This window comes from Osmerus mordax, chromosome 13, assembly GCF_038355195.1.
Source record: "Osmerus mordax isolate fOsmMor3 chromosome 13, fOsmMor3.pri, whole genome shotgun sequence".
Classification (NCBI taxonomy): Eukaryota; Metazoa; Chordata; class Actinopteri; order Osmeriformes; family Osmeridae; genus Osmerus; species Osmerus mordax.
The window spans coordinates 13,236,486-13,306,573 of NC_090062.1; the positions used below are offsets into that span (position 1 = coordinate 13,236,486).

A 70,088-nucleotide genomic window follows, 5' to 3' on the forward strand; every position below is an offset into this window, starting at 1 on the left:
CTTGATTTAGCTGTTGAAGGGAATACAATGAAAACAGGAAAACAATAAAGAGAAATTGGAGTTATTAAATTGGATATTGCGGTAATGCATAATCTAACTTCATCTCAATGGATCCGCGGAAAAGTCTTTGTTTAGCCAGAGAGCTGAGGCACTCCAATAATTGAAAAACCAATTCCAAATTTTATGAGAGTCGAGTCTATGCAAAAGTGGGCGGATGGATGAATGAAGTTCAGGGGTGCATTAATCTTTATAACGTTATTATTTTTTCTTCATTTCCAGATGAACAATTGTCTCCTGCATAATAGGATCAAAGTGAGTTAGCTAATAAAGTCTGGAGGAGAAGAGGGCTTACAGTGTGTCACTCAAATACTTTCTAATGGTGTCTAATTCTGTCTGAACTCCCCAACCTCTCGCTGCTTAACACTTCAATAGGCACACTGGGCTTCCAGCTCCCGGCGCAAACACAGCAGGGCAGAATGATACCGAGCATTGTGCTGAACCGTCTTTAATCTATTCACGTCTAATGGCTGGGTAATGTTCAATATGTCCGTTTTATAATTACACCCAGACAACAACTAGTACAACTTTCAACATTCATGTGATACATCTCTCAGGGTGTTCCACACCACAGAAGTTGTAAAAGAAGTCACTTTAATGGAGGGGAAGTCTTGTTGCATCCTCGCATGGAAACACACAAGCTCCTCTCCGAGTCGGTGACTGACATCCAATTATTTCAGCCTAGGAAGGTGAGCTCGGAAGGGGGGGAGTGGGGGATGTGGGGTGGCTTGGGGCTTGAGAGAGGGGAGAGGTGGTGGGGGTGAAAACGTATCTGTGACAAGGTGTTCATTTACTAATAAATGGGGGGTTAGGGGACGCGCCTGCCCCCGCTCGGCGATGGACCCCCAGGTGATCCACGGAGTGATGGGTGCATCGGGGGCCTTGGCCACTCGCCAGCGCCAACTGTACTTGTCCCACTCCCCCCGCCAGGAGGACATCCATCTCTCGCTCCGGACTGACTCTCCGTTTTTTCCCATATTCATTTGTCATGTCCCCAATCAGCCCAATGAATAGAAGCCCTGCGACCATGATGGATGGCATTTCTAATTAAGACCAAAGAAAAGATCTGCGCACAACTTGAGACGCTATTTTCCTTTTCTTTTCTTTTTTTTCCCCCTCCGTCCATCTAATAAGAAAGTACCCTTCTTTAGTCGGCAGTGAGTAATGGCCTTCTGCAGCCACTGTCAGTCTGCTTCAGGTCACCTGACAGAGGGGAAAGGAGAGAGGTGGAGGAGGAGGAGCTGGAGGAGGGGTGAACCACACTGCACCCAGGACGCTTTTGTTTGTTTGTGTGTGTTTAAAACAAAGAGTGCATGGCATTGAGAATTCCATCTGAAGGAAAGCCCCTTGGAGAGTAAGTTATTCAAAGGCATGCAAATGACATTGCCATGTGCCGGTTTACAAGCGGGTTGTGTTCATTTTGGATCTGCTTAATTGCTTTATTTCGAAAATAACTTCTCTGTTGTTTACCAGCACAATGCACATAAAAGCTGGGTGCTGAAGAGCTGTAGAGCATTCACTGCCTTCGTTTGTGTACTGTGTGTGTGTGTGTGTGTGTGTGTGTGTGTGTGTGTGTGTGTGTGTGTGTGTGTGTGTGTGTGTGTGTGTGTGTGTGTGTGTGTGTGTGTGTGTGTGTGTGTGTGTGTGCGAATTATTTCATTGGCAAGTTAGCATTGTGTAGAACAGAATTTCATGGAATCCTGAGAAACGAGGGAAAAATAAATAAGCCATTGCCAGATGAAGGCAACCCATTGTCCTCTTAAATGAACAAATTATTATATATTAAATATGTATTATTTTCTGAAAAGTTAAATCTTTAAATAACCTGCCAATAATTTAAAAGGTACTAAAGTCAGTGATGAACAAGAAACAGTGACATTCATGTTATCCCCTTCTACTGTGCATTTAACAGAGGCACAATTCATATACAAATCAGGAACCTGGCAATAATGGCAATAAGTTGTTATGGCATCAGGAGTCAAGTATGGGGGTGGGTTTCTGTATAATGTATATGTGAGAAAGTGCTTCTGTGAGTGTGCATTAGTGTGTTTTGTATGACAGGATTAAAGGGAGATCGGGAGACGAGAGAGATGGGGGAGAGGTGTTTGTGGGTTCTAAACCCATGGGGGCTATACCATAGGCCAGCGTCTATGTCCAGGCCAGTTAATCACCTCGGTTAGGTGTGAAAAGGCCATATTGAATTACAGGGCGGCGCCGTATCTGTTGGAGGAAGTGATGCGTGACGTTCCTGCGCTCCTTTTAAACATGCAAGGGAGAGGCAGCTCCGGAGGGAGCCTGGGCTCTGAAAATCATTGAAAAGAATCAATTACTGTAAATGCATCAGGGGCAGCCACGCATGTAACACATGACATATCTTAACACTTCAGCCTGCGCTTGCTATACCATCATTTGAGTTATCTATTGTGTGACTGCGGAGGGTTTTGATATTATAAACTAATATATATCCCAAATACATAGCCGCATACACAGCATCTCTTAAATGGCACTTTTAAAATGAATTGTGGCTTTTACCTTTTGTCAAACAACTAATATCAGTTGACAAAGACTGTCGAATGTCTTCTATTGGACAGAAAATAACACTTCTGTGCAAGGTGAGAATTTTCAAGCCTTTTTCAATCATGAGAGTAAAATTACCTCCATTCAACACAAAATCTATCTTTTTTTGAAAAAAGCATGCAAACTGACAGAAACCCTCTCATTGCCATCTATTTGAACACACCTTACTAAAAGTCCTTCTGTTCTAGTACTTAGTATAAGCTTCCATTGCAATGTTTGCCTTATTACATATTGCCAACTGACGTTATTTTGTCTATATCAGTATTTATATGGGGAAAATAAATTGCAATTTGCTGTCAACAAACAAAATAACACAGAATGTATTCAAAAAGAAGCACAACATAAAAATGTGAAAGCAACTCCAGATGGATGTGATGGTAAGGCACTGTTTCAGTCTCTCAAAATAACTCCAATATTGTCAGAATATATTTGTTATGTACATCACATAACCTGCTCTGACCTCAATCAGCCCCAACAGCCTTTCTTTAGCTTTATATCAAGACTAACATCCCTAATCCAATGTCCAGCAGAATAACACATAATCATAACATCATTTTGCGGCCAGTGCCTAAATCTTTTTTTCATGTCACTCCTGAGTGGACAAGCAATGTTTATTACTCTGAAACAAGTCGGGGACAAGGATCAGAATCCCTCTTTGGGCAACGTTAGTCTGCCAAACCACTGTTTTCACATCATTTGGCAGTGTATACAAGTTGTAAACCCACATTGGGTATGGCCTGGGCCCTTTTGTTAACACTTGTATATTGGTCCTTCTCTTGGTCAGATAGCCCACAAATATTGATCGTAACACACTTCAGACATTGTCCACTTGCAGAGGACAGCTTCCTTGGAGAAAAGAGCGGTGAAATTAAGTGGATGATTTCCCCTGTTGCATGAGGGAAGAAGCTGTTTCTTAAACAGTATGTGTCTTCAGCCTGGGTGAGCTCCCACACACAGCACTCCTCTTTTTGAGGGGCACTGGCCGATCGTTCATTATTAATGTCTGTCTGTCAACCCAAACAATGAATAGACTGTGGAGAATTGATGACTATATAGAAGTGCATATGAGCAAAAAGGCTTCTATTTAGTGCCCTACTCCCTGTGAAGTGACAGCCATGATGGATATGACACTATAGACCAGATTTATCTTGGAAATAGAATAATTATGCACTCAATGCATGGCTGGTGGTCTGCATTCACACTGATAGCTAACAGGACATTGAACAGGATATGCAGAAGGGGAAGGATGACCAGATCCCAGAGGCCTTACAGCCCCCCTTTGGAAACCTTCACAAACTATCGGAGAATAGATTTTCACGGTCAAGGTTAAGATGCTAGTCTAATGTATGCAAAGTGTCCCTCTGACTATACCACCTCCACAGGGATGGGTAAGCTCATTGCAAGGTGACCTTAGAGTACCTAATGGTGACTAATACGCCTGGAGAGAAAAGCCAAGGGTCAAACCATGCCAGACCATTTACAGGCGACCGATACACAGTAACCGGTGCACGTGGATCAATAGAGAACATTTCAGATTCCTCCATCTTTCTTTGTTCTCTCTTCAAGATCTGGCAAGAAACACATAATGAAGTAATAATGTCAATTTTCAGGCATCTGCTGGATTTTACATGGCGAGGGCCATCCATAAATGTAGCGCATGTAAATACTGCCTGTTTCCAAAGAATGGGTTTCCATTACAGCATATCGCCTTTGTTGTTCCGCTCCGGGAACAGAGCAAACACTCGCTTCTGCCTTTATAATTGACTTCGCGTATCACAGACATCAAAACAATCTGTATGTGCTGGTGGTCCAGACCTTTCTCTCTCCATCATAGCTCAGTCTTACTTCAGATTGTTTTTTTTTGGGGGGGGAGGGGTTTAACCAAGGAGAAGAGGCAATCCCTCGGTTGTGTCACTGAGAGTGTTTTGGGTAACACTGAGAGAATGATCCCCCTCCTGGATGGATGAATGTATTTTACAGGTATCCGTCATCCCCCTGTCAATCGCCGCCAGCAGATTTCACACGCCACTGGCACCTCAACGCCTTCGCCTGCTCGCTTCCTGATTGCATATATACCCACCGTGCCACAGTGGACTGCATCCAATTCCACAGCCTCTCAGACATTTCATGCAAGTACATGCACAAGCCATCAAAGGAGGGTGGGGAAACTATTAACTAATAAACAGTGTTGGGGCTGCTTGGGGAGGTTGGTCGTGGAATGTTCGAGCTCACAAGTTGGTCATTCATACTTCAATGCTTAGAGCACTTTATAGACATTCGCACTTATTAGACTGTTTCTTGTATCTATATATGTATGCTGTAAATTCAATCAGCTTTATGGTAATACAAAAAGGAGTGAATCGTCTGTCAGTGGAAGGTTAAAAGACTCACTTAGTGGTTGGTTAGAGTAACCACACCTTAGTGAGAGCTATTTGGTTACTAAAACAAATTGCAGTCATTAGCTCTGCTAATTCTTCAGAAAATCCCCCTGCATTATGAGCCTGGTGGGCTGTCAGGGAGAGGGAGAAGAAAACACAAATCCCACCCTGCCTCCGAATCATGTTCGCATGAATGTTCTAAAACCCCAGTCCTAGGTGAAAGACTGATGGAGCAGGGATTGCAGGCGACGCTGGAGGACATTCGGGTAACACCTATTCGTTTCTGTTCTCCAGATTTTTGAAAGCTTGGTGCCTTTGATCACCTGACGCAGACAATGCAGCTGTCCTCAGTCGGTGGCACCGGGTTTACCTGCCGCTAAGCCAGGTATCACAGCCCGTGGGACGCCGAACGTTAAAGCGGCTTTAACCCTCCTCTGGATCCAGCTGACATGATCCAAGTGGGCTGGGAGCCGATCAGGGGGTCCCCGCTGCGGAGCGCCGACTTTCATGTCGCGTGAGTGTTTATGAGGATATGGAGATGGAGTGCGCGGCGTTCTCGCGTGTTCCTCAAGGCTCTGATACGACCTCTGTCTGGGCCTGATCCCTGACGAGCTGATATCTACCTCTCGATGAATCCCTTGTAGTACACTTAATTCCTATAAGAACATGGCGCTCGAGGACGCCTCATCTTGGTTATAGAAAAGAATTTGAGGGAAGATTAATATTATGAACAGTAATATTCCCCTGGCGGCATCTGCATGCGCCAGGGATTACAGGGCTCTGGGGTGATTACTGGCAGGGGAAGAGGGGGTTACCAGTCCAAAAACTTTTCATCTTTGCTCAGGGCAGGGGAGCACACCCATGCAGTGGCAGCACTGCACACACGCACACAGAAAAAGAGGAGGATATATCCACACACGAGAGGCTCAGAATAGCACAGACACGTGTATTTAGCTGCTGAGGACTATAGGTGGTGAAGTAACCACACAGTACTGGATCAGCTGTGTGTGGCAAATGGATCTCTTGCATAGTTATATGCCATGATGGACAAAGCAACTAGCAAACACTAAACACAAATTCTAAGCATATCACTAGGTCTTACACAGGCTACTCTATGAATTTTGTGTGGGTTTCCAAAATACACTGACCCATACTAAAGGCATTTAACAGATTTACATTTGCTGGATTAGGATTTCACATATAAGTGTGAGCACATACTGCATCCTTTATGGAAAGGGCTAGCACTGAAACTAGCAAAGGTGAAGGTTAGCAAAGCCATTCTCCCCTAGGACAGCATGCGGAGTCCCGCAGGGTGCTGTGTCCAGTCTTATGTTGATATCAGGTTTCAGCGTAGCCGGTCTGTCAGGGCTCACCACACTGAGGGCCGACTCTGTGAGCCTCATTATTCCCGCTGCCTGCCACCAGGCAGACGCCGGGCCACGCGTGCAAAGCAAGCCCAGGAAATCGACCCGCGGGAGTTGCCTTACGACAGAGGACTCAGCAATTTCCTCCACACCTTTCACATGAGGAATAACACACAGTCCACTCTGTGGCCATGTGCAACCAATAAGCAGGCCTAATGAAGGCCAGGCCAGGCGGGCCAAAGGGGGCTGATGCGGGGCTCAAACAGGCCTCTCATGTCTGAAATTATCCAGAGGAAACTGGCCCGACACGCTGTTCTGCTGCTCAGCGGCGGCGCAAAGGGAAAGAAACAACACTGTTTTCATTTAGACCTGAGCTAGAATCACATAGCGCCAGAGATTGCACACGTTTGTGGGAGAAAAACAGCAAGACTTTACGTTTTCTTCAGACACAACTGTTGACTTTGTAGATGCCCCAGGGTGCTCGGGATCAGACTGGAGGAAGGAAGGAGAAGGAAGCAGCGGTGCTCCCCCATGTGGAGCCTCAGAGTGTCTCTATGGTCACTAATCCCCGAGTTCAAAAGTCTGATCTGATTGAAGGCATAGCCTACCGGCGGATCTCACCAGTGTGTCAGCCAGCGGATAACTTCTGATACACACCCGCTGGTGATCAATTAGAAAGCCGACGGGTGCCGTCCACACTCAAACACACCTGAACGTGGCTTGAGAAAAAAGACACCTTTACCGGATAGATCTTTATACGGATTTATACACTGTAGAGCAATAACATGCAATTTATGTTTTTTGTTCTTGAAATATAACAGGAGGAAAAGAAGGGGAAAAGTTGCCATAAATATGATTTCATAGGATTCACAAAATGGTTACAAAATATAGTACAAGTTGTACAAAAGTCTTTGAGACTCATATTTGCAAAAGGAAAAACATATGAGCAGGTATGAATACATCAGGCTATATGATTCTACAAAAGCAGCTGGAAATTCATCATTTTGCCACACACCAAAAGGTAGCAATGAGGTGTAGTAATGTTCCATAACAGGAGCTCAAATTAATAAAAATCATTCTAATCTTTCATTTTTCTTTCCAATTCAAGCAAGTCTTAACACATGATACATTCAACTACAATGGCACGAAGCGCTCTGTTGAAGAATGTGATTGGAATGCAGGCCATTGGTGTAATGGTCGCCTTGGTGATTATACTGCACAAATTGCTCTTTGCGATTAGAATAAGATTTCATGCCGGAGGTGACGGCTACGTCTGTGAAATTAACGGGGCGAAAGTGATCTTAGACCCTTTCCTAAATATCATTTAAAGTCTTGTGCGAGGAAACATCCCAATTCATAATCCCTGAAATATATCATTATTGAGATAATGCCCAGGATGAATTACTTTGCATACACTAGCCCGCCTCAAGTCTGACCTGTGACAATTCCATTCGACACCTCTCCACAGTCTTAGAAATTCATTTTCATTTCTGTATGGCTGCCCTAATCAGCAACCCTTATTGTGACAGAGAGTTCATTCTGCCTGAATAGCTACAGTAGGGAAGCCTAAGAGGGCCTTGGCTATCAAACAGGGCTCTTTCGGTTGCAAAGACCAGGATTTGGTACAAGTACAAGCACTATTGATCATCCAACATCAATACGTCACCCATTCCTTTAAGTTGCCTTACATCAACGTCATAATCATCCTCGTGATCTTTGTAAAGGTCATGAGACCAATGTGCAGAGCGACTCCTTGTGGTGACAGTGAGGGAAAAATAATCTTAAAGCAGCTAAACAATGTTGACCCCGCAAATCATGGGTTGGAATGTCGGTTGTGACATCTGTCTCGTAACAGGGTAGCAATGTAAACCTAGACTGTGTTACAGTTGAAAGGATTACCTTGAGGGAATTATGTCGTAAAACCAACCCATCTGAATGCTTATCCAAACATATTGTCCAATAATCTGGGTTATATATAAATTGTCCAGCCTTTACTTAATTGCATGTTAAGGAGTGGAGGACAATTACTGCTTTAACAAAGCTTCAATGGACACCAGCCTCCCCCGCAAAAAAAGAGAAAGACAAATGCATAAACATGTCTGCTCTACAAATCAATACCGGACAGAATTTGCATGCTTCTGATCGTCTCCAACCAAAGTAGGAGATGAAGTAAAATGAGCTCTGCCTGACAGGCCGATCATTAGCACTACTTTGCAAGCCGTCTGCCCATCCACACATCCCCTGTCTTACACAGGGGGGAAACAAGTGTTCTACATGAGCAGTTTGAGGAGTGAGCATGTAAGACTAAGGCCACAGCAGATGAACCAGAGGTAAGGTGAGGGTTGTCCTTGTGTACGGTGACAGTAATATCAGCAGACCGCCAAGAGAGCTGACCTACTGTAGACCCACTTAACTGGAGAGAGAGGAATCAAATTTCAATTTCCTGGAAAAATAATCACTGGGTTCTTGTAACCAGGATGGAATGGGGGTCAACAGTAACAATGTCGCAAGTGACCTCTGGTCCATCCTTCTCAACCTCTCAATAGACCTCAATACCCACCTGCCAAATCCCCAACACCTTCCCCCCCTCATCACCACCACCACCAGCCCCCTCCTGACTTTCACCCTCCTCCCCCCTCCAATCTGGTAAAGGATCACTACGCTTAAATGATTTAGCCCTCTGATCCAAGGACACACAGTGCAATTTCATACGTCAGTGATATTCACAATGCTGTACATATGAAATCTCCAGCAGTCCACCCCCCTCTCCCCTTATCATCATTCAACACTCCTACACACTCACTGTACAGGACACACACACATACATACAAATATAAACACCCACCATAATCACCAAGCGAGTTTAACAATATTGTCCGGTGGGGGAAATCACCGTCTCCTATATATTACAGAGATGGGGAAAAAATAATGCGTTGGATTACGTCTTGATACCCGTTCTTATTTACTCATATCTGTATTATGGAAAACACCTGCCTCCTGCGCCAATAGGATCAACAGATTAATCTTGGTAAGACTTAATACATACAGATGGTCAGACAGGAGAAATTAGAAAAATATGCAGTATGAATACATTCGTCTTGCATAATATGAAATGTGATTCATCTTTTGCTGAGATTACGGCTTGATGTATTGATGTACTTAGCAAAGAGACAAAGTTAATTTCTTTATAGGCCAAATGTTCCTGGCAAGATCCTCAGAATAATAATAATTCTTCAGGGAATATCATATAAATTAAACTTAAGCCGTACGTATTAATGGGGCTGGGGCTAGCTTGAGCTTGATTCATACCCTGTCACTTTCCTATATGCCAGACACAATGCACTCAGTCCAATATGTGACTGCTTGTCCCAAGCTATTCATAATTCTTTCTAGAAATGCACACCCTACAACAACCAGATATCCTTAGAATCAGGAGATCATTGTGTTTTTACAAGCTTATCTTTATAGTGTCGATGAGTCTTCACAACTCCCAATTGCAGTGCAAACCTGTCACCTATCACACAAACACGGTCTTGACTAGTAGGCCTCAACGTTACCTAGAGAGAGAAAGTTGATACAATCAAGTATCAGAGCTTCACCATCGCCCTTTCAAATTGGTCGTGGGCCTCCGCTTCCTGACAAAGGTCTTTTTCAATATCCTGCAGACATCCTTGGCTAGGATGGCTGGCGTGCTATCCGGTGCTCAGGAGACCAGGGGCCTGAGGGCCAGAGACAAGCCCCTACAACAGAGGCCCAGATCACAGGCAGCAGCAATAGGAGGAGGCATGGCTTCCAGGGGTCAGAACACTGGTTCATACATGGCACACCATGTTGTTTAGGCTGGTTAAGCTAGCCTCCTCTGTGGTAAATGTGAGCAAGCCAAAGGTGCGTGATAAGGCGGGTTGCCCAAACACTGGGAGGGACAATGGCGACTTCTTTGAGATTCCGTGACCAACTGGCACTCGGAAGCCACATCTTTAGCTGTGCGTGATTCTGAAATGTGCTTAAAACAGTTACACATTGACCGTGCTGTTTTGACAGTTGGTCATGCAGGAACTGAGATAGTCAGGCTGATGTGTCTGTGAAAAGGCAATAAGGTTACAGAGAGAGAGGGAAAACAACTGTAACTCAACGCTCTTGGTCTACCATGGTGACACGGGGTCAAACTGAAAAAAGAAACAGCTTTATTGAATTATGCTTCCACACTTTCAGAGTTAATGCTTAGGTTGTTATTGACAGGGTATAGGAAATTCACTTTCAAATGGAATTTGTGACAAAGATGCAGAACTGTAATCATGGCATATTTCGCTTTGAAGGTATTACATTTTCCAGGAAGCAGGTTAAACAGGGTGAATTTGAGGATTTGTTTGAACCACTTCGGATGTGACGAGATTTCAGTTTGGGAGAAAAAAAACATGTCAAAACTCATATTGAGCACATCTGTTGAAATGTTGCTGTTTGATGTAAAGCGGCTGTGCCATAGATACACATCAAATCAAATCCAGCGTGTTAGTCTGCACTGTGCGTCCAAAGCAGATTAAGACTGCTTACCTTAGTGTATTACGCTTTCCAAATCAGTGCAGGCCTAGCTTGGAAACCCCACAAGTCACAACAGCCTTCACGATTAGGTAATCTCAGCCACTAAGCACACATACACGCACCCTCACACACACGCTATGACTTTAGGATGGCACGTGGCAGACTAGGGATTTAAAACATTTGTACAAACCAGGTGAAGGTGACCACATAGGGCACAAACCCCTTAGGTACAGAAAGAAAAGAGGGGAGACAAACAGAAAGAAATATTATAATGACAGCTGGTGTTAGAATTCTGTCTCTCTTCCCCAGAATGAAGATAGCTTCTGTCTTGGGAATATTTATGTTCAAGTATGATAATCCGTAGAGCTTCTCCATTAATGTCCGGCCACCATGCCTTCAACTCTACCACAATTCAGAGTCAGGAATCTTAAGCATGCTACATTACAACAAGCGTTTAAATGAAATATCCGAAACAGAAAGATATGAAACAAAAGTACTTCAATTGCTTTAGGTACATTTACATTTACATTTAGTCATTTAGCTGACGCTCTTATCCAGAGCGACTTACAGTAAGTACAGGGACATTCCCCCCGAGGCAAGTAGGGTGAAGTGCCTTGCCCAAGGACACAACGTCAGTTTGCATGACCGGGAATCGAACTGGCAACCTTCGGATTACTAGCCCGACTCCCTCACCGCTCAGCCAACTGACTCCCGGTATGGGTTACATAAATATGACTAACATATCACTGGTGTTATTTCAATGGATTTGCATCTAATAATAATAATAACTATATTTTACTCACAATTTAAAGACAACTAATGCCAACTGTCAAATTCAGATCGTTGTACTCACATCCCTCCCTCAAAAGCGAACACTAGAAACACGTCACAAAGCTGACATGTACAAACAGTATAATAGCTCATCTGCAGCAGCCCTCTCAGAGCAGTCAATGAAAGACCCACAGCTGTATTTCAACACTCCTTTCACTTTGTTACATCATGTCTCATTCGCATCATTCAGAGACCGCGCAGGTAAATCCAAGCTCATACATGACTTATCATGGGTATTCATTTACTGTTAGGAGGGGCCAAATCAGAACAACACTGAAAAATGTATTCTCGACTGTCAGCCTTGTGCATGGCAACCAGAGGAGCCATGGCAGTCTATAAATACGAGTTTGAATATTTCAAAATAACTAAAAGCAATTCGAGGTCTTCATTCATATTTCATATGCTTGTCCTGATATCTTTGAGAGTAAATTTGTCTTAGGATGTGAAAATGCCATCAATATTTCAATTTCTAAAAACACTTACAAGAGGACTAATGTCATTTCATCACCTCATGCACATTTTCAGTCATTATTAGGAGTAAAACAACACTATTTGATGACAGTAAACCCACCAGTGTCAAATTTAAATCCGAGTGAGTGAGTGAGTGAGTGAGTGAGTGAGTGAGTGAGTGAGTGAGTGAGTGAAAGACAAATAAATAGAATATCAAACTTGTTGAAGTGAAAAACAGTGAGTCCAAGTGGAGCGATGTCCCATCCACATGCTATTGCCAGGCTCTGCCACTTGGTGGAGCACTCAGCAGTTTTAGAGTGAGGGCAAGGGCAGCCCAGTGTCCTATAAACACACACAAATCATTTACATGCTGTACTCATCAAAGGCACCTCTTCCTCATCTCCTCAGAGATACGCGGCTGATCAGAGCCTCCAATTGCATCTCGGAGCGTGGAGGCTAACCTTTTCGACTGCCAAGAATGTGATTAATTTTTTAAATACAGCTGTTGACCTATTATTGCGATGGAGAGGAGCCACGAGAGAGACTCATCTCATCCTGGCATATAATGGAATGTGTTATTGCATCAGTGTTTACAAGGCCTGCTAAAAGAGAAACAGAAAGGAGGAGAATGCATTAAATAAAAGAATTCACTGCCGATGTTGCTCTGGGCCCCGCACCCATACAAAACGTCAGTCAAAATGTGCAAATCTGTGTATTAGTCAGTTGGGCTTCTTGCATCTGAGAAAGGAGCCGTGACACAATGTGGAACAGTCATTACCCTGTAGTCTCAAAGTCCTCCAGTGTCTTAGTGCACTTATGAATAAAATATGACAAAGATAATGGATTTATCGTCAATAATTCATCATCAAAATGTTTCTAACTAGTTGACATGTGTGTCAGACTATTCAGTGACACAGTGCTTTGCAAAAATAAACTTATTTGAAACAGATTCATCATTGGGGTTGACAATGTTTTTTTTGTGTTTTTTTTTACTCGGCACCCGTTGCCTGGGCCTGATTGTATTTGCAAAGAAATGATAAACTCTCCATGTCAGTACTAAATACTCAGCACAACATTATGATACCAATCCAAAATAACAGTACGCAGTACTCTAAAGTATGGAGTAATGTCCGTGCTTAGCACAGCCTAGTCCCAGTGTTATTGCACTACACATGTTGCACTCAATCCCCCACAGTCCTGCAGGAACTTCTCTACACAGCTTGGATGGAGAGGAGAGAGAGGAGGAGGTGACGTTTGCCTTTCATGACCTTGAGAGAATCAGGAAGAGGGTTTGGTTTGATGATCCTTCAGAGGGTCTGGCTGGGGCCTAGGAGGGGGAGATGGTGACATCCCATTACCCAGCCTGGACCCAGGCCTCTGGACTTGGGTAAATCAGAACTGGGGGGTAGAGGAGAGCCAGCTGGACAGGCTTGACACGACTGGCCTGCATGACCAGACTGTCCCTTTCACAGCCACAGCAGGGAGACTGGCATACTTAGAAAGACACTAGTGCTAAATTAATTACATGGATGTGTGTCACGTGGAACCAGACTAAGCATATTGCACATGAAATTGTAATGTAAAAGACTACAAAGCGAAAAAGATGTCTAAACTAATTACATTAAAAGATCTAGCTAACATGCTGTACGGTATATATTATTTGATGTCAAATACAGAAGAGCTCATGTGTTCATGTGTTCACCAGGTTCATGTGTTCTATGTAAGCTGAGTATGTTGTTGAATTGATGAAGTGGCACTCTTGAGCTATTGAGCCTCATCTATAAAGGCTTAACTCTGGTGTCTGTGGTACACTTTCTGAAAATCAACTTCCTCGCTGGGCGCACAAATGAAAACAACACAGACATGCACGTCCAATCCGAGCTGCAATATGCACAGCCTCAAGAAAACACACGCAGCAAAGTGTTGTCATTTCAGTCTAAAGTAGGGCTGGCAGTCAACAAACAAAGAATAAAAGAAACAATTTACATGCAAATCAAAGTTTATCACACCAATCTCTTCATGCTTGTTTCCCCCTGCAAATTTGCATTCACACGCACAAAGGCATTCACTTAGATGTAACTCAAGTTATACACATTTCAGTGTTTCATTTTTCTTTCTATTTGGAGAGGCAGGCGCTTGTACATTTAATGGGCAGCCACTCTGTTCTGTGGCTTTGTGAGAGATCGCTCCGTGTCAGTCTGAGGAGATGGCAGCATGTATCAGTGCATGAAATAAAGCTCTGCTCCGAAGTGACAGGGCCAGGGGTATTGTAGGCAAATGGATGTTACATCCACTCTGGAACCACCAACAGCCCGGCTATGAAAAATTAACTGTACTCTGGCTAAAAGCTAGGGAAATTGGTTTGTGAGACATGTCACCAAAAAAAAACCTGTTTGGGAGCTATCCGTCTGTGAAGATCTCTAAGCAAAGTCTTTTGGGTTTCTCTATTAAAGAGTCCACATTCACACTCCGTCAAGACTAATCCACATTGAGAGGGGGAAACAAAGAGATGTCATGGGGAGTTAAGGTATATCTAGAGCTTGTGTGCAGCTGCTCATGAGAGACTACAAGACTGACATGCAATGCTTAATTCAGCCACTGGCGGGCAGTGATAGACCTTCACAGAATACCCTTTAAAGTGGTTCCAAATGTACTCTTATCAACAGTGCAACAGCTTTGGTATTTTCTGTAGGCCTAGACACTAGCTACAGTCACTTGATCTTAAGGTGCAAGTACCATGTTTGTTCAATACTGCAGAACTCCGATTATACACTGGCTCTAGTATCACACTCCTATACAATCACAATCAGAAAACATAATTATCCTTTTGGAAAAACGGACAAATTAATAGGTGCCTGTAGTAGTATTAAGCCTTGTTACCCTTGTAGCCTTCCTGATCCACTAGATCGGTGTAATATTGTTACTGACGTTGTTCAAAGAAACAGCATGCAAATATGACCACCAGATGTCAACCTTTTACCATTCAACAGCTAGGCTTCAGCCATAGTTGCAGGATGTGGCCTCTCTATCTGCCAAAAGCCAACAAGCCTTCAAATAATGGGAATGTATGCTTTCTTACCATAAAAAGAACATGTGCTAGGAAACGGGAATTGAAAGATATTCTACCATTGATTATTCAACGTGACAACTTGAGATATATATATTTTTTAAACTGGTTGTTTAGTCACACAGCAAGGTCAGCCTATGATGAGGCCTACGTCTGTATTATTTTCTGAGGTGAAAGGCACAGGCCATGTAGCTGTCCACTGACTTGCACCTGCAGTGACATTCACTGTTTAACCCACAACCCAAACAGTGACCCCAAAAGCTGCTTCACCCGAGCATGTAAATGCATTACACGTTTTCAATTGTTGTCAATAATCAGAAATAGAATGGTGGGTTTATGAAACTAAATCCTGGTAAACTAAGCTTATAAAATCTATACAGCTAGATGTATGCTTGGGTGGTCATCGATCTCATTTAACTAACTATTGAGGTGGTGCTACATGGCTGCACCCCATAACGTGTTCAGTAACCTCCATGTTAAGCCTTTTGCAATCACGTTTTTTCCTTACCTTATTAAAGTCATTGAGAACATTTAAATATTGATGCATCGCTAAAACAGCCTCGTAAAATGCACGCATGCTGCTGTAACGGTCAAAGGCAATAGTGTCTCCGGTTACATGTTCCTCAACATTGAGACTGCGCAGTCTACTGACTTCATGTTGGGAGAGCGAAATCAAAAAGTGCATGTGCAAGCAGAACTCCACCGAGCGGGGGTTCAGGATGTCCCGTTGAGGAAAAATAAAGCAGAAGAGGTTTGGGTTGAGACTGCAACCCAAAGCGCACGACATTTTCACTCCGACAATTTACCCAGCGGCTCCTATCCTGGCAAATATGGGGGGCCAAACGATGTTTAGTTCTCGACACATTGTACTTAAATTGTTTGTGATACAGTTTGTAGTTTTTCAGAAAACGTTTGCTGCCCCATCACCTATTATAAAGTTTCCTGGTGACGATACAACTCCTAAAACAGACAAAGAAGTTGCACTGGTAAGTTTGTTTGTATATTTTCTCGTTTGTTTCAGTCTGGAACATATTGGAACTTTGTCTGCTGTTAGAACTGGATAAATATTCTTGTTAAGTTTTTAGCATGTTTCTTCGTTTGACTGTATATAAAAGTATACAATGTAAAAATGGCATCCATTTAATATGGGATACCTTATTTTAATCAGGTGTGATTATCTTGACAAAATGGATTATAAAAATAATTCTCACGAACAATAGAGTTGGCATAGTTATTTGCACTGCACCCTATGATGTGTCTGATGTACCTCATATTAAAGCTGGCTTTTTTCTTCTTCTATCCCTACCCGTATAGCACTATCTGAACAAGTTCTATGGCTGCCCACAAGACAGATGTAACCTCATGGTGCTCAAGGACAGTTTGAAAAAAATGCAGAAGTTCTTTTCACTGCAAGAGACAGGCGAGATCGATCCCAAGACTGTGGAGATCATGAAGAAGCCGCGCTGTGGCGTTCCAGATGTAGCCAATTACAACTTCTTCCACAGGAAACCCATGTGGCAGAAAAACGCCATCACCTACAGGTCAGGGAACGTGACGTAATTCTGTATGCTAGTCTTACAAATCACTTGGTTGTGCTGTATCAAGTGTTTTGAAAGAGTTCTAAGATTCATGATTGTATTTATACTACTGAGCATTTCCCAAGCTTCTCTTGGTCATACTGGGAGATAGTTCAACCTCAGCTATGCACAGACTCCCACGCAACCCCCATCCCCACCTACCCGGTCTGAGAAAGCGTCTAGCTTAGTGCCAACACCAACTTTCTAGGAGATCTCTTTGTTCACGTCAGCCCTCTTTGGGTCCTCAACAATCTGGCTGTCTGTGCCATGTTGTCTGTACCAAAAAAGACAGCAAGCTAATGAAAACAACACCAGCAAAAGGGGTCTTGGTGGCTGCGCTCAGGAATGCGCAGACAGACACATAATAGGGCTTCTTGGCTGGACTCTTCCAGAAAATCTTTTCACAAGATGACTCACCGGGGTGTTTGTGCCTGTAAGCAAGTCTAATGTGAAGGAGGAAGATGTTGTGGCCCATCTCAGCTGAATTGCATTTATCCACTGCAGCAGCAGCTTTACTGGAGGCATAAAGTTCATTTCCATTTCCCCCCCCTTCAGGATTCTAGGACACACACCGGATCTGGATGAAGAGACTGTGGACGATGCTTTCTTCAGAGCCTTCAAAGTATGGAGTGATGTCACCCCACTCAAGTTCACCCGCATCATGGATGGAGAGGCTGACATCATGATCAATTTTGGCCGCAATGGTATTACATCCCTTTTTTTTCCCCCTTTACCTACTGTAAAATACATATTTTATATGTCTCAGTACCTAGTTTGTATTACTGTTTACATTAAATAGAGTGTTAGTTACAAGTTCTCTCTCTATGATTTCTGTCTGGCATATTGTGAGGCGGACCAGACCCAAATATTAACCGTTTAAAGCAACATCTCTGCAGTAGAGGACACACCTAAATTTGTTCTTTTAGGGACTGTCCCATGAATTAAAACTGTACATTAGTTATTATGGTTTCGTTTACTGATGTGGGTTGTGGTGGGGTTTTTTCAAGATGGTATCTGAACCACTTCAGCCAAGCATTCTTCCAGACAATCACTCACAATGTGACCCCCCCCCCCCTCCCCCCCCAGGCCTTTCTGGCCTAGACTGACAGGATCTAAGTAATGACACACAAACACACACTCATGACCACAGAGAGGAGTAAAGTTCCATGGGTGTCAATTATGGGAATAGGTATAGTTCAGTGGTAGAGTATTATTTGACTGCAGTTTAAGAGGTTACAGGTTCAAATGCCCCCTATAGTCCCTGTATCAAATTGTCTGCTAATTAATGATGTTTCATTATTATAATAATGTAATCACGTACTTATATCCTTCTAGAATGCTGAGAGTCTTTGTTCATCTTATGCTTAGCCCACAGTTGTATAAATAGGGTGTTGTCATGTCTACAGAGCACGGTGATGGCTATCCCTTCGATGGTAAGGACGGCCTCCTGGCTCATGCCTTCGCACCAGGACCAGGCATCGGAGGAGACTCTCACTTTGATGACGATGAGCAATGGACCCTGGGAGATGGCCAAGGTATTTAAAACTCAGGAACTAAAAAGGGAGGGATTCAGATGGCTGAGTGGTGAGGGAGTCGGGCTAGTAATCTGAAGGTTGCCAGTTCGATTCCCGGCCGTGCAAAATGACGTTGTGTCCTTGGGCAAGGCACTTCACCCCACTTTCTTCGGGGGGAATGTCCCTGTACTTACTGTAAGTCGCTCTGGATAAGAGCGTCTGCTAAAATGACTAAATGTAAATGTAAAGAAGTTAAACGTGCAGGAACTGAGTCGTAACTTTACATCAGACTAGTCTGAGTATATCTCAATTGTCTTCCTGTCTTTTTATAAAGTACACATTTTCGTATTTTTGTTACCATTCTACAGGGATGTACTGTACCAAGTAGTATAGGCCGCATAGTTGACCGAACTTTCTTTGTTCCAAAGTGGTGAAGGTGAAGTTTGGAAATGCCGACGGAGAGTTCTGTAAATTCCCCTTCCTCTTTATGGGGACGGAGTACAGCAGCTGTACCCCTCAAGGTCGTGATGACGGCTTCCTGTGGTGCTCCACCACATACAACTTTGACGACGATGGCAAATATGGTTTCTGCCCCCACGAGTGTGAGTTGTAGCCAACATGGCTGTCTTTTCTTACCCACAGATATGTCCTGTGAAGCGATTGCACAATGTTGTCCTAATGGAATGTAGGAGTTTTCTGGTATATGAAACACCTCTTTAAAAGTGTTTATGTATTTTTACAACGTTTAATTTGTGAGAGCCATTAACTGCTGCATATCTGAGGTTTAAGGTTTGTTTGTAGCTCTGTTGATCTTTGCAGAGAACAAATAGGTGGGAGAGCATGCTCGGAAACTGTTGTTATTTGGAATGAATTGTGAAATAAGCTTAACTCCCCTCTTTTTTCTGGCCAACTTCTTAATCGAGGGCCTCGTCAATACCTCTTGTTTGTGTGTATGTGTTGCTGTCCATGGTACTGACTGTCATCAAACACAAAGCACACTTACATACTACAGTGTGACATCACAACAACATAACTTAACCCTACGATGTCATTTCTTTCTTTACGTGTGCTTGTGTGACAGTGCTGTTCACCCTGGGTGGAAATGCCGACGGAGCTCCTTGTAAGTTCCCCTTCACGTTCCAAGGGGAGAAGTATGAAGGCTGCACCACAGAGGGTCGTGACGACGGTTACCGTTGGTGTGCCACCACCGAGGACTATGACAGGGACACAACCTACGGTTTCTGCCCTGAAACTGGTGAGTCCACTGGTTAAAGTAGCCTAACAAACATCTGAGCATTGTTGGACAATGACAGTACCATTTTGTGTATATTCGTCGTTTTTTGTGTGTCTGTTTGGTTATCTATTGAGATTAGGACAATGCGTCTGTGTAACTGTCCACAAAAATTCTCAAGACCTGTGATTTCTCTTCAGTGCAGCAGCGGTCTCCTAAATGACTGTAAAAATATTTTACTGTGCACCGAGCTGGCGAGACTTATTTTCCATTGTGTCAGAAGGACTTGGCTCCTGTGGCTGGGAGGGTGGAGGCGGAGGAGGCGGTGTAGTCGGGGAGAGGGAGTTGCTGCCTCATGACTGCTTGGGTCTCCATCTGGTTCTAATTGGCTGGGAATGCAGCAGAGCAGCTTAGCCGAGTGCGCTAGCTCTGAATAGGCAATGGGTTGACCGGAAAAAAACAACAGAGTCCCCGGCTCTTCAAAACCCAAATTGTGAGATTTAGTAGATTACTTATGTTGAGTGAACTGAAGCTGCTATTGGATTAGTGGTTTCTGGGTTTGGGTAAAAAGCTAATTAGATGTAGATGCATACTGGAATTAGGGCCACCGTTTCTACAGGGTCGTCAAGTTTTATCAAAAGCTTGGAGTGAGATTCCCCCCCCGAGACGAGCTTTCACTTCTGCATATTGCATTAGCCAGAGCTGGCCAGGTCAGCAACTTCCAGTAGCGAGCAGTTACGTTAGTTCGCAAACACAAAATGCTGTTTAGTATGAGTTCGGGTTGTCTTTCCAAAATTACAATCAACGATTTACATAGGAATCTATGTTGCTGCCCTTCAAGCAAGAGTGAAAAGGGGTTAAAATTGTAGTTTTGAGCTACATCGCCAATTACGAAGGTATAGAGCTATCTTAGCTGGAGTCAGGTGGCTGAGTGGTTAGAGAATTGGGCTAGTAATCAGAAGGTCACTGGTTCCATTCCCGGCCTTGCCAAAAATGACATTGTGTCCTTGGGCAAGGCACTTCACCCTACTTGCCTCGGGGGAATGTCCCTGTACTTACTGTAAGTTGCTCTGGATAAGAGCGTCTGCTAAATGACTAAATGTAAATGTTAACTCACACAATAAAAGTAGCTAGCTATCTAGGATTTGAGCAGTAACGTTAGTTAGGCTAGCTAGCAAACAATATTTAGCTACATTATAATGCACTCAATTTTCTGTCAGCTTGCTTGTTGGTCGTTAATGTTAACTCACAAATAAATGGTCTATAATATTTGTTCCCTATGGATAATGTAATATAACATGTCTTTCTCAGTTTCTAACATAAATCTGGAAACGGGAGATATCTCCGTGAGGGCAACCTGTTATCGTCAATGAAAAAAAGGGTTTCTAACTTCACCGGAAGTTCTAGGCCTGGCCGTGGTAGTTACAAAGGTTACCTCTCTTTACAATGTGTGCTTACTGTGGCGCTGATGGACACTTTGTCTTCTTTGATTGCTGAGCGAACTGTTTGGACCCCATGGTGTTGTTAAACATGTGTGATTAGTGCAAATTAAGGGTAAGGATGTGTTGGGCCGCCGCTAAAATATTTGAGCTATGCAAGTGGGCCTCAAAGTGAAAAAGGTCAGGAATGGTTGCACTAAAACATGAGTGTCTGGTTGTTGGATTTATCCTGTGCAAAGCAGACAGATATAAACCCTGTTTATTCAGAATTTTGGGTGATCATTCTAACTCTGATGTCAACCCCCATACAGCCATGTCTACCGTGGGAGGGAACTCGGATGGTAGTCCTTGTGTCTTCCCCTTTACCTTCTTGGGAGACACGTATGAAGCTTGCACTGCCTCCGGCCGCAGTGACGGCAAGATGTGGTGCGCCTCCACCAAGAGCTACGACGATGACCGCAAGTGGGGCTTCTGTCCTGACCAAGGTGCCTTGTTGTATACACAACCTGCGATTCTTAATACTTTGACTGTATGCGTGTCTGTGTGTAGCCTGACTTGTTTTTATCAGTTGTGAGGTTGGGATGTTTCTCTGATACCTTTGCTTGTATCGGACGGTTCAGGCTACAGTCTCTTCCTGGTTGCGGCCCATGAGTTTGGACATGCTCTGGGCTTGGAGCACTCCCAGGACACAGGGGCTCTGATGGCTCCCATCTACACCTACACAAAGGACTTCAGGCTGTCCGATGATGACGTCAAAGGCATCCAGGAGCTTTATGGTAGGGTCACAAGTGTTCAACCTATTGAACGAGGATCTTTATTTTTTATTTTTTGGAGGATGTTGACAAGTGACCAACCCTACCTCTGTTGTGTTTTCACTCAGGTGTTGATACAGACAAGCCCATACCCCCTACTAAGGGGCCGGTTACACCCATGGATATCTGTAAAGAGCCTAGAGTCTTTGATGCCGTAGCCCAGATCAGAGGAGAGACATTCTTCTTCAAGGACAGGTAAATTAATGGTTCTGTTTTGAAATGGGTCTGTACAGTGTATTGTTAGTTTTTTTTTAGTTTTTTTTACCGGATCTGTTTTTAATGTAGTAGACTATGGTGTTTAACCCTTGTGCTGCCTTCGGGTCACATGACCCGAAGGTTCACAACGAACCATCGTTGTGTTTACCCAATTTTACCCAATACAAAACCAAATTTGTTTAATTTTCTTTTAACCTTCGCGATGTGGGGGGTCTGAAACAGCCCGATGGTTAAAAGAAAATGCTTCACTTTGTTTTTGTATGCGGTAAAGTTGTCGCAATACGACGGTGGGTCACAATGACTGATGGGTCAGAATGACCCGAAGATAACACAAGGGTTAAATGGACAGTTTTTACTTGAAAAAACAAGCCTATGTTCTCACTGAATGTTCTTATCTGTGGGGTTGTGGTGTTTGTCAGTGGAGCTAAGCTGTTAGATTTCACAATCCTAAACATAATCAGTTCACCAGAGAAAATGGTTAGTTTTACATTGCGGTTACTTGTAGTGCAGTCTTGGCCCTCCATTCTTTTGATTAAAGAGGGTGTTGTTTATGTGTGTAAAAGATCGAATGCCTCTGCCTGCTGTGATAATTATACAGTTAGGCAGTAATTGGTATCAAATTTAAATAAATAACCATAAAAATGTACACCCTGGTTTGCAACCATGGCAAACCAAAATGGCTGCCAATCATTTGAGGTAAACCAGTCACTACTGACCTCAGTGTGCTGCTCTGTGAAGCTTATGTTTGGATTGTTGAGTTGAAAGGAGAGTTTCTATATCAATTCATTGTACTAGTTGTGAAATTGCAGTGGTTTAGGCTGCAGTCCATCTGACTCATTGTACTCCTCCACAAGAGCATGACCATTTTTTACCACGACAGCTGAACTTTGTTCAGGACAAACCCTTTAAGGACAGTTATGATTTAAATTATAATCTGTTGTGGTCCAAAAATCGTCCCTTTTTGGGGTATTTCATGATAATTCCCAGACATTCACATCCTGCAATGTGTGTGCCGTTGGTCTTTTTTGGAAGCACAGCCAAAGCAAACAGGGCAGTTTGGACCTCATGCTTGAATACTAGAGTCATTCAGTATGCTTAGTTTCCTCTTCTCTCTGCTCCTCAGCCCCTAACACACCACCTTGAGTTAGGAGGAACACACTCCCCACAAATCGTGTGTACAAATCCAGCTTTAATTCTGAATTATACCCTCTCTCAATGGGGCTCCTGATCAGCATTGGAACTCAGTCTGATCAGACTGAATGGGGCCCGTGGATTACCATGCTTTTGGGGTCCAGAGTGCTGGGAGAGATCCTGCTACAGTAGTACTGTAGACCCTATATCCAAACATCTGCCATGACTGACATCTTATCATAAATAATTGTAAAACATTTTCATGCAGTACCAAACTATTTATGTGTGGAATTGTCATTATGGAGTAGTTATGGAAAAGTTATGATAACATATAACTCCATGATATTTGAGCTCCGATGACCACTTAGGCTCTGTCTCTTGTTTCAGTGGTGAGATTACTCCAGCCCTCAGTTATGTGCAGCTGGGCCATCTAAACAGATGTTATAGCTATCCAGACCATAAGACAGCTCCAATAGTGTGCAGAGGTTGAGACTCCATAGGGTGGTTATCTGTGAGTGGTGGCTAGTGAGGTAGGCAAAGGTCATAACTGGTGGTTTTGTTGCACTGCTATAGTAGGTGACAGTAGGTGAGTCAAACTGGGGCACAGCCCACAGAGGGGAGTCTAGTGACTGCAAGGGAGTCATAGTAGAGACGTAGAGAGATGTGTTGCTATAAAATGAGGACTGGGGCTTGAAATCATGTTTTTTCCTTTCTAAAGAGGGGCCTTACTGAAAATGTTTAGGAAGCACTGGATTAAAATGTACCTCATATTTTTAAGCTTGGACGTTTTTATTTTGTTTTGAAATAGTTAGTTACCTGGGGTTTCTCCTTTCACACTTGACACAGCCTGGCGTCAGCAGACTAGGACAGGACAGGACAGGATGAGTAATTGCTGTTAGCATTTAGGATTCTCTGTGCTCAGCAGAAGGTGTGGTGGCAAGTCCATTCTGCATACAGACAGTCTTGATGACAGTTAAGCTTTTCACCATATCTACATGTTAATGTAGAGTAGTTATATACTGTGTGCTGCATCCTCTCAAAACGTACAGGGGTGGTCTTCCTAAATAGAATGTTATCTGAGGTCATAGAGGTGTTACTGAGGGTGAGGGTACTTTAGAGAACACAATAGTTATTTTTCATTTATGAAATCAGTTCATGTCTTTTTGTTCATCATTTTGCTATACCAATATTGCCATATCCGTTGGTCATCAGCATTTTATTTTTTCGATCATGAAATCTTGTGATCTTTGAAAAATAGGTCAATGGAAAAGCAAGTTGGGAAGCTGCTGTTGTTGAGCAGCTGCGTATTGGAAATCTGGGCAAGATGGTTCTTGTTCCGTTGGCGTCGGCAGCCCGGGCCATAACAAGAACCAGATGCTCATGAATCAGGTCATTGTAGCTGGCTGGCTCACTCAATCTCTCATTTTGCCTTCACTCTTTCTCCCTATATCTTTCTCTCACCAACTCCTCTGTTACCCCCTTCGGTTTCTCTTATTTTGCTCACTTTCCTCCCCTCTCTCTTTTCTGTTCCCTTTCTCCCTCTCATTCCTTCGTCCCAACTGTCCTCTCCCTTCTCTCTCTCTCCTGTCTGCCAGGTTCCTGTTCAGGTCAGTCAACTTCAGGGCCAAGCCCAGCGGCCCTATGTTGGTGGCTACCTACTGGCCTGATCTGCCTGGCAAGATTGATGCTGCTTATGAGAACCCACTGGAGGAGAAGACTGTGTTCTTCGCAGGTACCGTTTGACACAAAGTGCACAACGTTGTGTTAGCTGTTTTAGATCCTTGGAGCCTTCCTTTTTTAGCTCCACCATCATAAAACTCAAATGGAAGCGCATTTATTTTCCATGAAAATACCAGCCAATGTATTGGTGTAATATTAGAATAAGCATTAATCATGTTAGCTGAATACACTTAATGGGGTTGAGGAAATTCCGACCATTTTAGACATGTAGTTATTAGTGGTTAAAAATGCATGTCTTGCATTGTAGTGTCATGACATGATATGGGTAGATTTATATACGACTCAGATCAAATCAGAGCTACCCCTACACATTTCCTCTTTAAGGAGGTTTGATCTTGGCTATCTAAAAGTGACTTATTGTCCAAACGTTCTCACTGCCCCCAGAATACTAGATAAAGCTATGAGGTCATTTAGAATGTCTTTTGCAAGGCTCACAACCAGTCCCATATCCAACATGGTATTGATCAGGAGGACTAATGTATGGCAATGATGTAAATGTTTGTATCTGAATGTTCTGTAGAAAGTGCATTCTGTATTGTTTGTAGCTTGGCTGGTGCTTGATTTTTGTCTGCCTCTCCTCTTGTATCTATACTAGGCAATGAGATGTGGATCTTCAAGGCTGACCAAGTGGAGAAAGGATATCCCCAGAGGATCTCCCACCTGGGCCTGCCAAGCGACCTGGAGCGTATAGACGCAGCGTTGTCCTTCAGGAAGAACAAGAAAACCTACCTCTTCTCCGGGGACAAGTTCTGGAGGTGAGCCCCAAGCCTTACAACCTGTCTCTGATCCACGCCAGGCTTGTAATGATGACATCACAGCCTGTTACGGCTGTGCAGAGCTATGTCTGGTTGTAATTAGGGTGTTTGGCATGACTACATAAACACAAGTGTTATTGGCTGTTATTGACAATAGCTCCTTCGGTTCTAACTCAATAAATGCGGATGTTAAATACAGTAACAGGGGTTTCTTTTTGTCGTTTTTGACCACGTTTACAAAAATATTTGTATTTCGTGTTTTTCTTCAGGTACAATGAGGAGAAGAAGAAAATGGACCCTGGCTTCCCCAAGCTTATCGCTGACTCCTGGAATGGCATCCCAGACAACATAGACTCTGCCTTCAGTCTGAATGGAATAGGTAAGTAGAGCCAAGACAACCCACACAGAGAGGCAGTGAGGGCTCGGTGTTAGCAATGCTTCAACTGGATCCAGGCTGACATTCCTGTCAGTTGTAACCCAGACCCAACCAGAAAGCCAGAAACTCATTATATCTGGCACCTTTACCTCGAACAACAACAGTGCTGATGCATTGTGACCCACTCTCGACAGGTCATCTATCCAGAGTCCGATTTTTCAAAAATATATCTCTGCGGGGCAAAAAGATCAACACCAAATGCATTTCAGGAGATACAATGGGGGCCTGAAGGTTTAGACCTATGGCAAGGAACCAGTTTTCGTTCACTACTGCCCACCCCTTTGGTTGAGACACACATCACCAATGGTTCCCTACACTGAGAAAACAGTGTTTGATAGAGCCAGTCTGTGCTCCTTTACAGAGGTGTCTCTGTCTGCTTGCTAGTTAGCCTGCCTTGAGAGAGAGGTGGTGCCACTTCTGCTCTGCCAATGCTAGATTGGGTCTTGCTACTGAGGAGTATGCTGACATCATCTTCTCAGTCCTGATGCTTTTCTGACAGTGTATTATTCTGATTTTAAAAGGCTATGATGGTTTGCATCGGCAAAAAGGATTAGTTAAAGGCAAAAACTCATGACCGAATCAGTTAATGAAAGTATTTCTAATAAGAGTCAGATTTTAAGGCAGGCTACTTATGCCTTACTCTGACAATGTTTTTGTGGGTTCTACAGATTACAGCTATTTCTTCAAAGGCTCCCACTACTTTAAATTGGATGACAACAACCTGAAGATTGTCAAACTGGGTGAAATTACAAAGGATTGGCTGGGTTGTTAAGCAACAGTGAGACATCATCGTACTGTCGGCCATCCCTGTGATGACCCCTGACCTCAGGAGGAACCTGCCATGTCACAGCACACAGCCGAGGTCTCCACAGTACAAGTTGTAGTGGCATTCCAGCTCCGACAATCTCTCACTGGACTGATCTCCACCCAGCCAATATAACCAGCCCCTAGTTTGGTAGAGGCACCGTGGTGACTTCTGCATAGGCCGAACATAGGCCACTGGATTGTGTATTATATTACTGTGTGATATTATCAGTTTATTTGTTATGCTGATGCAGATTTACTCAAATTTTGACCCCGTTTCTTTTATTAGAACTTCAGACATCAGGTATGTCCACACTGCACAGACGTAGACAGTGTTGTACTGTAAGATATTTTCTTAAATACTAATTTGATTCAGAAGGGCTTTTATACAGAATTCATGGTGGCCTACATCTACTGTTATGTCGAAAATGTACAGAGTACATATCTTGGTGTGTATTAATACAACAGCCAACATTATTGTATTGCTGTGGAATGCATTTGAACAGAAAGATTTGCACAATATGTCTGGACAGATGATGGTGCTTATAGAAATTGCTTATTTGCATGATCCATATGTTATACATTTATGTCTGTTCAGAAAACTTTGTTTTGGACATCAAAATTAAGGTTTTTATAGGCGTACATAATTCTTCATAGGTTTAGCCATTTGTATAGTAATATACAGTGGAACTGCACAAAATTGCAAGGCACCTCCATTTTGTTTTTGTCTCTAGTTTTACTGATGGTACAGAAAGATGAAAGGCACAGGCTGCCTCAAGGCTGTATTTGGTTTGTTGCATGATGGAGTCATGACAAAAAAAGTACCACAACTGTTTGATAATGTTTTGTACTAAAGTTGCTCATTTTCTTCTGATTTAAGACTTAAAATCATTTTTAGATTTTTATGTTATCTTTTGTGCACTTTGTCATTCTCTGTAATAAAGATGGATACATCAATTACGAGGATGTCCCTAGCTGTTTGAAATGGAAAAGACAAGGCCACAAGTGTAGAACAGGCTACATGACTGAAGTTATCCTAGTGAAGTGAAGTATGATAGAACAGCGCCATCTTATGGGTTTGTAAATAATAGCCTTGCCTTTTTGCGGTGCATAAATTACATGCACACCGCATGCATTTGTAAAATACATAAATATCGATTATTTCGTTCAAGCATGTCCCCTTAACCATGCAGTAGGCTATGCGAACATGTGAATTCACACTGTCTAACTGCATGGATGCATTATGGTGTTTTATTTTAGGCAGGGGCTATTCTGCTACCGCCGCGTCTTTAAAATTACATCCATCGTCCTTAATATCGCGTTTCATTTTATCTTACGATCTCACCATAAGCATATAGGCACAACAAAAACGACGACAAACTACAATTAATCTGAGCTAGCGGTTGCTTAGCTTGTGTTTTCATGAGGGTAATCGGGTGGGGATAGAGAAGGTTCAACCCGATTTAACCGGGTGGTAGGTGGGGCCTAGAATAGTTCCCTTACTGAACTTTGCGCCGTTTCTCAATCGGTGGAACGTCGATATCGACGTTGGACGGCTATGGGGGGAGAATATTCTCATCGAGGAAGTTGAGTGCTATAGTTGTTAGTGAAACGCGCAACGCCGCTTTAAGTTAGAATGCCGCCGCAGAGAGTGTGCGCTCTACCAAGGCAACAGTCATTATTCCTTCCGGCGGTCCTAAATCCGTTTGTTCAAGAGGTGAAATTGGCCAAAGCTGATGTAATAAAAGTGAGTATGACATTTATAGTTTTCGTTGAATATCTTATATTTGTTCAAATGTCAACTACAACCAAATGTCTATCTGCCACGCGCAAGTATGGGGTGTTACTCATACTTGTGATGTGATTAAACACTTGGTAAGCTACACAGCCAAACTAATCCGTTGAAACCTTGAAGTCTTCTGTAATGCCGTATTATTGTGCAACAGAAACAACGGAGCTCTTTGTGGCTTCCAGAAATTCCTTTAACATGGTGGATTTACCTATAGGCTACTAATGTGCTTATCTCAGTGGTCGCATTACGGTTCTGTCAAATGCAGTGTGCGTTTGAAAATATGAATTGTGTTAAAATGATTGCCTGCGTGTATTTGGTTGCAGTGTGTACTCCTTGGAATTTTCCTGGTTCCTATCCGAGCCGTTCTCATGTGTCTGGTTCTCATGGTAACATGGCCGGTAGCTGTCATAACAACATTCATGCACCCCCTGAAAGGTGCAGTGGAGCCCATGACGGGATGGAGAAGGTAAATCCACCTTCTCTTAACACACTACTATACTCTCTATTAACGGCTAGCCCATATAATTACTAACATGTATAAATCCAACATAGGTTATTCAGTGTTTGTTTTACAATCCTTCAAGCTGCCGGAGGAATGCACATCCTTGTAGTTGCAGAGGCCTTCTTGTTTAAAACAGTAGCAGATACATCTATCTTCTTCATATCATCTGTTCTCAGAAGGGAAATGTTTATTCATGTTATAGATGGCCTGATATCACAGCAATAGGCTTAGTTCACAGAAAGTGGTTTAATGTATGACTTATCGGCCCACTATCGGTTTTGATACACAAACCACAACTACTGCAGGAGAATTTGTTCATAAAGTATCTAAGGTATAAGCAGCGCCCTGCTGTATGTATAGGCAAGGCAGAGTAGATTAAAGTAGGTTTACTTGTGAATTTAGCTTGGTGAATTATAAAAGTCCCAACAAGCAACTGCTTGCTAAGATGTAAGCCTAACCCCTTTTGGAAGGGGTGCTGATTAAGCTACAGAAAAAATGTGTGTGAACATGAAGGCCCGTCCAGCTAATCGACTGTCTGGTTTCTCTGGGCAGGTTCATGTGTCGGAGGGTGATGGCAGCTCTGGGGAGGACCTACTACTTCTGCATGGGTTTTAGAGTGGTGGTGAAAGGGAAGCAGGTCAATAGTGCTGAAGCCCCCATCTTGGCTGTAGCACCCCACTCCACCTTTTTTGACGGCATCGTGTGCATTGTTGCAGGCTTGCCCTCCACTGTATCTCGAGCAGAGAACCTAGCAACTCCTATATTTGGCCGTGAGTCTCGTTTCCTTCCTCTGTGAGTGTTTCACATGTTGTGATGTGTATCTGATGTTTCTGTGCTCCCTCTTCCTCAGGGTTTGTGCGCTGTCTCCAGCCAGTGCTGGTGTCCAGACAGGACCCAGACTCTCGTAAGAACACCATTCTGGAGATCGAAAGCAGAGCCAAGTCTGGAGGCTGCTGGCCACAGGTCTGTCTCACACACACTCACACAGAAACAGGATGTGATTTAGGGGGTCATGCAAACATCTGCTTTCATAACTTTCTGTGTAGAGTTCGAACCCTTCACGTTAGTTTGTCTTTCAGGTTCTAATTTTTCCTGAGGGAACGTGCACCAATCGCTCGTGTCTCATCACATTCAAGCAAGGTACTACGTTCTCTCCTCTGTGCTGTTTGTTGTAGCGGAAAACAAGCAATCTCTTGAATCACGTGGAAAACCACTGTGTAGCTCATTGGGTGCCATTGCATGGTCGTATCAACAGCGCTGTCATCTCGCGGAGACATTATTTGCGACTGTGGTCTTCTCCATGTTGGCGTGGTGTTTTGCATATGCACAAAAGAGAATGCTCATGGAGCTGGGAGAACCATGGATGTTTGTTGTTTTAGTCACACACCTCCATTCACTCACTCTGAGCAGGGGGGTCTTTGTGTGGTCACCCGATTGTAAACAATAAGGGTTTCTCCAGAGAGAATGGAAACCATCCAAATATCAATGACTTCCTGAAACATTCCCCCTATCCCCCACTAAAAAGATTGTCAGAGTGTGACCAGACTTTACTAGACGACTAGTAAAAAAAATTACAGCTATGAATATGTGTATAAGAGATGTTAACACTGTGTAACATTGGCATTACTAATAACAACTGTTTCTACTACTGCCTGGATGGATGTTCTAGAGTTTGCATAGACATTTGAATATGGTAACAGATTTCATGCAAATTTGCAATACTGTCTACACTAGGATAAAGAGCTTTTCATATCTACCCCCTTCCCTTCACACACACACAGGGGCCTTCATCCCAGGGGTCCCTGTACAGCCTGTTGTCATGAGGTATCCCAACCTACTGGTAGGTTCTGACTCCCTACCCTCACTTACCCGCACTGTATAGTAGAAGGATAACTGGCACATGATTGATGTTATCTGATCCGTTTTTACATGTGTGGTCATTGATAGCTGAGTTTCCTGATCTTTTTCATCTGCTTTTGCCTTTTAGGACACTGTGACTTGGACTTGGCAAGGCTTTAGCTTGTGAGTTTTCAGCCAGATATTGCTGTTATTATTGTCGTTTTTATGTCATATAGTTGTGCTAATTAGCTGCAATAGGTATGCAAAACAGAATTTTCAATAGTGTGTGCAGCTGCCTATTGTCTCGCACAAGTTCCTAATTAACAACTTGAGAGGCATGTTTTTCGCTATTCCACTTTGAGAGAATAGCTATCCGTCCAGGCTATGATGCTTGTTGGTTCAAGGCAATGTGACGCCTTGATCACCGTGTAAACTGTGATCAAGCTGTAGCTGTGATGTGGGTGTGTTGTCCCCAGGAAAACCCTGTTGCTGCTCACGCTGTCCCAGCTCTACACCACTGTCGAGATTGAGGTCAGTACTCTGAAACGGCCCGTGACATACCCTTATAGACAGTATTGCATCACCGAAAACAAAAATAAATCATGTATCTCTGTCTTTCTAAGAAGCAAGCTGTATTCCAACTTCCCATTATAACAAAACATTATGCATCATTGTACTTTCTGGTAACCCTTGTTGACCTTTGCCCTCCAGTTCCTCCCCCCACACATTCCCACTGATGAGCAGAAGAAGAGCCCAGCTGAGTTCGCCAGCGCCGTGAGAGATCTTATGGCCAAGTAAGTGTTGGTGTAGTGTCATCAAATCATCCCATTGAAGGCGGCAGCGTGCCTTATCCAAACCTGTGTGTGCACCCACGCGCAGGGCCCTAGGAGTCCCCGTAACGGACCACACCTATGAGGACTGCAGACTGATGATCACAGCAGGGGAACTGACTCTGCCCATGGAGGCAGGCCTAGTGGAGTTTACCAAGATCAGCCGCAAACTCAAGTAAGGCTGCCAGCGTAGCTTGCTCAGCACTGAGCTTTCAACACACTAACCAACTAAACCAGATCTTTTCACATAGCACAGAAAAGGTGTTTCAGAAGGCTGTCAAACTCTGCTTTTTTACAATTGGTGTCCTTGTGCAGTAACCCTATAAAGTGAGTGATATACTGAAAATGTCAACAGTAATGCAGTATGTACCAATTGTGTCCTACCATTCTGTGAGTAAACCCAAACTGAAAATCTAACATTCCCCTAATCCAATCACTTCCTCACCACAAGTCCTTGTCTCCTGCTTCCCCGGTCTCCCCCAGCCTGAAGTGGGACAACGTGAAGAAGGAGCTGGAGGGCTTTGCCGCCATGGCCTGCTCCTGTCAGGGAGGCCGCATCAACATTCAGGAGTTTGCTACCTTCCTCAAGCTGCCCCTCAACCCTGCTCTGCAGGAGCTGTTTGCTCTCTTTGACAGGGTGAGCGATGCGAGCGATGCGGCGTAAGACATACACACAGCTGAATCGAATGATTTGGAACCAAAGTCTATAAGAATGCTAACGTCGTGTTTATTCGATGGCATGTCGCGTCAGATATTTAGCATCATGTCTGTACTGAACTTTAACCAACCCTGTCTATTTCTCGATAAAGTCACACAATATGGTTCTGAAATTGTTGCTTGTGGAGTTTTTCCAGTGTGAAACTTCTCAGCATCCCTCACTTCTTAGGATGGAGATGGTACCATTGACTTCAGAGAATACGTCATAGGTGTGACGATCCTGTGTCGACCAGCAAACACAGGAGAGGTCCTTCAGATGGCTTTCAAGGTACTGTTAGCAACATGATTGTTCCAAAACATGCTTGTTCAGCATGAGTCTGAATTGAAAGGCATTGTAATGAGACAGGCTAAGACTTGGGTATACTCACAGAGGCTGGGCAGAAAACAGAGCAAGCGTTCACTAGTTGGGACATGGAGAGTATGGCAACACTGGGTGTGTTGTTGTTTGCAGAAGTAGGACATTGGGGGAATAAGATTACCTCACTTCCATGTGTCAGGGAGAACACCGAGGCTGTTGCACAGACATCAGATAAAGGCAAGAAACTTTGAAATAAGTTTGCCCAGTTGGCCTGGCAGCAGCTTTTGTGACCTCACGGGAACAAAATTGGTCAGGTGTTCGGGTTATGGGTTCGGACATGGCTGCTGGTAGGTAGAGAGAGCACGTTTTAGCTTCCTACTCCTCGGCTTCCCTCTCCCCTGGTAGTATTTACGACCTCTCTTATCGTGGTCCTGGTCAAGTGGCCACACCTGGGGAGCTTGTTGGCAGCTAACAGGGGAACGAGGCAGCAGACTGGGTGCTGAGACCCTGGCCGGCCACATCCCCTACGGTACCTTTCGAGAGGTAACGTTTCAATCTATGTATTCACAGTTGTTTGACACGGACGAGGATCAGCGAATCACAAGAGCGGAGTTCTCCTCTCTGCTGCGCTCAGCTTTGGGTGTCTGTGACCTCAACGTCTCCAAGCTCTTTAAGGAGATCGACGCAGACTGCTCTGGCTACATCACCTATGGTTAGTATGGGCAGGGTTCACTGCTTTTTGGAATGCAATGAGTTACTTGATCATTTGAGGAACAAAAATAAATTGTCAGTGTTTTTGGTGTGTGTTTGTTACTGTGGTTCTATTGCCACCGAACTCTCTTTCTGCTGTTCCAGCTGAGTTCCAGACCTTTGCCCTAAACCATCCAGAGTACGCCAAACTTTTCACCAACTACCTGGAGCTCCAGCGGCACCAGGCATTCCAGGCGGTAGACACTGACAATCTAGACCAGCCATCAGCCAATCATTTAATCCTGGGAGACAACCAGGAAGACAGCACGTCTGACAAGAAGGACGATTGACATTGAGACTTGAATGCATCTTGCTGCGATGATGCAATGCACTGGACATGGAAGCACAACAGGATAGGTTGCACAAACTCATAACTTAGAGAAGTGAAACCTGTATCAACACATCATAGCCATAGGAAATACCTCTTATGAAATAGAATGTAGTTGGCTTGCCTTCTGAAATTCAGTAAAAAAACTTTGGGATGTACTATTATCATCTTTTAGTGCCTTATAGAGATTCATACCAGCCATTGGCCACATTACTGCACTGAAAGTGTTAAATCATCGACATAAAGTGCACTTTTTTATGTTAGACATTATTTTAAAGAAAAGAGAGATTTGCAAGCACTCGCTTCTGTGGAATGATTTTAGGAAGTTAAGTGTGGTAAACTGAGCAGAAAAATGTTTTGTCACCCCCTGCATGTTGCGTTAAGGTATCCAATCATTGTAACTATTGTGTTTTTTTAGTTTTTTTGCAAAACCTTGTGAGGTCTTCATAACTGTTCGGCAGTCTGCGTAATCAAATACTTAACAGAGATCATCCTTCTTGGCAAATGTAAAAGAAACAGCACTAAATCTACAGTAGGTACCGTACATCTGAAAAAGAGCATGCATGCTGCGTTTTACACTTTTTCCCGCTCAGAGACCAACATTGTACATCTGCTGTATAATTATCTAAAGGTTTTGCTTTGCATCTGTTTCTATTTGCATTTCGATTGAAGAGAGTTGTTGCTGAGACAGCAGTGTGGGCTACCGACACAGTTTTAGACTAAAGCCCAGCAACGACTGAAAATAGGGCAATTTGTGAGCAAAAAGGCAACAGTGTCTATTCTTCAGGGTATGGTTTCAAATTAACTAAAGGCATTGTTATTTATTTAGCAGAGCTCGCCGCAATTATGTGAATTTTTGTTAACACAGCAATGTTTGCTTTAGTGAAATACAAATAAGTACGATCTTAACTCTCTCATGACTTGTGTTGTTGTATTTCACAGCATGGAAACTTGTAATTAGTTGTTCCTACTTTCAACATTGGTTCTAATTATGCATATTTTCAATGTTCATGGAGGGAACATAAACTTAGAATTGTGCTGATTTTCTTCCGTTCTTCAAATGGCCACCAGATGACACCATTCATCCACCATCTTCCTGTGAGCTGTGTGTGGTGCAGAGAGAGAGAGGGGGAGAGTGAGCTGTGTGTGGTGCAGAGAGAGAGAGGGGGAGAGTTGGGCTATATGGTTTGTGCAACCGTTGAGTCATGATTTCTTTTACGAAGTGCATGACTTCTGATTTCTTGCACAGAAAGAATATATGAGGTATTCATGTATCAACATCACCTTTTGGGAAAATTGCAAAAACAAATGTGCAATGTTTTTAATTTTCAATGTTAAGATTTCCTTACTTTCCACAAGGCAATAGCCAGAAATGCAATTTGGCCTTTATGCTTCATATTGAGACATGTTTATGTACTTCACAAGCGACTTAACATATTCTAACTTTTAGTTTATAGTCCGTTTGCCAAGATGGATATTTGCATGCCAAGATTACATTGTGAACGTTGTTAAATATGCTGGCTTGGGTCTGCCAAAGAGCAAACGGGGGGAAACACCATTGTTGGCCAATGTTAATATTTTCATGAGATTTCATGACATGAAGTCAGATCACCATAACTAACCCTGGAGCATTTTTGAATGATTTATGATTTAAATGTTCTTTCTTGCTATTTAGCTAAACATTCGTATTGAGTTAAACCCTCAATCTTCCTGTTATCTAATGAAGAAATGGAGAATCTGATCAATTTGTAAACAATCAAAAATAACAAATAGAATGCTCAAATCATGTTATCTTATTTACATTTTAAATATACTGCATTGCTGTTTACTGGATAATAGATCATCAAAATTACGTTGGAAAATATAATCACAAAAGTAGCATGTTTGCCATATGAATTTACAGCATCTGTGATTTATCAGTTCTTCATATCCACATGATCAGTTGTCCTAGATCAATAATCCTGCATGAGTGTGTACAACAGACACACACCACACAGGCAGACACACACGTTCAAAAGGGCCCCGGATGAATGATGGAGACTGGGGAGCTTCATTAAAAGCTTGTTGTTAGACAGACTGTGATTACCAGCTGTGATTTCGACCCTAAATTTGTTTTAACCTTTTCAAACGTACAGGTCCCATTTCATTTTAATCACAACTGATGAGGTGGCACGGAATCAATTAAGTCACGTCAGTGTCAGACTCGTTTTTCTCCTGGTCACTCCATTCTTTTTGTCTCTCTTTCGCTCGCTGTGCCTTCCTCTGCTCATCTTTTCCACTCTCTTCTGCATGCTCTCTATATTGCTGTATCCATTTCAGCCTTGCCCGGGGTAAACCTGTCTTGTTCGATTGCAGACGATGTGTGTTCGTAATTAGGTTTGGGTTTGGAGCGTGTGGCCATTCCAGTCCTGGCTGGGACCAGGCTTCAGATGAATGAGAGGCCTCAACACCAACCCATGAGGAAAGGTCAGAGCTGAAAGGCTGAGACGCTAATTGACACAGCACTATTGAAAGCTTTGATTTCAGCAGGTAAGTCAGATGAGATGGTTTTCTCATTTTCTCATTTCCCAATAATCTCTTGAATACAGCAACGAATTCAGAAAAGGGGAAAAGGCAAAAGGTTAGGGCCTCCTCTGGCTGTCCTTGGGGGGCCCATGCGACAGTGAATGTATGAGGGAATTCTCATGGACTATACAGCCAGACTCGTAAAATGACAGGACCCTATTTTAACTCCCAACAAACTTTAGTCATAATATCTATAGACAGACACATGTTTACAGTACTCGAAAGGCTTCCCACAGCAACCTCCACGAAGACGTGTTACCCCGCTTGCTTCATAGCATAGCTGCCACCCATACTCACGCAGGGAAATGATTGCCATTCCACAGCTAGTGTCACAACCACGTGGCCGACCCCCAGCATCCCCACCCAGGCCCCCTTGGCCCCCACAGAGCTGCGCCTGGCACTGTTCCCTTCCAGTTCTCTGGAAGTGTCTCCACACCTCATTGTTAACACTTCCTCCAACCCACAGACACACCTTGTTGACTCACTTCATTCTATCACTCTAGGACAGATATTGAGAAAGATTTTTTTCCTTTTGCCATTTGGAGAATGATGAAAATCTAAATACAAGGATAAGCATTTGCAAGAGGTTGTGACATCAATGGCAGACCATCTGGTTCCTCGGGTTTTTTTCTCATGAATTCTTCTGGGTGCTTCAGATTTCAGAGTGTCTGATGCCCTTCCAGACATCTGTTCCAGGAGGGACATGGACTTTCCTGTCCGGCAGTGCAAGTGTGGGTCAGCTTGAGCTGCATAGTTCAGTGGAGCAGTGGTCAGTCATCTCATTACCAGTTTACCGTCAGTCAAATGAACTTGTCTGTCATCCAAAGCTACAGTACTTATGCGTTTGGAACGCCTACTCATATTTAGATAACCAGGGATCAAGCCAATAAATGTGGTTTTGCCAGTCTTTGAAATGTTAAACATGGTTGGTGCCTTTCTGCTTGGCACACATCTATGCCCTAGAAGCCGGCCTAGCCATATGTTTCCTCTGGCCTCATTCAATGTTCCTCTCATTCAATGTGCCTTTCAGGCAGACCATGACGCACAAGTCAATTAATAGTGGCATTTGACTTAATTGCGCAGTTGCTGCCAGACATAGCATTCAAATGCACAATCTGTTCATAGCAATGAACAGATTGTGACACTCTGACCTGCATCTTCCCTCCAGACCATTAGTAAGACAAACATAGTATTATCATTGACTGCAGAGAAAAGTTTGTCAAAAGTTAACCAATGCTGACTGATAAGTGGGTTGGTTGGTGGGTTCCAAGTAGACCCAGTTCCTACCAGCTTTCATTTTTTTCAATGTTGAAAAGAATGATGACACGGAAAGCTCTTGATCGTGTACTACTGTAACTGTAGAGCTACAGTGTTAGTCCTCGTAAACATGTTGTTTGACTTTTGTGCTCTGCCCTTGGCACAGTGGTCTGTGTGTTACAATCTAGGGGAGGAACTAACCTATAAGAATGTTTCACACCAGGCAAACATAGAAAACACCAAACAGAAGTAAGTCTCACATAATTTTGTTGTGTTGAAATTCAGAGAGCGTACAGTGCACAGCTCATCATAATCTCCTCATACCAGGCGTGTCTAATTAATAAAACATGAGGTGATTGTGACAATTCAATAATGGATTGGGCTCAGGCCAATTTCATAAAAGAGCCTTACTCAGTCTGGCTTGCTAACTTTTTGCATTCCCACGCTCAGAGGTAATAGGCTTTCCTTGACTGAAGCAGCAAAATTAGGCTGGTTTGTACTTTACTGGGGGTTAACCTTAACCTGTGAGGTTATCCACTGATGATAAGGCACAGAGGGAAGACAGAGCTGTGGGGACAGAGTCCTGCTGCAGGGGATAGATCCTGTAGTCCTTTGACGGGGCCTGCAGAGAATCTGTCGTGTGAGAACTTTCATGTCTCATTAGGCTCATTGTTCTGGGATCAGAACCTGGCCCGTGGAAGGAGTTGATGCTCTGGGGCTAAGAGGGAAGCTAGGAAGGTCTGCAGATATGAGGGAAGGGGGATCAGGGGGATGGGCCAGGAAAAAGGACCCCAGGGACCAGAGAGAAAGGATGACATTGCTCTGTTTTCTATGACAATGTATAATGGGTTCATCATGTGGGGCTGTGGATAGTACAAGCCTGGGGTAACTTCTTTTCTCTCTTAAATGCAAACAGTGCAGCAGTAAGAGCATCTGGATCCTACAGGATGTACATTGTAGCGTGTGTTGTTGGGAGCCAGTCATGTGGAAGGTGTACTGAGGATTGTGCTTGTCTGGTGACAAACCTGCAGGGTCAAGGGTGATCCAGGGTCATCCATATTGCTCTGACAGGTGGATCCTACTTGAAAAAAGTTTTTTGTTTCATTATTTAAACCTAGTTTAAATCCCCTGAAATTCTTGAATATGGATAGGCTGAAAAGGACAACATACATTGTGTCCATGCTTTGCTGAAATAAACACTATTTTAGTGTAGCAAATCTGTGCATGGCTCAACCATAAAAACAACCTTCACAAGTCAAAAAAATGAAATAAATCTAAGATGCCAAAGAGAAAGCAACTCAAATAGCACATAATCCTCCTATACAACCTTAGTCCTAGCTTTACCATCACTGCAATTATTCAATCTTCACAAACAAAACACCCCAGAACAGCCCTTTTAAGGTTCTATAAAAGAAGCACTGTGGAGCTTTAACAGGACATTCATTGACTTTAATGGGATGAACAGATCTACCATATCTAATAGAAATCGTTGCCTATGGCAAAAGCTGGTTTGGAATTGGATTACACATGGCACACAATGCTTTTACTGCTTCTTAGAAAACTGTAATTCAATCTATTTAGTACAGAGAAGAAACAGATAAATAAAGTCCAAATTAAAACATTTTCAGAGAGTTTTCTTTCAATAAAATGTATACTTATTTGAAAGTATAACATCTTTCAAAGAAATTCTTATAAAACTTACTTTCCTATGTAGTTTAAGCAGTAGGCCTAGAGTAAGGCTAGAAATACATGTGATAAAATAAAGAAATTACTATTAAATAAAGGTAGCAAATAAAGAAATACATGTTGGCCTATCCTGTCGTAGATGGGGCTTCTGTTTGTTGGTTCATTTTTTATGGATTAATTTTTCCATGTTCTTTGCGGTTTTTCTTTTTTTCTTTCTTTTTTTTTTTTTAAGGTACAGAAGCCCAACACCCTGAGCGCATGTCTGTGCGCACTTCAGACCAGCGGCGGCGGACTGCCAAACTCAAACATGGAGTAAAATGGGAGGGAAAAATCCTCAATTATAATATATCACGTGGACAGAGAGGAGCCTGATTTAAAAGCTCACAACTTATATCGTCTTTCGCTCCTGAGAAGGCGAGTCTTGAAGTTCCATCAGTATGGGCAGTCTTTTCTCAGACGCATCTGGACGACTGCAGCAACGGGTCATGGAGAGGTGCCCATAGATGTGCCATTCAAGTACGGACCATGCTCATCTTGGACTTCTCGTTTTCTAAACTGCTCAAGTAATAATAGACCACACTCTTGAAGTGTTTTACAAACTGTAAGAATGTAGTGAGCTGCAGATCGACTAAGACCTAGTTTAAATTTGATCGAGTAGACTAAATTGTTTACCATAGTGCGTTCAGCAATTAGCGCGCAGTCATGGTGAGAAATGTGAACGCTATGGAGTAACTTGCCACCTGCAGAGATTTCACTGTAGTCTGTCAATTGTCACAGTTTATAGTGTGTAGCTTTTAGAATATTTAAATAACAAATTAAGTGCAGCTATTTGACTATAGGAACTATGAATCAGCAACTACTTTCTCACCAACATCTTGCATTACTGTTTCTATAGACTAAAACGTAAATATGTTTGCGTAAATTTGAACGCAAAACTATTCCTCCTCTCCAAACTTTATACTTTGTTTCCTTCTGTAGTCGATGAATGCGGAGCCAATCATAGATCCCGGAGAGACAAGTTGCTCATGCGGAGTTTGCCCTTCTTCATTAACGGGATTCCCTTCGTCATCACGATCAAACGCAGCGCCAAAATCACCTCCGCCACTATATTGGGGACGTGAGAGCACGAGGCTGGCGTAAGCTTCGCACTACCGTGAAGATGAACATCCAAGTGCTGCCAGAACATAAGCTCTCATCAGTCGCCCCGCTTAAACAGTGCAATGTGGAAAAAAAGGAAGTTGAGCTGATACTGGTGAAGGACCAGAATGGGGTCCAGTACACTAGCTCGTCTGTCATCCCCAACTGCAGTGGCGGCCCCCCTGAAGATGATGAAAGGGAAACTTGGGGAAAGAAAATGGACTTTCTACTGTCTGTTATAGGCTTCGCAGTGGACTTGGCCAATGTGTGGAGATTCCCTTACTTGTGTTACAAGAATGGAGGAGGTAAGTAGACTACAGTGAAGTTGACCTTAGGTCGTTTTGTAATACATATCCATGAAGGACCTATTTCTGTTATTTTGCGAAACAAACGTTTTTAGTTTGCAATGCCTTCCAAAAATTGCCCCTGTATTCATGCAGTTAAGAGGGTGAAACTCTTTTTCCGATCTCAACAATAAAAATCCCAGGTCGTAGTTGTGAGAAATGGTTACTTAATTACATGAATGTATGTGCCATTTAAATTGATTCCCATATTAGTTACTTAGAAATCTAACATTTTTAAATGCACTCAAGTCTAGCTTCTCCAGGAACATGAATGGAAAATGGTATCCATGAATTGCATGTTTATATGAATATAGTATTATCAAGCATGGCCCCAAATCAATATTTCAATAAGATAAACTATTGAAATTATGGGGCGAATAAATGTAAATTAATGTAATATGTATAATTGAAATGTTGAGCTAGAAAATGACTTTTTGCATGCATGCCTACAACAGACGGCCATCCACTTGTTATGAAAACTGAATGTTTACTAGAAAGAGTCGTGTCCCCCTTTGGCCGCATTTCCATTCACGTGGGGGGGAAACAGACATGTTTATTGTTTTGTGCAGTGAACTCTCCTGCCAACTCTTCAACAGAGAAAATAACATTAATGCGTCATGCAACCTTCATAATCATCCCTACTCAATTCTAAGGCCATTGTTATTGTTTTTTTTTAATAATGTGTAGCCAATTAGAATGGTGGCAAATGTTATTGCTGGAATACACTACAAAAAAACTAAGCGTGGAAAGTGAAATACTTTCTTTGAAGCTCTGTTGAATTGAGTGTTTACATGGATTCCAGGATGAAACACGTTTCTAAGTGTGTTTTTTACACTATCTTAGGTGCCTTTTTGATCCCATACATTCTGTTCCTGGTCATTGCTGGGATGCCCTTATTCTACATGGAGTTAGCCTTGGGCCAGTACAACAGAGAAGGGGCCGCCACAGTCTGGAAGATATGCCCTGTGTTTAAAGGTGAGCCATCCTTCAAACCCAGCTTCTCTCTCACCTCTCAACTATGCCTGTCTCACCTCTCCAACCTGCTGCATTCCTTCCCTGCTCCTCTCTCTGCCTCTCAGCATGTCTTTCTCATTTCACCTTTCCTTTTTCCTTTGCCACGCTGCCGACAGCCTCCTCAGCTCTCCCAGATCTCCTCGACCCTTAGTGTGGTGTTCTCTCTTTTCTTGCTTCTGTTTGTGAATCAACCTGCTGCAGCACTTTTGAAGTGTGGGAGGTCAAAAGGAATATTTTGTGCAAAGCTCTAAAATAATGTCTAAATAATTGTAAAGCGCTATTATGATTCCCCTGACTGTGAAGATTGTAAACCCATTGAGCCTTATAACACCTTACCAGAGCTGACTGACATGCAGAGTGTACGTGTGAAACACTGGGAACATAATTGTATATTAAAACCAGGCCCATCTGTTGTCTTTTGAGATGCTATAGCACATTGGCTTTCAGTGGTACAGTCAAACAAAATATGGAATTGAATCCTAATTCTAGCCAGCAGGGTAACATACAGACCTGTTGTCTTGGATCCCAGGTTCCAGTTTACACCTCGTATGTGGACACATTGTGCAGTGGGTGGAATGCTTGCCCACATGTACAATACTACACACATAATAATTGCAGCGTAGGAGACACTGTATTTATCCAATGCAACCATTCTCCTCAGGTGTGGGCTATACTGTCATCATCATCGCCCTGTACGTTGGCTTCTACTACAACGTCATCATAGCCTGGTCTCTCTACTACCTGTTCTCGTCCATGACCAGCGAGCTGCCATGGCTTCACTGTAACAACAGCTGGAACAGCGAGAACTGTACTCTCCCCAAGCACTTCAACGGCTCGTTCTTGGCCAATGGGACATCCTACGCCAAGTTTAAGATCACGCCGGCGGCGGAGTACTATGAGTGAGTACCTCGGGCTTGTCTCTGACTTGTATCTCCATCTGGGCCTCTCAGGAAAGGGCTTATATAGGGTGTCAGTTTTGAACTGTGCTAAATTGAGAATAAGAAGCAATTACTTATAGAATCTTATTTATTTTTTCGGTCATTTCAGTCATTTAATTTGACAATTTCAGGACTATATCATATCCTATATCCTATATCATTAGGATTGAGAGAATAAATGTATAACATGATTTTTTTTTTTATAAAGCGCCAGATAATTGTTAAATACATATATTATATAAAAATCCATTCAATAAACACAGGTGATTTTTCTCCATCAGTCAGAATGTGTGTTCACCGTCAGCAGATTTAGCAAAAAAATAAATAATCTTATATTAGGACAAGCATCTTAATGTGTGACGGGTATGTATGACATATAAAAAATGCTTAGGCTGTTAAGTGGGTCACTATCAATAAAGCCTTTGTGCTGTACTCCCCAAATTCTTGAGTGAACCAGCCATCACCAATTGAGGCATAAAAGGCATAAAAAAAGCTTAGATTCTGCTTTTGAAGTTCACAGAAAAAAATCCCCATTCACATGCACTTCAAAGAATTGCAATTCTTCCCCCTCGCTCCTGACTCTGCAGCCCAGAGGAAACCAGTAAACAATACAGTGGTCTTATCTCTCAGCTGATTTGCAGAGTGTCAGGCACAAACAAAACACGCCAGGAGTGCGTCATATGCAGCCTATGAACAGATCAAAGACTCTGTTTCCCATATTGCCTTGCTGCACTGATGTTTCTTGTGTCGAGTTAATGAACGCATCTGAAACTCCTGTGGCATTTCTCTGTCATCTGTCACCAAAGACGTGAAATGTGAAATGAATAAAGGTAATACCTTTAGATGACCCTCTAGATGGCTCTCTTTAAATCCTCATTGGTGTTTGTGCGGTTGTTATCAACCCCTCTCAAAGGTCTTTGGTACATAGACAGCACAACGGCCATTATGTGCCCTTATAACCGTAGTTAATTGTAGACAGGCTGCACTTGTCTTGTCAATGAGAACTCTGCAGCAGACACTCTAGGACAGATACACTACTGCTCCTGATAGAATATCAAAATTCTGGTAATTTCGTTCTGAGCTGTAAGTTGGCCCTGGACAGGGTCTGGAGACATAAATCAGCCTGCTCACGTATGGTTGGCAGAATCCGTAGATAACACACTCCATGAGAGAATTGTCTCCCTCTCTCCCAGTTTTTCCAACACTACATTCTTTTCAGTTTTTCTGTGAGTAGAATATCTGAGCTATTCAAATTGATAGCACAGGTGATCGTATCGAAGAAGAGTCTTTAGGACATTGCAACTGGAGACTTTTCCAATGGGATATGCCTCAGGTCTCTTGTGATGTTCAACTCTGTCAACAAAAATTACATAGTGAGTCGTTCTAATTTCTAATACGCATTTTCCCTCTAGATCAAGACCACACAGTCTCTTAAAAACGAATCAGAATGTTGGCCTTAGGATCAGGGTGTAGCGTACCGAGGTACGCGCACACACACGTAATGCAATGTCCTACCATCACTATGGTTCACACACAATGTACTTTGATCTGTGCTGACTTATCCTCAGCTGTCCAAGGATGTGCAAAGCCCTCATTTCCTCCCCTATTTGGCCTTTATTATTGTGCTCATTGATCATCACTGCCCTGCAATCTGCCAAGTGGCTGTGAGTACTGTCATTAGAGCTTCTGGGCGTACACAGAGCAGGTGTCATTTACAATGCCATCACAGGGGCTCTGCACTGCTACACACACTAATGACAGACCAGGGCTCCCAAAAGGCAAACTGCTGAAAAGATTATGTTGAGGTCAGTGCTCAAAATGCTTTACAAAGTCAGTATGATTAAGACTAAAGACTCAGTGGTAGGAAATAATATAATCATCAATATAAGTCCTTGGAATTGAATTGTTGTTATTATGTGAATGGAACTCTTTTTTTGTTTGCAGTTGTAACAGCTGCAAATCTAATTGAGGTTAAATTAGCACAGTGTGATGGTCCTTATATTACTGTCTGAGGTTATTACATTAAATGCCTATTCAATTATCAAAAGGTTGTAACTAAGTCCTTGACAATCTTTGTCATTCTTACTTAAACAAGACTATCAATACAACAATCAATGTGGCAATGGTAGCCCTGCGATCGAAGAAGAGAAAGCCAAAAGGTAACTAATTCTGACTCTTTTCTAGGACAATGGTTTATTTTGATCGAGCTATTACACAGTTGCTAGGTTTAAGACCCCATTCAAGCATTGTGGCGCTTTTGCTCGCAAGGCATTTAACTGTTCGACTACTCCAGCTTGGCGACACTGACAGAGTATGCCGTGCCCAGTTGTGTATGTGTGATATCTGTGCCACTGCAAGCCCCTCTCTGAAAATTCAGTTGCTCCTCACATCCCACTTCCGCACAGGGCTTTCAAAAGGCCTGGCAATTGCAAAGGTAACATTTGAAAGAATTGTCAAAAGTCATCAAAAGGCTATCCTAATTTCTGAGTAATAAAAATGTGTGCCAATGAATGTACCATGATGTTGAGCTTTGCCGTGATATTAGGCCATCTTCTCAGTGTGGTACCAGTTTAGTTTTCAAGTACTTCCCTTTGTGTAGGACACTGTGACTTCAATTATAGAGGGCAGGCGTTCTGTGAGCCATTTTGAAATGAGTTGGAGATTCATACCTCTCTCTAACTGACTCAATCATGAAATCCTCTGTCTGAGTATGATCCAGCACCAGAGTGTGAAGATCTCTCACTAGGACATGCAACCATAAATCCACAATAACATGAACACAAGGGCCTCCTTGTTTCTTGCATATGTGGATGTTGAGCAAGTTCTTAACGGTGCTTCTCATATAACCTGGACTTGGAGGCCCTTTGGGTGCTCTGGATGAAAATGAGAATGATTGTGTAAGCAGAAACTGTTGGATCAACTGTCAGCCGACATGGGGAGTGATATTTTGGACTGCCAAAAGTACTTCTACCTTAGGGAATCGCTGTTTGAGGTGTTTCTCCACAACATCAGTTTGATCTCAGGTCCACCCTCGGATAAAGAGGTCCAAGAGTTGTCATTCCTCAAGAGATGAACAAAGCCTGTGCTCAAGATGCACTGTGGTTCTTTGAATGGGTGAAAGGGGACATTTTATAGAGTATTGACTTTAATTCCATCTGACACAGTAGACCTATGAATAAGCAGTATCATCGGTATTGTATTCTACTCTTGATAGCCTGGCCATTGTAGTTGTAAACTAGCTGTTTCAACATGAAAGTTGGATTGGACCTTAAGTATGTGAGCCGTCAGAGAACATCCACATGGCTCACTAGCTGTCTGTCTAGCAGGGCAGATGGTCAGGTCTCACAGGGTCAGACCACAGCTCAACACTCATGACCACTCTGCTCAACAATAATACCTAGAAAATTATCCCATTGTGTGCGTTGCTACCATAAAATTAACTGATTATTTCAGTAATCGAACAGATGACATGATTTTAGACAGTTGATAAAGGTTGGCAAACTTCAGGAAAACATCCTAAGGCTGGACTTTGGTCTGTGCCTTGCCTACTGTATGTTGCATGTCCATGGTAATCTATGTTGCCTTCCCTTGAACCAGCACAAGCCATGTACAGTGGCTGTACAGTGTACCACTACATGGTACACTGTACAGTATCAAACCATTCAATCAAGTCACATACTGTCGATTTTATAGATCCCCTACATGCTTAAGCAGTTGCATTTCATTTTATGTCAAGGACAACTTGACTTGATGGATCTGCCTCATTAAGGAGGGCCATTTGCGTAGAATCTAACAAGATTGCTTCGATTATACTCCAATTTCCCTGCAAGTGATGCAGAGCACAATTGAAAATAATATACTTTGCTGATAAAGTAAACGGTTTGCATTCTAAGTATAGTTTTTTATAAAAATACACATCATCAATCTAACTTCTATGCCTTCATAAGGTATTTGTGATGTTTCCGCATTCCATTGAGTTCCCGTTCTCGTTTTGTGTGTGGAGCAGAGATGACTTTTGCATATGCGTTGCCACTGCAATGCTTCAACAGGCTGTATCCTTCATGCATGGTGTACAGAGATGCAAACAATGTGGTGGATGGGTACTGTACATAATAGTTGACTTGGGGCCAAAAAACCTTCAGGTCGCTGATCAGGTCAGAGAGAGACAAGATAAGAGGGATTGTGTTTAGAACACCAGGGCCACGGGGACATGGATTGATGTCATGGGTAGCTTTCACAATGTGCATATCAGATATCAGATGAACCATTAGTCTTAGAGGCTCAACCCAAACAACACTTGACCTTGGCCGGTCAGAACCACAGGACTGAGTCCATCCTTTTTTGGTCTCTCTATCTCCCTCTCCCTGAAGACCTCACAACTTTGAATTTATTATCATGAGGAGATAAAAGGGTCTGTTGGATGTATTTATGAGCAGGCCGTGGTCCTTTGGGGTTTTATGTCTGGACACCGAATTCTTTTCCCTGTTTCTGTGTTATTGAGTTCATGTGTCTTTAGGCAGAGATATGGTTGTTTAGCCAGTTGTTTATATCATATTCTGATGCAAAGCCTTCCTGTAATCCCGATCGTCATCAAGGCTAGTTGGATTCCCGGCCATCACAAAGGCCCAAGAATCTCGTTGAACCCTGAAATCAGCTGTGCCTTGATGAAGATGATTGTGACGATGGGTTTCTGTGGGTTTTTGTCATTTAATTTATCTAATTGAGACAGCTAAAATGTCTGTCAGTGGGAATAACCCACCCACCCGCTCCCCCTTGAGATGAGCCCTCCTTGGGTTGGAACTGCCAAACTGGCCTGATTACATATGGATGGTCAAACAAGTATGTCAGGAACTACCCTATAAGGGTGCAATGACTATTTCAAGTAGCAATCTTTCAAAGCAGAAGCATATTCCTTGTCAACGCGGTGTATAACTGTCGTCTTAACCTTTTGAAAAGATCAACTGAGCAGTGGCAGCTTCTGTGTAGCCTCAACTATTCAGCAACATGTTGACCTCTGAACCGCATTCTCCTTTTGAAGTGAGGTGCTTCATACTCAGAGCCTATGCATGTGCTGAACGTTCCTCCAATGGCCACTGGAGCTGGTGTGCCTTCGTTTTCATCTCCAGAGGCTTGGGGGAACAGTGCCCAGCAGGAAATATTTATCTTTGGACGGTGGAAACCCTATTTGTCTGGCCTCTGTAATTTATGTGACGGTGAAACACTTGAACCTTTGAACATCTCTTTAACTTACTCTAGTCAGAGCACTGGGGGCGAAATGGCTCCCAAGAGATTGTCATCATTGTTTTTATCAAAACACACGACCTGTCAAATGGTTAGACAGATTTACATGTGTGTGAGGAGAGAACAAACCCTTCCTGCACTGTACAGTACCAAGGCCCTGAATTAATCCCCTGTTCTGTCGATTTGCATAATGTAACCTTGTATTGAAATTGTATTCAGAAGTTTGATGAAATATCCTTTTTCAAGTTATTAGATATTGTTAAGAAAAAAAACATGTACGTAGGTTGTTCAAATCACCCCAGTGTTTTTGAAGCGTGCGCAAAGAGTTTGGGATAGTGGTGAGAGTGAGTTCTATCCTGAGAACACCCAGGCTCTCTCCCTGGAGCAGGTGACTGATTGTCCTCCTCTTTGCTCAGGCGTGGGCTGTGCTGTTGGCCTGGGTGGGTCCACCATGCGAAAACACCCCTCGCTCCGGACCTCCCGGCCAGGGAAAACAATTTAGCTTGAGATATATAGCCTTCCCGATGTCATCATGAGCTTTTACATATATTGAATTTATCTTTTTTATGACAGCTCTGTAAGTGAAAGAAAGCATCTGTTAGAATGTGTGGGTGAAATTGGTGTGTAAGCTTTTTATGTCCTATAATGCACGTGTGTGTGCGTGTGTGTGTTCTTCAGGCGGGGTGTGTTGCATCTCCATGAGAGCAGGGGCATCCAGGACCTGGGCTTACCCCGCTGGGAGCTCACTCTATGTCTTGTGGTTGTGGTCTTCATCCTATACTTCAGCCTGTGGAAGGGCGTTAAGTCCTCAGGCAAGGTAATCGACAACTCTCACAAACTCACACATTTACAATACATGACCTCATTCAGTTATTGTGTTAATTGTATCCATTCAATTAGCCCTCCACTTCATGCATTCATTAATTAATTCATTTGTTTATGTATTGATCGTTCCTGTGTTGTTCTCAGGTGGTGTACATCACAGCCACTATGCCCTACGTGGTGCTGTTTGTGTTGTTGATCCGAGGCATCACTCTGCCAGGTGCCATGGACGGCATACGGGCCTACCTCCACATCGACTTCAACATGCTCAATAACCCCAAGGTCAAACACACACACACAGATACAACTCTCACACTACAGTACTGTATGTCACTGCCATGGCCATGTCCAGCCTATATTTGATTGATTTTGCTGTAAGCTGTGGTGTTGCTCTTCAAAAAGCAAAGCCAAAGGTTAAATGGGGATCTTGATTGGCCACCTGTATCATGTCATGTGTATCTGTGCTTCTAGGTGTGGATCGATGCTGCCACACAGATCTTCTACTCTCTAGGAGCAGGCTTCGGGGTGCTCATCGCCTTCGCCAGCTACAACAAATTCGACAACAACTGCTACAGGTAGTTTTCCTTGTGTCGTCCTTTGAGGAGTGCCATGGCCTTCGCTAGCGTTCTGTCCCTTGTCCCCTCAGGTAAACAGACAAAGGGCCAGAGAGGGTGTGTTTGCCTGCTCTCCTAGCCAACACGAGAGCCCGCCTCAGACAGACACTAGAGCCTGAACTGGCCCCAGACCCTGGGCTCTGCTGATGAGTATCCTCTCTAATAGGTTACTGCAGACGAAATACAGGCTGCTGCAGTTGGCTCTGTTATTGCTTTGACCCGCAATCTGGCCCTAAACACACTCTACTTAATGGAGTAGGTACATCCTAATGGGTTTTTCAATGTGTGTGTGTTTGTTTGTTTGTTTGTGTGTGTGTGGTGCGTACATACATCCGAGCGTGCTTAGGTAAGTGTCGGTTCAATAGCTGGGTCTATTTTTAGTTTGATTCTTATCTCGCCCAGACTGTACCTGGCAGGTATTAGGATCTGCTGGAGGGCTTCCAAGCCTACTGTGTGTGTGTGTCTGAAGCTACACTGTGTGTGTGTGTGTGTGTGTCTGAAGCTACTGTGTGTGGGTGTGTGTCTGAAGCTACACTGTGTGTGTGTGTGTGTCTGAAGCTACACTGTGTGTGTGTGTGTGTCTGAAGCTACACTGTGTGTGTGTGTGTCTGAAGCTACACTGTGTGTGTGTGTCTGAAGCTACACTGTGTGTGTGTGTGTGTCTGAAGCTACACTGTGTGTGTGTGTGTGTGTGTGTCTGAAGCTACACTGTGTGTGTGTGTGTGTCTGAAGCTACACTGTGTGTGTGTGTCTGAAGCTACACTGTGTGTGGGTGTCTGAAGCTACTGTGTGTGTGTGTGTGTGTCTGAAGCTTCTGTGTGTGTGTGTGTGTGTGTGTGTGTGTGTGTGTGTCTGAAGCTTCTGTGTGTGTGTGTCTGAAGCTTCTGTGTGTGTGTGTCTGAAGCTTCTGTGCATCGGCCGAGCCCAGAGGACAACACATGCGAGTGTGACGCCCACCGGTACTGTTTGTTGGGCAAAGTGCCAAACCCTCCTCCGCTTCCTCCCCCTGTACCTCCCTCCGCCGCCCACTTCCCCTCACCACCCCTCTGACAGAGGGGACCTGTGGAGTGATGGCAGGTGGTATTTACATTAACGCTGTCCCCATGGGGGACCTTGACTAGGTGAAAGATCAACGGTTTCAGCAACATGCTCGCCTGGTAAACATTGCAGCAGTGCATGTACTTTACAGCACCATTTGGACAGGCTCTGCCAGGGTTGTCTGACACACTACAATGCTTCTCTATTGACTTAATTGTTCCCACCGGCGTTATTACACACAGATGCTGGGAGTTAGCACCTAAGCAAGCGAAGCGACACTTGCATTGTCAGTCCAACTGCATTGTTGCTATGCTGCTGAAGGTCTTGATGTGTTTGAGGGTGGTTACTTCTGGAGCCGGCGCTTGAATGAGGATTTTGTAAAAGTTGGCTGCTACACTACCTCACAAGGTCCAGAAATCTTGCAGAACAAGAATCTGGCAGACGGAGGGAAATGGAATGGGGGCGCGGGAGGGTCTTGGGTTGGTTCAGGTTATGCTATAAAACAGAGCTCCGTTGTCCTGTAACCACCAGTTAGACTGTTGTTTGTGTGGTAATTGAACACAAAAGCTCCACTGACATTGGAGAGAACACTGCCTGGGTTCCCTATTACAGAGAGAGCAAGGGGTCGCCATTGTCTGTGAGACAAAACCTGAGGAAACTAACCAGAACGGGCTTACAGTAAAAACGTCTGTGGATTTTTTGTGGTTATAGGTAGAAGAATGTCTTTGAATTTCACCATGGGTAATAAAAGTCAAAAAGACAAACTGTTTAAGTGTTATGTTGTCATAAAGAAATGTCACTATCATGTTACGCGAAGGTTTATAGAACTTTTGTGTGTGTGTGGGTGGGGATGTGTGTGTGTGTGGGTGGGGATGTGTGTGTGTGTGGATGTGTGTGTGTGTGTTTCGTCCATACAGGGATGCTCTCCTGACCAGTACAGTGAACTGTGTCACCAGCTTCTTCTCAGGGTTTGCCATCTTTTCTGTGCTGGGTTACATGGCTGACAAACATGGCGTGAAAATAGAGGACGTAGCCACAGATGGTCAGTACACACACACACATACACACACACACGCGTACTTTAATGAACATCCGTTCAGTCAGCACAGAGTGAACAGAATGTCGGGTGGTTGCCACAGTTGCTTAAAGACTTTCAAATGGAAAATGATAGGTTTCCAACAACTGTTTTGAATGAAACCTTTTCAGCGATCCATGTAAATATTGACTGCAGAGAGCAGATTGGCAGCGATACAAAAACATTTGGATTTGGGGAAAATTGGAATAACTTCCTTTAGTATGGCTGCTCTCATTTTTTGTTGATCTCTCCTGCCACCTCAACTACAACTCAACAGCCTGGAGCTGATGAGAGAGGAGATAACGCTGTGTCTGTAACACCTCTCTTTTGAACCTGTTTCAACATTCCTCCACTACGCTCTTGTTTCTTAATGTTTACAACTTGCTCATTATGTCAAGTGCAGGACAAGCAGTCAGTTTTATTGTATCATGTTATACAACAATGTTGTTTTATGTGCATGTGAATCCAGGGGCAGGACTGGTGTTCATTATCTACCCAGAGGCCATCTCCACTTTGCCCGGTTCTACGTTTTGGGCCATAGTATTCTTCATCATGCTGCTGACGCTGGGTATCGACAGCTCTGTGAGTCAGGCCCAGACCTCACCCCTCCCCACCTCTCCTCCCACCAGACCTCACCCTTCCCCACCTCTCCTCCCACCAGACCTCACCCCTCCCCACCCTCTACTCCCTCCAGACCTCACCCCTCCCCAAATCTCCTCCCTCCAGACCACACCCCTCCCCACCTCTCCTCCCACCAAGACTAGCTGCCATATTTGAATGTGCTTGCAATCGATTACAAACTTTGAAGATACTATTCAAGAATTCACTTCAGTCATATCTTTCACCCTTCACCACGGTTAGAATGTGGGAACTCAGGAAAACATCTCAGAGAATGAAAATGTTCCTTATTAAATATTTGTTTGACACAAAGTGGCCCTTTTACTCTAAATCAAAGTGAGATGTCAAAGGCACACACAATGTTGCAAAATGTTGAGGTTTGGAGCAAGCGACTCTTGCAGGAGAGTTTAAACAGCAGGGAACAGACTTGATGTTGTTTTAGGGTTCTGTGTAAAAAATCCAACTTATCATAATGTGTGTGTGTGTATGTGTATGTGGTTATGTGTGTGTGTGTGTGTGTGCATTCCAGATGGGCGGTATGGAGGCAGTAATTACAGGCCTCACTGACGACTTCAAAATCCTCAAGAGGAACAGGAAACTGTTCACCTTCGCCACTGCATTCGGCACTTTCCTGGTCGCCTTGTTCTGCATCACTAACGTCAGTCACTTCTTCTGAGTTTCTTCTTCCATGGTTTCTCTGAGAGAGCATAGATAAATAATATTAGCTACTAGCCCGAATCATTCACATGGCTTTGCTTGCTCGCATGATCAGATTAGTGAAGCCGTTGAGAACCTTATAATATATACCAGATTTTTGTTGTTTTTTGTTGAGGAGCATGACGACAAACCGAGACAGGGAGTCTGTTTCTAAGAATCCGGTTTATACACTTTCCTTCTGTATTTCATTCTTTCTTTTTCTCTCTCTTTCTCTCTCTCTGGCTCTCTCTCTCTCTCTCTCTTGCCTTTTTTCTACAGGGAGGCATCTATGTCCTTACTCTACTAGATAACTACGCAGCAGGAACCTCTATACTGTTTGCGGTGCTGATCGAAGCTATAGGGGTGTCCTGGTTTTACGGTAAGACGCCAAGTTGTCTCAGCACGTCGCTCAAACGCCATGTTGAACTGTATGGTCACTGGATGGCATGGTGTGTCGTAAAACAAACCTCTGGTCTGCTTTAAACATTTAAGACGGGTAACTTTACCTGTGCTCTGTTATAGCAGGCCCTTCCTCCCTTCCTCTCTCCCTCCACCTCGCCACCCTGACCTCCTCGTCTCCAGCTACCCCACCCTGACCTCCTCGTCTCCACCTACCCCACCCTGACCTCCTCGTCTCCAGCTACCCCACCCTGACCTCCTCGTCTCCACCTACCCCACCCTGACCTCCTCGTCTCCAGCTACCTCACCCTGACCTCCTCGTCTCCACCTACCCCACCCTGACCTCCTCGTCTCCACCTACCCCCACCCTGACCTCCTCGCCTCCAGCTACCCCACCCTGACCTCCTCGTCTCCACCTACCCCACCCTGACCTCCTCGTCTCCACCTACCCCACCCTGACCTCCTCGTCTCCACCTACCCCACCCTGACCTCCTCGTCTCCACCTACCCCACCCTGACCTCCTCGTCTCCACCTACCCCCACCCTGACCTCCTCGTCTCCACCTACCCCCACCCTGACCTCCTCGCCTCCAGCTACCCCACCCTGACCTCCTCGTCTCCACCTACCCCACCCTGACCTCCTCGTCTCCACCTACCCCACCCTGACCTCCTCGTCTCCACCTACCCCACCCTGACCTCCTCGTCTCCAGCTACCCCACCCTGACCTCCTCGTCTCCACCTACCCCACCCTGACCTTCCCCAACCGCCTGGTCACTGGAATCCTCTCTGTCCCTGAGCCCTGCAGCTATTGATGACATTAGAATGTGGTCACACAAAGCCCCCCAGCCACTGTCAGACAAACACAGGCCAAGCACATTACCGAGAGAGGGAGAGGAGTGGATGTCACACACAAGGCCTGAATGTGTATACAAGGCCTGCATGTGATATAGAAGACCTACAGTACATGTGATATGCAGTAACATGTGAGTTACCAGCAGTCTGCCTGTCTCTGTGTTCCTCTGCAGGAGTGGACCGTTTCAGTGAGGATATTGAGCGCATGATGGGCTTCAAGCCAGGTCTCTACTGGAGGCTGTGCTGGAAATTTGTCAGCCCAGCCTTCCTGCTGGTGAGGATGAGATTTGGGTTGGGAAAGAAGTATTAGACACCAAGAGGTGTTGGGGGTTGGGGATGGTTGGAGTTGCTGGAGAGCAAATGTGATATTGATGTTCTATATGCCCCTGCGTCGGTGCATGGCTTCTCTCTCTCTCTCTTGTCCCATGGTGTGTCTGAATGTATTATAATGAATTCATTTGACAAGCATTGCTGATTACTTGGGTATCAAATGAACAGAACAGCCCTTTTGAACAGACTGATTCACCTAGTGAAGGGGAGGAATCCACACGTCTTTAATTGAGGTCAAATGTGTATTCTGTGAATGAAATCCAGATGTGAATTTGTAAGGGGCAGGCTTATTGAAAGCACATGAATCAGTTTAGTGGAAACATTCATATTCCCTGAATGGTCTTTATCAACTGTAATCTAGAGTAAGTATTCTTCCCCATGGAGAATGTATAAGGCAACAGGATATGTAGTTCTCTTGATAGAAAGCTAATGTATCCTGAATATCTTTAGATCGAACCTTATGTCCAGTGAGAATTCACATTGTGTCATTTGATTCAATATGGTAGTTATGTTTCCCCAAGGTCTAAGCCAGATAAGAAAGCTCTCAGCTCAGCAGTGGAAGTCACGCTCAGGTTCAGCTTCAGTCTCTTCAGTGTGCTGACAGATTTCACTGCCACTGGCAAGTGGTAAAAACTGAATGTTTTTGGTATTAACCAGGGTCACTGACCTCCGCGTGATGGCTAACTGCTAGTGATGTGTCCGGCTCTCTGGGGCCAGAGGTGGGGTTCCCTTGCCATCTAATCGGGTGCAGGTGGGCCAGACTACTTCCCAGAACATCAGGTCAAACCCAGAGGGAAACTGAACCGCTTCACCTGCAGTCTGTTCAGCTCAACTCAATCCAATTTCACCTTTGTAATGCTGGGGGATAAACAATGGGGAATTGGTTCTGAGAGAAACAAAGGTTAGTCTGTGCCGAATTATCTCACTCTCTTTTTCCTTGTCTTTCGCCCTCTCTTTCTTTGTGTGTTTCCTCAGTTTGTGGTGGTTGCCAGCATCGTGACCTCAACTGGCCTGAATTACGATGACTATGTCTTCCCTCAGTGGTCCAACGTGGTTGGCTGGGGTGTGGCCATGTCCTCTATGCTCTTTGTCCCCATCTACGCCATCTACAAGTTTTGCAGCGTGTCAGGCACTTTCAAACAGGTCAGGCCTTAAAATAACAACCTCTTATCTGCATCAATGTATTTATTTAACGTAGAGACTAGTTCCCCTTCAGTGCCAGTTGTTGATGTAAATTTGAAGTGCAAAACCATAGCCTTGATGTTTTTGTATTTCCTGGTCAGTCCGTTCTTGAGGGACACTTCTATGTGATCTGGCTCCTTCAAAGCTCATAGAAAATCCATGATCCTAATCATCAAAGCTGAGGAATGTTTCCCTTCTTGCCCACCAGTAAACAGTGTTACGGCACAGTACCTTACCCCCTCCAACACACACACACACACACACAGACAGACACACTCTTTAGGAGTTTCCTTCTGATGGCAGCCTGTGGTAGATTCCTTCATGATCTCCATGACCGTTTTTCTTCAACTGTAATTTTGCTGGCTCAGACTGGACCCTATCCACAGTGGTTTACAGCATAATGAACCCAACTCCCCCAGCCATCAGAGTCTATACAGCTAATACGATGCTGGAGGTCACAGCACATGCAGCCCAGCTCAGTCAGAATCAGTCTAAGGCTTGACCTCTCAGCGATCTAGATGTCCCTGCCTGGGCATTTCGTAAGATTTACAGATATGAGTGACAGATAAAGGAATGGGTATTGTTTATTCAAGTTTTGTGACGATGCAATCTGCTGTGTTTCAGAGGATAGCTTACTGCATCACACCTGAACATGAACATCACCTAGTGGCCGAGGGGAACATCAGGCAGTTCACGGTAATGAATCTACTTAGGGCTGAAAGCGAGTGGACTAGACATAACTACTGCTATTGTATTATTAAATCAATAAATGGCATTCATTGTGATTAGTTACGATAGTTTAAATTCTGCTCAAATTAACTGTACCCAATCGAATTATGTTATCTTTTCAGCTTAAGCACTGGTTGGCCATCTGAAACCCAACAGGCTGCCCAACATTCCTCACTGTCAAAAATTCCATGTTGGAGCCACAGCGTTCTGGCGGCAGACATGTCTACCCATGAGCCTCCGGTCGGAGGGCGAACAGGGAGAGCCAGGCTTGAACTTTTCTCACCTCTGACCTACACTGTCCCTACCCTCCCTCACTCCCTGGCTGGCACACTGGCTTTACACATAGTTAATATCATCCATTTTTCCAACAAGCAACTTATTAGCCAAGACACACTCTGTTCAAAAGGTAACATTTTGAAGGGGTGGTTCATGGATACTTATTTTCCTTTCCATGTCAGTGTATATTTTTTATTTAAGCTGTGCTTGTTTCTGCAGAGTAAGACACTAAAGCCAAGAGAAAAAATATTGCTTGCAATGTATATTTTGACTATGATTTTTGTTTGCTCTGCTTTGTTTATACAGAGTGTGTAAGACACTGAAACCAAGAGAAAAAATTATCAATCAGAATCAGTTCACTGGGTAAGGTGTAGTACAGGATAGGGGTGGAAAATGTAATTAGCTTTTCTTTTTTTTAAGACCCTCAAGCCATAAGGATAGAAATTGAGTTTTTGTGCTGTATTTGAGATGCCAAGTAGATACAGCAAGTAATTATTGGGAGGGAAAGTCTTCATTCTTTTTAAAGCAGCTTAACTGTGTCAGTGCCTTATCAAGGAAGACACTTCAGAACCAGTTCAAGGTTACTCTTCACCACCCCTACTTAACATCTCTGCAGATCTCAACTGTGGCTTACATACGCTCCCGGTTACGACAACGGCTATTCATTCAGTTGAATGATTCCTTTTTGATCCTTGAAATTAAAGAACTTGAGGTTTACCAAGGTTATTCACCTGGGCTTGGGTTATGTGCATAGAGACATGCAGCTTTTGTCAACTGTTTTTAAAAAAGGGAACAATTTATATTTGAACTTCAATTTGTTTTGCAGTCAGGGTCATTCCAAAGCTCCATTGAAGCCTCAACAGATGGGCAGTTGTTTTTTGGTAGTATCTTATGACTCAATTATTCCATATTTCCTCTTCAAAGAAATGCGTAAAATTTTCTTCACCTTGCAAAAGCGTCTTACAGTGTGCTTTCAGGAAGAGATGTGTGGGGAAGGCCCTTTGGCAGGTTTTGTTTTCCAGAACTTCAAAAGCTTTGAGAGCAGTTCATATCTAAAATACAGTCCTATGTGTTTTACTTTCTAAGGAATGATGAAGTTACTGTTTTGATTGTTGGCCAAGGAAGAAATAGCTTGTTTATAAAAAAAAAGACTTGACTGCAGTTTTATAACAGAAAGGTTCAACTAAACAAATTACTTTTCATAACTTTTGGTTTAGTGTCGTTGCACCTTTCCAATGCTTTGTTACATGTCTATGAGGAAAATCAGTAGCTTATCCTTCAAAGAGTGTATGTGTGGTTTTGTACCGTATGCGTGTTTTTGTGTGCGTGGAGGGGTGACAAGTGATCTTATATTGCCTCAATTGTGCTATAAAAGTGTTATGTTAAATGGACAATTACATTTGTTTTTTTGTTTAGTTTTTATCTTGATTTACAGAAGATTCACCACCATTGAAGTGCCAAGTTGTTTCCTTTTCAGTATCTCTCTTCTGTTTTGTATCTATTTATTGCAATTGAGTTTAATTGGAATTTGAACCGTATATCATAAAAAAAAACTATTGGCAGGATAACAGCCACACATAAGAATTCAATAGTATATGGAAATATAAGATATGAAAAATATATAAATATATTCTTTTGTTATATATCCAATCTTGTATTTATCAAATTGTTTATAACAAAAACGTGAATGTAAAGTATTTTAAACGTAACTGTCTGCTGTTATATCACGGTGTTCGATGTAAGTAAGATAAACTATTTAGAGATGTAGTCTTCAGCGTAACCTGGGGCAATTTTGCCACGTGAATGTAGGCAAATAAGCCCTGGCTTTGCTGAACAATGTTTACAGAATACTGTGTACAATACAAACGTCCAGTTGAACGTGAGTGACAAATATCTATAAAGAAGTAAAAATATGCACACTATTATAATAAAAAGTTTCTTCTACACACACTCTCGGGGTGTATGAAGTGGTTATTGTTGGGGCCTTCAAGGGGCACACTGTCCGAGGACACCAGCAGGAGCCTGGTACAGTAGGATGTGTTGAAGCCTGGGATCAGGGAACGGGCCTTCCCTTCCTGGGAGGGAACATCCCTTCTGCAGCCTTGCCCCTAGTCACCTTCACAGACCAGAATTCACCTCTCCTCTCTGTCAGGAAGCTCTGTATTATTTTAGTTTGGTAGTGAAAGAGAAAACAGTTTGAACTCTTCTAGGAGCTACTTCCTCTGCCTTTTCATAGGGGTCTCCTCTGAACACTGGGAATTACACTGTTTGTGTTTGTTATATTGTTTGGTTTGGTATATTCTGCTTCAGGCGTAATGACAGACTGCATCAAAGCACCTCCACCTGTGGGCAGCTAGCAGCAGCACTGCAAACTTGCAGGAGAGAAAAAGGCCCTGGTGCCCTTTTGTTTTTTTCAGCAACAAGTAACAATGAAGGAAGAAGCTCAAAGCTCTTACAGTGTGGAGGGGGTAAATAATTTACAACAACACGGCGTAGCCCAGCTATGTCACATATTACAAAGAATTATCCAGCTAAGAAAATCTTTTATCCACAAACTAAATAGGGGGACATCATACATAATTGTACAAATGCATACTGTACCTTTTCTAGCACTTCCTAGAAATCTTGTACTGTAGCCGTGTACTACAGTATGTGCAATACTAATTTAATTAATTTAATTTTAGTCATTTAGCAGACGCTCTTATCCAAAGCGACTTACAGTACAGTAAGTACAGGGACATTCCCCCCGAAGCAAGTAGGGTGAAGTGCCTTGCCCAAGGACACAACGTCATTTGGTTTTCACAGCCAGGGAATCGAACCAGCAACCTTCTGATTACTAGCCCGATTCCCTAACCGCTCAGCCATCTGACTCCCTGACTCTCTGACTCCCAATACTACACTGTCCTGTGTGATGAATCAGTAACTTGGGAGCATAGGCTATTTAATTTCTCTCGTCTGTTTGCATTCTTCCTTTTCGTGCTGAGTGAGGGCTTCTGGCTACATAAGCTGACTGGGGCATTCTACTGTAGCCCACAGTACATCCCGCCGCTCTTTGTGCACACTATGCGGCCATGTCATGCAGTGGTGTGCCTAGCCCAGTCTTTGTGCACACAAACCCACACCACTGCTTATGTTTAAATGGTGCCTCTCCATGGCCCCTGCCACCCTAATTCACCCATTGTGTGTTATTTCAACAGGCAAGCAAAGCTTGAGATTCAAGGAATATTTTATTATTATTTTAAATTATAATTATAATTTATTTTATATATATTAATTTATAAATATTATTATTATTATTATTTTTCCAGTTCCAGCTTTGATAAGCAACCCTCACATTGTAAGATTGATCGTGTATCCCCACTGTATATCAGCGATCGAACATGTGAACTGAGGTGTGTGATGAGTAATTTGCACTCTGGAGGCAATCTGTCAGCTCAATATACTATGCTGACTTAGTCTGTCCAGCAATGCTAAAATAATTGCTTTTCTACTGACCATCATGTTGTTTAATAAACTGAATACACTGTTTCTGTAGTTCTTCCCTTTAAGCCACTGTGTGTAGCATTCTAGTAGGGCTTCATCATCCCTGTGAACAGCTAATTGTGCAACACACCCACAGAGAATTTAACCTGAAGGCGTTTTGGTCCTGTTGCTGTTGCTAATTCATTGACCTCAATAGGTCTTATTCGATTAACACCAGCCAGTGGTTTCTATTTGGTGTCTGCTGAGTAAAATAATGACAGCATCTATTCATTATGTCTTTGACATTGAATCCTCATATGCAAGGTAAATTCTACTCTCACAGTAACAGTTTGTATATGAACCTGTGTTGAATCATCATGAGGTATTAAAGGTGTCCTTTGAGAGTTATGGCATGAAAAAGACATCTGCTTTTACGATATATAAAATTACAAACTTTATATAATGTCTCTGGACTTTGTCACAGACACCTACTGCTGGATCGCTTATGTGGGTGACTCACAGACAAGGTGTAAAGGTGTATAATAGTGGGCTGGTGAAGTGACACTCCAGAGTTCACTGATTTTAATTGAGTTAGCTTTGACTTTGAGAAATAGAGGGAAACGTAGAAATGACTAGAATCAAACAGAGACAAACCCTAACCCTAAACAAAAAGACAGACATTAACAGAGAAAGTAATTAAACATTATTTGAGAGGGAGGGAGAAAGATAGAGAGTGCTCACAGTGTATGTCTAAGACTGTTTTAAATGACCCCCTAAAGTCTGGAAGTGGCTCTTGTTGTGACAGAAGCTATCAAAGTAGATAATCTGTTGGCTCTTGATTCCAAAAGCGGTCAGCCATAACATACAGGACACAGCAGTGTTCCATTTTTATTTTGTTCTGCCTGCAATTCAATCAGGAGAAATAATGACAGGGGGGGGTGACATCCGGTATTTCACCTGGAAACACCCAATAACATGCTGCTTTCAGACTTCTGATCTGCCAGCCAACATCTAGGATTGGCAAAGCTCATTCAAAATAATCACTTGTTTGATGTCAAGGGGGCAAGTTTGTCATTGTTGTCCATATGTGTCCCTCCCTACAGTGAACCACAGATAGATAGGGGTCATCACCTTGGCATGTCAAGGTAAACATAATCAAACTCTAAAGTAAATGCCTTTGCAGCCAGCATTGTGTACTGTCACATCAAGTGTAGCTGACAGACACAACACGTGACACGTCAGGGCACGTGATATAATCAATGAAGAGTTGTACTGTTTGTGCTTTATGTCCCTATGTAACCCCAAACCATGCGTGCTTGTTTAGAATCTTGGGAGCTTTGGAAGGCTTTGGGGGATACATAGTCATGCTCTGGCCAATTCATAGCCACTCTCTCTCAAACCTAGTAAAACTTTTGACAGACCTCAGGTCTAGCACTCCAAAGGTCTCTTCTTCTTGGACCATGTGATGGCTTCCAAGTAATGAAGGATATCAATGTGCTTTACTGGTTATATTTCATCAGTTTTTCTCCATATAACTGTACTGTACATTGCAAGGCAATCTTCAATAATTGTTTAACAGCATATTTCTGACATGACACAGTGGCACCATAAGTGTGATATGACTATATCCCTGTGCTATAAACATTTTATGGTTTACAGGGCTGCTCAAGTACTATACTGTAAGGTAGAGCATCTCAACTCTGCATGTCCTAAAGCTTTACTGTGTGGGGTGTTCTTGAAGCCAGACAAAGACAGGGCCAGTTTGACTTATTGATAAGGATAGACTTCAGTTTAGGCTGTAATATCTAATCACACGGTATTAGAAAGACATTGGTTCTATCAACAACACAGCAGAAACTTCTGGGGATATGGTGCTTGTTGTTCCATAGGCTATGAATGATTTGGCCATGTTAGCCAGATGTGCTTCTAGAAGGACCTTTCAAGTCCTGAGGGTGGTGTTGTACCCATTATGGCAACGATAAAGTATGAAACAGAACACATGCTATCTGTATTAGCCTTCACAGAGAGGCCTATTCAGTACAGACTGTTCTTATCAGGCCAGGTGTCATTGTTGTTACCAGGGAAAGACAGTCATAATGGGATGGGAACTCTGCAAATGGGAGATAACACAATGTCAAAAAGCAGGATGTCTTTCATTTCATATGGAACTCTCTAATTGGACACTTCCATTGATATTAACAGGAGATGAACTCTTTCTCGCTCTCTCTCTTTCTCTTTCTCTCTCTTTCCTTCCCCCTGATGATCTGTTCTGATAAAGGCCTGACTTGACTGTCATTTCGGTCAGTCTTATCTCTCCCTGCCTTACTGAGGCACCCGTTGGGGCTTATTGCGGCAAAAAGGTCAAAACCACAAACTTTCATCAAATTTGTTTAACCAATAAAAGTCAAACTGGCCCTCCGCAGACTGCCTCCTAATTGCGAGCTCTGTGCAGCACTAATGTGATTGGGGGGAAAGGAGGACTTTTTTTGGTTTGCCTCCTCATTCTGAGGTCTTATTTTCTATTTGTAATCCAATTGTCAGGGATTAATCCATGTGACCGAATTACAAAGTTTTGTTGATAGTAGGAACTCCTCTATGAAGCCTTTGCGAAAATTGATACGGTGATGTTACGTGCTGAGTGGATGCTTTGTATACTCTATTTCAAAGCATGGTTGAGCAGGGAAGATTTGACATATTACAGAAGATTAGGCTTGAGAGCTTCACTGATATGAAAAGGCTCTCTCAAAGACATTGGCAAAAGTCGGCTTCACGTTAATGCCGTTCATTAAGGACTCTAAAGAAAGACTATAAACAACATGTTGAACGATGGGAAAAATCAGGGTCTCACTTTTCTTGGGTTCCCACAATAACAACTATAACTGTGGTTATGTAATAATTTTGTTGTTTTTCCTCTTTCTCCATAGTTAGGCAATAGAATCTCCTAAAGTTCCGGGTGGTAACAGATATTAGGAAACCAAGGCATAACCTTCTTATTTGTAAAAAATCCAATGAATGGCTTAATTTGAAAGGGACCTTACGTTGCTATCAGCTTGGCAAGTCTGATTAGTTGTCCTCACATGAAACATCAGACCATCCACAGATGTCCCATGAAAATCATTATGGTTGTAAAATCCACAAATCCCCCAAAGATCTGAACTCAGAGGGCAACCATTAACATTCTAGCCTAGCTGTGCAAGTAGGAGAGTGGTACTAATGGGCAACCTCTCATTGAACTCAAGACAAGTATCCAGTAGCTGGCAGTGAAGTGAGCTCAGGTTGTGACTGTACAATCGACTGCTTCCTGTACACATGGAAACCCCATATGGGATGTGCAGGTTCCATCGTGTTCACATAGCTGCAGTGTATAGGCCTGTGACTGGACCATAACAGATATTATTAGAGAGAAGGTCAGGCAAGAGTTCTTCCTCTGGCTGGGGAGTATTTGGGGTGTAACAGAGGAAGTCAAGCATCAAGGGTCTTTTTAAGTACAGTAAATATTCCCTGTGGTTGTTTTTCTTGGCTAGGCGATGGAAGCGTGGTGAGGGATGAGCTTTTTCCACTCTGTATCTACCCTGTATCAGTTACCGATTTAAAGCATTGGACCCAAATATGTGTTGTTTCTTTTAGATCTGTGGCATTGTTTTTATTTTCAAATACATGTCATCATGTCCCATTAATATTTTCCATTACTGCTTGCCAAACATGTGTTAAGATATCACAACTGGGATGGAAAACGTTAGTATTTTTACATGATGTATTGGGTGAGTAGATATTGTAAAACTTTGTTAAATTTGGATGAAGTTAGTTTAAAATTATTCTACAAATGAACCATAATCAGAATGGAGAAACAAAGTGAAGCCCCCTCAGTTCTCAGTCTATGGGCTAATGGTGGCTCTCTATAACCTTTTGGTGCTGCTGGCTGTACAGAACAATAGTGTCTGTCCATGCTGTACGTACATCCAATGTTTCTGGATTAGAGAGTCACTGAAGGATCACATTCCATAGACATACTATACATGAAGAGTCTCACGTGGCACTAGCAGTTGGAATCTCAGCCAAGGCAAGGTAAGATTTGAGTGACCACATGACTGTTAAAAAGAGCAAACCAGTGAATGCTTTGTGGGCACCGAAAGGACACTTAACTTGATTCTCACTGGCAGTTGCCATTCAACTTCTTTCCATGGGGACTTTGGGAATCTAAGTCACCTTTGTCAGCTTTCTACACAGATGTCCATGTCCAGCCTCAGACTCAATCTCCCCAAGGTGATGTCCCAACAACATGGACCCAACCACTTCAGACAGCAATGTCTATGTACCACTCAGCAACCATGGAGTTTTCATCTGGAGGGATTAAGTCATGGCTTTATCTGTACATGGTTAGATATTTACATCTACATTTGCACTTTATTTATTTGCCAAGTGCTTTTATCCAAAGTGACATAATAGAGTGGAGAACACCTCTGAAAATCAAGTATCAGATTGGTATGTTGCACAAATACTAAAACAACTTTATCGGTATCAATTGCAGCTTTTTGAACTTTTGCACCTCAGCACCAGTTGAAAACATTCTATTCTGGGACTGTTGTAATCAGCTTCACTTTTGCACTCTCTGCCAGCAGCCAGCAGCCACCATTGTACATATTTACACTTTACTGAGATAGACTTGCATAAAAAGCATTCTTCAAGCAATCGAGCTTGACCATGTTTGTTTTGGACAAAGTCCCCCCCCCCTTTCCATCCTCTACAAACACATGTGAACACATACACACAGACAGCCCCACACAGTGTATATTTTAAGCACATGCCACAAACATCTGACATAATTTTCAATAATTTATTTGTGAGAGTGACAGGGTAACAGTTGAGTGGTAAAAATAGACAGGGCAGAGAACATTTCACAGTGGCAGCGCTCTGATGTTCTAGGAGCTGGCAAATTACTGAAGGAAATTACAAGGTAAGTCTTTCCATCTGAGCACTCATATGTCCCCACTTCATCAACACAACCATTTGCAGGGAAACACGCAGTATTGAGAAACATCATTGGAAATGTATCTGGATCAACATTTTAAGGCCATTTAAGAGACAATTCCATCTCATCATGTAACGGACACCAATCCTACACCAAAACTGTAGAACAGTTGAACATACCAACGGAGAACCTGAGCAATGAATATGCAGACTGTACTCTTTCCTGGCTTCTTCTTTGAACTTGCACGAACCTCACAGCCAGACATGTCCATCAACATCATAAAAGCAGAGGTTTTGGAACCGTAGGCTGCACCAGGGTATCGTCTAAATCTCTGAGGTACTAAGTAACACTGTAAGAGATAACGCTCCTAGCAAAATGGTACATCTCACTCATGCACTTGATTTGGAAGTCGGTGACACCAGCTCCACCATGTGGGTGGAATAATTGAATAATTAGTTACCTGGTTGGTCCCTATGATTAATCAGGTGCCCGACAGTACAACCAACGGTTCAAATTGTGGTTTTGGAAATAAACGACTTTGTGTCAGACATCACTGATGAAAAGATTGTATGGCAGTCCATTTCCTCTCCCAAACCTCTTCGCAACACATCAGATAACTGCACCGTCGACTCTGTGGCAAACTTTGTGGAATCTCCGCAAACTGCACCTGAGCTGGCATAAAAAATATCCTATCAAATGCAAAGAGCTTTAGCAATTGTATGACGGCATGGAGCAGCAGGATAGCCACTCTGATGTCTGATAAGTCAGGATGTCCCCACAGGGAACATGTCTGCAAAATAATTAGTTAACTATCTACCATCTTCATGATATTGTCTGCATACCCTTTTAAATTGTTTGACTATGTAACTGTTTTTCATTTATTGTAGACTGATTTTTTCACTGTAGGTTAACTATAAATCTTTTTTTGTTATGGTCTGTTTTCATGTAAAAATTAGCTGGTGTGATGTTCATTTCAAGGACATGCAATGGCCTCTAAATCTTTTGGACCTACTGTTGAACTGGAAAGGTCTCATGGAAAAGTACTCCAATTAAGGCCCGAGCCTTGTGTACTGATATAAACATTTACTGTGAGTGGAGACCAAATTATTTGCCTCGTACTCACAAGAATCTTAGTATTTCATCAGTTTAATATAGATTATAGATATTCACTGGTATGGCAGAGAATACAGAACACTTGTTTTTAAATTACAGTCTGATAGGTCAAATGTCACTCATAATTCTGATGCAGACTAAAACAGGTGGCTTACAGTTCAAATATTGGCTGAGAAAAAGCCACGTGGGCGATGAGGCAAAACACATGAACTGATGCATTTTACTGTACATACATATGACTGTGTACTCTCTGCCTAATGGGGCTCCAGTATCTATATCTTCCAGTAGCGAACCGTGACTCTTAAACCTTGGCCCTCTGACCCCAATTACTCATCAGAATAAAACACGATACAGCGCGCACACAGCATTAGGCCTACATGACATTGTGTTGGTCATTACGCACTATTTGAGCCAGCCCTTGCGGCACTATTTACGGTAATTGTGCATAATGACGTTGTGTTGGTACATTTAGCCTACAGATTGACCGGTCAGTCTCTTGGAAGTCGCTTTGGATAAAAGCATCTGCTAAATGAATAAATGTAAACATAGGCTAGGCTAGGGCTACAAAACAGTGGCAGCGGCCGCCAGAATAAAATCAGTTGGCACGGCGGTCGAAAAGTTTAAAATGACATAGCCTACCTTTGATGATCTTTACTTGAAATTGGATAAACTTCCTAAATCAGAAAATCCATCTTTGGCCCAGGTCCCACTCTCCGCGCCAAACAGCAAACAATCCCAATCCCCAACAGTAAAGCTTTTGCTCCTTTGATCCTGTCATCCACCGGTACCGCATATAATTGCTGGAATTGAAATTCCTCTCAAAAGCTTTGGTTTTCTGAACAAATTTAAGTTCTGGTGTAGGTCTTCCTTTGCCGATTAACTCATTAAAAGTTAACCTTGAAAACGGCGCATATAACAAATGTGAAACAATGTCCTACTTACTAGCGGGGACGTTACTCGCTGCTTCGATTGTGAAGTGAACGAACAAGCTAAAGTTAGCTAGTAGTTAGCTTGTGATCACGTTTCCCACAGCGGGCGGAACTTCCCACAGCGGGCGGAAAGTTAGCGATAACAAAGCCCATCCATTGACATGGAAGATATGATTGGCCAATTTTACTGTCAATGGAAACTAGTCTTTAATTGAATTACTATTAATCGTCCCTCCGTAAATTCATAGCTGGACCACCAATCACAAAGCTGCATAGCATTTTCCTCCCAACAACGGAGGCAGCAAAATTCCGATGAGTGACAGGGGATTTTTTTATTTAACTCTTCACATTCCAACACAAACTTAAAGGCAGGATTTGAGGGTATATTTCAGAAACATTGTGTTTAGATTGTCAAGTTATGAATTGATGAAGATATTATCTTCATATTAAAAAAAACTCAGTCAGGTCTTCATTCAAATGTTCTAATAATGTTGTGAGAATAGATACTACATCTATTTTACCAAACACAATATATTGTTACTTGTCAAGATTGAACATTTGGCAGTGAAGTGTACTGTAGTGTTTCAGTCACTTGAAGAATTTGTTTAAAAGCATGCATGAAACATATTTCCGTCGCAGCTGTTGTTTGTTCGCACTATGGCCACTTGTTTTGTCTGCTGATTAGCCTTGTTGACATCTTTCAGAGGTCAAGTGGTTGCCATGGCTTTGTGGCAAACTCACTTCTTGGAGAAGCGTCCTATAGACAGTGCACAACCCTTGGCTTAAGGGATTGAAGTGAAGAACTAGAATTAATTTGACGTACGTGTGAGTGAAGGTAGTGCTCCGTCTTCAAAGTCAGTGACAGTGCTAAACGTTCTACCATAGTGTCAACAGGAAATGTCTTAACATTCTCCCCTTATTTCTCACTGACGTACACAACATGTCATTGCACACAATTCCATGCTGTGAGTCAGATCTGGGATTTGGGATCTGGTCACACATTATCCTGTCAACAAACAAAACAGTAAATTATTAAAAGAAGGAAACCCACATGTATATTCTTGTTGCATTTTGTTGATGAAAGAACAAGATAATTTCAAGTTCTCAAGAGTATTTTGAACTAATAAAGCCTTCTATTTATTGTGGGAATATGTCTTGCCCTAGATAACAGTATTATCAGTGTCATGGACTTGATATAAACAAAGGACGTTCCACACTACATCCAGTAATTAATAAGAACATTCAGAGCCCAAAAGAACAGGCTATCTATCACTAAGGAAAACAATATAGATAATAAAGATAATATTTGAAGGAATGTTCAAATAGATAGGGAGTCAGTCACAATGTTCCATCTTATCACTCCTTGCAGATTTATAGGGGTGAAAAGATATTATGTAATACATGTTATAAATCTCTGTTATTTGTTTGCAACAGCATTGTACACTGTCAGCTTTTTTATGGGAATACACAAGTTCAAACACCACAACAACAACTGGGTGTTTTTTTGTTTTACTTGTAGGAAGAAGAAGCATGAATGAATGAGGTGAGTCATTTGTAGAGTGATCCAGGCAGAAGGATGTAGTGGATGTCCTGGGGTCTTGATTGGGCATAAGTAGGGATTTGGGAGTGACTGGTACAGCAACATTGTATTCCTAGTATGAGTTCTACATTGGCTTGGCAGATGAGTATCAGGTGTGTTATTGAAAAGGCAGTCAGGTGCGTAAACGTGGTGGCAGGTGGGGGTTGTGGTGTGGTCTCTCACACTGAACTTCAAAATTCATTACTAGATTTATACAGACATTATAGTATATTCCAAAGCAGAGTCAGTTGCTTCATTTATTTGTTATTTGCTGCTACTGTGTATATCACATTTTGGGAGATGTTATCTGTTTTTATTACTCAATATATTACTTACCTGAACACTTTTTCCATGTGATTTTCATGGATTAATAAAGTACATTGAATTGAACTGAATTGAATGTCATTGAATTATATTACATTGCATTTAATTGATTTTATTGAATTGCATTGAATTGGATTAAATGTTATTTAATAACAACTGGAACACTGTGAACCTAGAGCAGGAACAGGTCTCCAAGGTTTCCCACATGTAGCCATGTGACAACATCCGTGGGATTGTTGCCAACGTGCCACAAACAGGCGAGGCGACAGAGCCGGACATGGCTGTGCAGAGTGGTGCCGCTGCTGCGAGCAGCCCGACCCGCGGCCTGATGGCGATCTATAGGTCGCTCCTTGAGACAGAGCAGGACAGGACGAACACAAACAGCTCCCCTGGAGAGTGTTTGTGTCCCTGACTCAGGGCTAGATCTCCATCTCCTCGCCTCTAATCCTGTTTGGGTTGGTTCCTAGTCCTTCCACTCTCTGCTCTCTGTCACAGGGGGAAGTAGACTTGATGTTATCCTATCCATCTGCGGCGGATTTCCTGGGAGGCAGTTCTCTGTGCGTGTGTGTGTGTGTGCTAGGGTGTGTAAGTGTAGTGTTGTGTGAGTGTGTGCTTGTGTGTGGGTTTGTGGTTTTGGATCATGCAGCATTGTTAGGCTTGACTTGTCAATCACACATAGACCTACAGGAAAACCGTCAATACGGTAAGAGAAGGCTACATCATAAGGAAAGTACATACAATCATATGTAATCAACAAAACAAGCCATACACTGAACAAAAACAGGAGATGGTAAAGAATAACAAAGTACCCGGTGAGAGAAAAGATCTAACCCTTCGGTGGAAAATAAACTGTTCTCACCGCAGATGTGACCCTTCCTTTCCCGATAACCATGTTGTGGCAAAACCCGGTAACTCAGGCTCCAAACA

At 43.0% G+C, this 70,088-nt stretch overlaps 3 protein-coding genes across 5 annotated transcripts; all 3 read left to right on the forward strand.

Annotated features, from left to right (window-relative positions):
- The first annotated feature begins 15,972 nt into the window (after positions 1-15,972).
- On the forward strand, positions 15,973-27,878 carry mmp2 (matrix metallopeptidase 2). Its single transcript, XM_067248801.1, has 13 exons — positions 15,973-16,249; positions 16,578-16,804; positions 17,396-17,544; positions 18,247-18,375; positions 18,783-18,956; positions 19,436-19,609; positions 21,336-21,509; positions 21,645-21,800; positions 21,905-22,031; positions 24,779-24,915; positions 25,519-25,678; positions 25,948-26,057; positions 26,783-27,878. The coding sequence occupies exons 1-13, from the start codon at positions 16,094-16,096 to the stop codon at positions 26,884-26,886; spliced, it is 1,977 nt and encodes a 658-aa protein (XP_067104902.1). The 5' UTR covers positions 15,973-16,093; the 3' UTR covers positions 26,887-27,878.
- A 611-nt stretch (positions 27,879-28,489) lies between these two features.
- Positions 28,490-35,659, forward strand: lpcat2 (lysophosphatidylcholine acyltransferase 2). Its single transcript, XM_067248842.1, has 14 exons — positions 28,490-28,665; positions 29,034-29,176; positions 29,765-29,982; positions 30,063-30,175; positions 30,292-30,352; positions 30,994-31,052; positions 31,200-31,234; positions 31,528-31,582; positions 31,763-31,845; positions 31,931-32,056; positions 32,365-32,518; positions 32,768-32,866; positions 33,467-33,608; positions 33,752-35,659. Exons 1-14 carry the CDS (start codon positions 28,555-28,557, stop codon positions 33,934-33,936), a joined length of 1,584 nt encoding a protein of 527 aa, XP_067104943.1. The 5' UTR covers positions 28,490-28,554; the 3' UTR covers positions 33,937-35,659.
- Positions 35,660-39,854: 4,195 nt separating this feature from the next.
- Positions 39,855-58,728, forward strand: slc6a2 (solute carrier family 6 member 2). 3 transcript variants are annotated; one of them, XM_067248619.1, is made up of 15 exons: positions 39,855-40,045; positions 40,461-40,924; positions 41,807-41,938; positions 42,639-42,876; positions 48,835-48,973; positions 49,126-49,260; positions 49,450-49,553; positions 51,548-51,672; positions 52,175-52,287; positions 52,853-52,981; positions 53,299-53,398; positions 54,442-54,542; positions 55,574-55,741; positions 56,405-56,476; positions 56,632-58,728. In XM_067248619.1, the coding sequence occupies exons 2-15, from the start codon at positions 40,642-40,644 to the stop codon at positions 56,653-56,655; spliced, it is 1,863 nt and encodes a 620-aa protein (XP_067104720.1). In that variant the 5' UTR covers positions 39,855-40,045; positions 40,461-40,641; the 3' UTR covers positions 56,656-58,728. The 3 variants fall into 3 exon arrangements, with proteins under 3 accessions (XP_067104720.1, XP_067104722.1, XP_067104721.1); XM_067248620.1 differs by having other exon boundaries at positions 39,985-39,998; XM_067248621.1 differs by lacking the exons at positions 54,442-54,542; positions 55,574-55,741; positions 56,405-56,476; positions 56,632-58,728 and adding an exon at positions 53,545-53,647.
- The last annotated feature ends 11,360 nt before the right edge of the window (positions 58,729-70,088 follow it).

Bases quoted from the DNA above. Each gene is read 5' to 3' on its own strand.
- lpcat2 (XM_067248842.1), top strand. From the start codon at position 28,555: ATGCCGCCGCAGAGAGTGTGCGCTCTACCAAGGCAACAGTCATTATTC. The intron at 30,176-30,291 runs GTCTGTCTCACA...TTTGTCTTTCAG, and splicing joins CTGGAGGCTGCTGGCCACAG to GTTCTAATTTTTCCTGAGGG. The intron at 31,583-31,762 runs GTCAGTACTCTG...TTTGCCCTCCAG, and splicing joins ACACCACTGTCGAGATTGAG to TTCCTCCCCCCACACATTCC.
- slc6a2 (XM_067248619.1), top strand. From the start codon at position 40,642: ATGAACATCCAAGTGCTGCCAGAACATAAGCTCTCATCAGTCGCCCCG. The intron at 48,974-49,125 runs GTAATCGACAAC...TGTTGTTCTCAG, and splicing joins GCGTTAAGTCCTCAGGCAAG to GTGGTGTACATCACAGCCAC. The intron at 53,399-54,441 runs GTAAGACGCCAA...GTTCCTCTGCAG, and splicing joins AGGGGTGTCCTGGTTTTACG to GAGTGGACCGTTTCAGTGAG.
- mmp2 (XM_067248801.1), top strand. From the start codon at position 16,094: ATGGGGGGCCAAACGATGTTTAGTTCTCGACACATTGTACTTAAATTG. The intron at 19,610-21,335 runs GTGAGTCCACTG...ACCCCCATACAG, and splicing joins CGGTTTCTGCCCTGAAACTG to CCATGTCTACCGTGGGAGGG. The intron at 21,510-21,644 runs GTGCCTTGTTGT...CGGACGGTTCAG, and splicing joins GGGCTTCTGTCCTGACCAAG to GCTACAGTCTCTTCCTGGTT.